At 37.1% G+C, this 60,948-nt stretch overlaps 3 protein-coding genes across 4 annotated transcripts; 1 reads left to right on the top strand and 2 right to left on the bottom strand.

Annotated features, from left to right (window-relative positions):
- The first annotated feature begins 733 nt into the window (after positions 1 to 733).
- On the top strand, positions 734 to 15,356 carry LOC116247985 (uncharacterized). The gene is made up of 4 exons (XM_031620497.2): positions 734 to 811; positions 9,463 to 10,082; positions 13,203 to 13,319; positions 13,983 to 15,356. Exons 2-4 carry the CDS (start codon positions 9,471 to 9,473, stop codon positions 14,997 to 14,999), a joined length of 1,746 nt encoding a protein of 581 aa, XP_031476357.1. The 5' UTR covers positions 734 to 811; positions 9,463 to 9,470; the 3' UTR covers positions 15,000 to 15,356.
- Positions 15,357 to 16,964: 1,608 nt separating this feature from the next.
- On the bottom strand, positions 16,965 to 22,578 carry LOC116246844 (N-alpha-acetyltransferase MAK3). The gene is made up of 4 exons (XM_031618736.2): positions 22,241 to 22,578; positions 22,005 to 22,125; positions 20,767 to 20,822; positions 16,965 to 17,457 (listed from the first exon to the last, which is right to left on the bottom strand). Exons 1-4 carry the CDS (start codon positions 22,481 to 22,483, stop codon positions 17,218 to 17,220), a joined length of 660 nt encoding a protein of 219 aa, XP_031474596.1. The 5' UTR covers positions 22,484 to 22,578; the 3' UTR covers positions 16,965 to 17,217.
- A 6,911-nt stretch (positions 22,579 to 29,489) lies between these two features.
- LOC116247059 (ethylene-responsive transcription factor ERF113-like) lies at positions 29,490 to 31,601 on the bottom strand. 2 transcript variants are annotated; one of them, XM_050075803.1, is made up of 2 exons: positions 31,045 to 31,601; positions 29,490 to 30,471 (listed from the first exon to the last, which is right to left on the bottom strand). In XM_050075803.1, exons 1-2 carry the CDS (start codon positions 31,190 to 31,192, stop codon positions 30,056 to 30,058), a joined length of 564 nt encoding a protein of 187 aa, XP_049931760.1. In that variant the 5' UTR covers positions 31,193 to 31,601; the 3' UTR covers positions 29,490 to 30,055. The 2 variants fall into 2 exon arrangements, with proteins under 2 accessions (XP_049931760.1, XP_031474868.1); XM_031619008.2 differs by having other exon boundaries at positions 29,490 to 30,474; positions 31,045 to 31,598.
- Between the last annotated feature and the right edge of the window lie 29,347 nt (positions 31,602 to 60,948).

Here is a 60,948-nt window from a genome sequence, read left to right as displayed (position 1 = left end):
AAATATTTACTTTGTTATATGCATAGTGCACTTTTGAATATAGAAATATGTGAATGAATGCACGGCCGAAAATGTTTTCCCACTCCGCACAGTTATAAGATTCTAGTGCTTTGGCTCATGTTAAGCTTTGGACCTAAGCAATTTATGTGTTATGATCCATAACACGGCACTGTGGGTTAAGCGGTTTAAATGACAAAAATGCCCATAATAGTAAAACAGAAGACACCGTCTGTAAGGGCAAAAGAAGAAAAATGCCTTACAAATTGATGGAAATGTCCTTATGACGGGAGCAACGGTTCTCATGTTAGGGACCTAACTTGGAAAGGACTCTAGCTCAAGACAACTCATGTTAACCTATGTAGACAGGCTTGGGTGTTCGGGCAAGCACATGGTCGTGTTTGACCCCTAACACGCAATTGGCAATTGTGAGGGTATTTTCATAATTTATCAGTAATTATTTTCACGTTTTTTTTTTATTTTTTCTGTAGGGATTTCTCTTTTTAAATAAGAAAGGCGTTTCAATCATTTCACACTCCGAACATATGCTTCCGTGTTAGGACCTCAATGTATTACCTGAACCACAAATTTGATTAACGGCGACAATGGTTCGGTACTTTAGTAATACCAAAACTTTCGGCAAGTTATTTGTTATTTCTAATAGTTCAGGTGTGTTTTCACAAACTTCCCTAAAATTTTTTATTAAAAGGACAAGGGAAATGGAGCTTGCGGAAAAACTCCTCTCTCTGTCGCTCCCTCTCTCTCTCTGTGTTGCTGTGTGCTCCAGCGACGGTCGAGGGGTCCGTCTCTTCCGGTAAGCGCTCTCTCTCTCTACCTCTCTTTCTATGTCTCTCTCTTTCCCTCTCGGGTGGTGCCGGCAGCGGCAGCGGCAGCAGCTGCTGCTCTTCGTCGACCCTTCCGGGTGGTGCCCGCATCTCTCTCTCTCTCTCTCTCTCTCTGCTAGACCCACACGCTGTCCTTGCTGTTGCAGGCTTCGTTCTTATTCTGAAAAGAAACAGGGTGTACCGGATGGGTGAAATTTTATCCGCCGTAGACCCTAAATCAAACATTGTCCGACTTTGTTTAATAAAAAATCGACCTAAGGTTTCTACTTTCCTGAAATTTCAGCGGTTGAAATTTTTAATAAAATTCAGATCACGTTCAAGTGAATTTTCATGCGTCCTTTTTCATCTTAGTGAACATGTTCGTATCTTGTATGAAATATGTGCAAATGTGCTAAATCTCTTCTGAAGTTTTGTATTTATATTTGAGTGAGAAATCTATTATGGAAACCGTTTCTCAAGACATATCTGTTCTGAAATCTGTTATCTGTATGCTCAAGTGAAACTGTCCTAATTACACTTTTTTGTACGATTGTGCGTCTGCGTGTGTGTGTGTGTGTGCGCGCGCGCGTGTGATGGAGATAGTAACGTTGTAAGAGCAAAAAGGTACTAGAAGACTTTGTGTGCTGTAATATACTATGTAATCGTCCAAACATTCCCACCAACATCCCTGTCCACTGGTGGAGTTCGCAATGCTTGATAGAAGTTGTCTTCGTTGAAACATTTTCCATTGGTAGAGTCTGGAGATTCTGGTTATCTTAAGGTGACACTAGCTCAATTATTGTGGACGAGGAGATTCTTAGCAATGACTTAGGATGATTGTATGGTAACCTCCACAGCAGCAACCATCTTATAGTCTTCCATCTTATTACCGATAATCTTTGTATCCAACCTCTTCAATCTCCTCTCCTTGTTGAATGTATTTGTCTTTCAGATGCAACCAATGGTGGCTCCTTGTCCTTATTGTTCATTGCTTGGTTTATCTTTGGGAAATTGGCTTCTAAGTTTCTTAGGTGTGTGGTATGTGATTGCAATTACTTGCAAAAAGTTTTGATCAATGCCATAGCTAATGATTCTTTAATTTTTAACTAATATTATATACTAAATTTTACATGGTAAGTGACATCTGGTCTATTATTGGCTCAGTAGTGAGTACATGGTTTATGACTCAACCAAGACAACTTAGCTGAAGGCATTATGGAGTCGAAAGAATAGAAAACCTGGTGAAGTCCAATAATTTGTCCTATAATTTGTTGGTTCACACCATAAACTTGGCTATTTCGTCTCTGTCCTAAGTTATATGTAACTTGACTGAGTTTGGAAAAGGTTGCACGAGCTCATATCCAAAAATGTAAGAGAAAAAAAAAGTGGAGTAACCTGCAACTCTAAAATCCAGTGGGAAACCCTTTTCAGTTTCTATTTTCCCTCCTATCTTCCCCAAATGTACCCCTTGACTTACGTGAACTTTCAAGTTTCAGTTATGGCTTCATTAATGGATGCAAGTAGTAGCTAACGAATTGGACATTATCCTACTGCTGCAAGTTTGTACCTCTTTGACGCAGTGATTAGAGTTCCTCACTCTCATCCCCGCAAAGAACAAACCAAACAAACTAGGAAATGAAGAAAAGAAGCAGAAATTAAGCAAAGGAAATGAAAGTTTTGATTAATCAATCTTCAGTAATCATTCCAAACCACACATCCTTTTAAGCAGAGTCTTCTAATTAATTGGATCTTGGATCTGTCACTAAAATAACAAGGTCCAAAGTCCAAACTCAATCTAATAAATGGAAACACATAAGAGATCCAATAAAACAGAAATAAAATGGATCGAATCTAGGATCTGCCCTGAATGGACTGCTCCTGCATCACTCCCTCCCTCTCATGGCTCCCTTCTGCTAAAGAGGCTATGGAACATTCAAGTGTGCACGGAGAGATATTTCCTTCTTTCCAAGGCTTGTTTTTGGTAGGCAGAAAGATAGTGGCTTGATTTATTTCTTATCCTTTTTTTTTTTAGCTTTACATAAATGCATATGTGTGTGTGTGTTTGTAAACAAGACTTAAGGATTTTGAATGCATACCTAAGGTTCTTAGTACATATAAAGAGTAGACTTGACTTGTAGCAGTCTGGACTTGTTTGAGTGATTCAGTTGAGTCACTCAAGTCATTGGGTCAGATATGTAGGGAGAGCTGAAATTGAGCCTGGAAGTTGCCAAGCATGGTTCAATATGCTGAGAGGTTCAATTATTAAAGTAAATAATGAAGAGATAAAAAAAATCTCATTAGTAAGTTTCTTTGAAACTATAATTATAAGATTTATTTTTGAGAAACGTGATCCCCTAGCTTGAATTAAAACATTAACACCATATTCACAAATACCAGTCTCAGCAATTTCTCTAGGATGCTTTTTTGGAAGTTTTTTCTAATATTTGTTTTTAGAAAACCTCCAAAATTCAAAAAAATGAATATATAAATAACAACAAACAAAATCATTGAAATTACAAATTTTTCTAGCAATTTAAGTGTATAGATAACTATGAACAACATAATTGAAATTACAAATTTTCTAGTAATTTCCTTTTAAAAATGTTTACCTAGGTAGTCAGAAGCTCACCTAGTGATGCGGACACACCTAGGCCCACACCCATTCACATGCCCATGGCTGACAAGGTTGGTATAAGACAATAACTCAATGGTTTCAAGCTTTTGACTATGGATCAAATCTTGCTTTAGACCCGAAAATGATGAAAGTCCCTATATCATGCTATGGAATGAGTGCAAGATGGAAGTGGGATCCAGGTTGGAAAGGACGGAGCATAACATAGGTTCCAAATGGTTGATGAACATATTAGATGACTGACAAAGCATGAGCCATCTTAGTCGTGAATATTCTTTTTCTTTCTAGGTGTTTGGTATTATGAAATGCCCAGTCCTGACTAGTTCCTAGGCTTGGTCCTCCACCTAAAGACTTCCTAATGCTTTTGAGTACATAGACATTGAAAATGATTTTCCGTAAAAGATTTTTCTAAATTTTAAAAGAACCCAAAAACAAAAAAATATACACTGTAAAACATATAAATGAAGGGCTTTTTCTGTAAACGTTGTCACAGCTTTTGCAATAATATTGTGTAACACTAATGGAATTTTTACTTATTGGCAGTCTTTTGGGAATATCATCATAGTTTCCCAATCATTTGAGGTTATTTGAATCACAAAATCATTATATCTTTGATTTAAACTTTAGTACTTTCATTGGCACTTAATGGAAGTGCATGGGAGTCAAAAAAGCGTTTGTGTAACTAAGAGGAGAAGAATAAGGGATTCATGGGTGGAAGTGGAAGCATGAAGTCATAATATCTGTCTGAGAACTATATAGGGGGAAGTATGAAGAGCATGATTCTTGTTATGTTGCTAGATTAATGAGCAGTATGTTGCCTTTTGGGAGCACACTGCCTTTCTTATAGCTTAACTTTTGGTAATCCTATGATACACTAAATATGCATGTACCTATTTGAGGGGGATTTAGGACTTCAAAAGTATGCATGTTTACAAACTCACATACATGCACGTGTACAAGTGCATGTGTGTATGTAATGGTTTTTCATCTCTAATATTGGAAGACTCACTAAGTCAACCTAATTGTGACGATTGGCTTAGTGATATGGGCCCAAGTGCAACTCCACCCTTGGCCCACATTCATGCCTTGCCCTTGCCGTGAACCACTTTGGAGGAGGAGATTTTGGAACCAGATTTGAGGAGCACACCAAGCTTGGAACTGGACCTGTTGTTTGATTCAATTTAAATCCTAAGTCACAAAAAGAACCATTGGTCCAAATCCAAAAGAGTCATACCTCCTCTATCACATCGGTTGTGTCATCCATTGCATCACTAATTGTATTATTGTCTACATTGCCATTTGCATCATTTTGGTGTGGATCTCTCCTCACTACGAAACCTCCTTGCCTCTCACCCAAGTAGGTAATGCACCTACTTGATGTGGTGCGATCACCTTCACACGTTGTGCCCAAAAAGAAGAAAATGCATGAAGTGTCCTGCCCAGCCTTTTTGACTTTTTTTGAAGATAGTGCAATGTTATTGGATACCAACGTCATGCTTTGCATGTTTGCTTTGCTTTGATTGAACCACCTTGGGAAATGATGGGTTTTTAGTTTGTTTAATACTTGTATTGTGTTCTTCTATAAGTACAGTATAATTGCTTGTAATAGACATGTTGAGTTGAATGAAAGGTAAGTTTGATGCGCTTTAAGTGTGATTTCTCTTGGCACAAGGCTCCTTTTCTTTCCTTCAATGCCTAGAAGAAGGAGGGCTAGTTTGCCCTCCTCTCATTAGTCGCCAAATAGTCGACCATTCTTTTGCAAGGCTCCATTCTTTTGCAAGGCTCTGTTTGAAAACCAAACTTCAATGGTTAACCTGGAAGAACATCCAGTCAGCAAACTCTCGTCAGTTTCATTGGGCAAGTTGATGTTATATTGCTAAACAAGCTTTCATCGATTCCATCAGACAACCTAATGCTAGATTCTTTTGATACCAAATGATAAAACCTTTCTATCGAGTCGGTTGGCTGTGGCTGGATCAGGCCCCTCACAAGGCCGCTTGTTACGTGTGCTTGAGAGCAAGGAGAATTGGCGAAGCCCTTGATTTTGGAAACTTCTTCAGCCAAGATTTGGAGGATTTATTTCTCCATTAGTTAAAGCGTTGCACATCAAATTTGAGGAAGATCTGACTTGATTTGGAGAAGTTATGGATATGGAAAGGGCGCAAGCTGAGATTGGCAGTTGACAGCAGGGGTAGAGAGTTGGGTTGTGCCCAAATTCAGGATTTTTGCTATTTTCCTTGGCCACCAATCTAAGACCAGATGATGGAGTTATGGCCTTGGGAAGAGGCCAAGCAGGGTTCTGCCTGGCTGCAGAGTACCATGCATATTCTACTAGGCCAGGGGTGATATGGGTGGAGAGAGTGTAGAAGAGGTTTATCAATGTTGAACAATTCACTGGAGAGCTCCAATGCGAAAGTGGAGTTGCGACTTGACCCATGGGGTTGCTTCCCAAATTGAGGATGGTTGACGTGAGGGAGATGTAGCCTATTGCATAGCCACAAAGAGCTATGCTGCTTGGATGTATTTGCAGTATTGATACACTACGCCATTGTCAATGAGGAGAGCTCGACTCACACAGCTTTTCCAGGGTAACCCAATGGTCGCACATCACCGAGGAGAGATTGTTTAGAGCAATCTAGCTTCAAGTTGTTTGATGGAATCGATGAGGGCTTGCTGACTTGATTCACTTTCAAGTTGCTCATTGAAGTTTGGCTAATGGGGGACACAACCTTGCAAGGTTACTAGTCAGTGAGTTGCTCTTTGGAGACCGAAAAGAGGAGTGCTATGCTAACCTCATTCTTCTAGGAATTAAGGGAAGGAAAATAAGTAACATGGATATGGCAGATTGGTTTCCATACTCGTGTCGACATGCCAACATGGATACAAGACACATCACGGTAGGCTTTATCCTCATCCCCACATTTTCTAAAATTGTCATACCCATATCTCCATCACTAGAATGAAACATGAAGAAACAATCAGAATGTTTTTTGAAAATATTTCAAAGGCATTGTTGTGAAAAATCTTGGAAATTCTAAAAGGTGGAAAAAATTAAAGCTCAATAGGGATCTACAAAAATAGTGTTCTTTAAGGAATATGAAGAAACAATTAGAATGTTTTTGTAAAAATAAAAGTGGATGGTTTTCGTCAATTGTCAAGCAAGGTTATTGAAAAATGAAATGCATAATTTAAAATGTTGAAGTATATAAAATATTGTTCCAGGATCACTTGTGGAATTCGAAAATATCGCGATATTGATGTCAAAAATAATAAAAACGAAAAAAAGGGAAAAAAATCATGATATTTTGAAAAAATTGGGAAAATATTAATCGTGATATTCTCGTGTTTTTTTTATTTTTCTATTTTTTAGCATTGATATTATCGGATTCAAGCATAAACTTAAAATAAATTATTTTCATCATTTTTATTATCATTAAAACATTCCTATTACCACTGTTTACTTTATTTATGATTATGTTTTCCTATTAGTTTCTCATTTATTTCTTTTATACCTAATTTTTTTATTTTTTAAAATTTTCTGATTTTTCCCTAGATTTCCCCTAAAAAAACAACTTTACCGATAAAAACCTAAGAAAAATCTCGCCGATAAAAACCCGAGAACGATATTTGTAACTATATTTGGCATCGTTTTAAAAATATTGCAATAATTTCTTGTTTATGAATATTGAAGAAGATGGTATATGTTTTTGCCATTGTTTTAAAGATATTGTAGTAATTTGTTGATTTTTAAAGTAATTTACACAAGCACCTTATTTATGTGGAGGTACCTGTGTCAACAAGCTTAATCACATGTGCAGATACAGTGCGGCTTTGCACATGGCTTCATTGCGTCGGGTGCGATCTATGTCACATGGGTTTTTCTAAATGGCTGCCACACGTATGTCACACTGGTGCTGGACGCTGGTGCTTCTCTGACATAGTTCATCCGGTCCAATCAGCCGAACCGGGCCAAAACTGACAATGTTAAGTGTGCATATAACTAAAATATCTCTAATACATAAAGTTTATAACTTTATATGTATGTATAGATAAATAAGGCTACTAAACAGTTAAATAACTATGTACCAAATGATTTATATGTGTTGACATGAGAGAAGGAGAGAGAAGAAAACACGTCCAACTTGTTATTCATCACTTACCCTAACCCTTACTTAAGGGAGAATTAGGGTAAAGAACAAAATTACAATGTAAACCAAAAAGTTATTGAAAATAATTAAAGAACTGTCAAGTTCTTTAATATTCTAAAAACTACCTCAACGTCAACACTCTTCTTCAAGCTGGAACATAGATATCTACCATGCTCAGCTTGTTACAACACTTTGAAAATTCACTAATTGCAAGAGCTTTAGTAAAGTTATCAACAGTTTGTTCTTCAGAGACTACGTGAGTTGTAGAAATCACTCCTCCTTGAACTAAATCACGAATGTAATGATAGTCTACTTCAATGTGTTTAGTTTTTTCGTGAAAGACTGGGTTATTTGCAATATAGGTGGTTGCCCTGTTATCACAAAACATTGTCATAGGTAGTTGAACTGGAACGTCAAGGCTTTCAAGCATGGATTTAACCCATGTTAATTCTACCGCCGTTTGGGCCATGACTCTATATTCTGACTCAACACTAGATCGTGAGACCACATTCTGTTTCTTGCTCCTTCAGGATATAAGATTCCCTCCTACAAAAACACAAAATCTAGTAGTAGATTTTTTATCTTCAATGGATCCTGCATAGTGTGCATCACTATAGGCTTGTACATCTAAGGTTTTCCTTTCTTGAATAGTAGTCCTTTACCAGGAGAGGACTTTAAGTATTTGAGTATCATCAATGCAGCTTCCCAATGAATCTTCCTTGGTTTCTCCATAAATTGACTCAGCTTTTCATGTCAGAGTCACTCCAGTGTGAAGCCTGTCAACTTGGAAAACACACTAGTAGTAGTTTTCCTTCGAGTCTAAGTCTTTCGAGTCATAGTTTGTTTGATTTACTTCATGTTGATGTGTGGGGGGCTAGCCGTACTGCTAGCCGGTCTAAATTTTGGTATTATCTGGTCGTAGTTGATGATTTCTCTCATGCCAGTTGGGTTTTCCTTTTGAAGGAACGTTCTGCAGCTATATGCATATATATGCACACATGTATATACATCATCGCTGCACCCACACCTATTTATTTTAAAAAGGTTGCTGCATCCGCATCCACACCTGCTCCAGGGCCCGCACCCCGCGCCCATGTGACATAGGGTGCGGTCGATGCACTTGAGGTCGAGTCTATCATTTTCTGGATTCGATCAAGTTTAGCCATCTATTATTTATGTGTCATTGTCATAGATATCACAATGTTTTTGAAAGCATTGAGAAAAATATAAAAACAAACACAAGAAAAAAAACGTGTGTTTTTGAAAAATGTGAAGATAAATTTATCAGGTTTTTATTGTGTTTTTTCCCTTTTTTTTCTTTTTTTTTCATCAATATCATCGTGAATTCAAATTTAAACTTAAATGAAGTTATTTATCATCATTGTTATCATAATTAACACATTAGTTTTTTTATCATTTTAACTAGTACCTTAACATCTTGTTATTAGTTTCTCATTTATTTTATTTTTACCTAATTTTTAAATTTTTTAAAATTTTCTCAAGATTTTATCAAGAAAAACAACTTTGCCAAAAAATACATGAGAAAAACCTCGTTCTTAAAAACCTAAGAAAGATATTCATGACAACGGTATGTATATTTGTACACTTGTGTTTGCACACATATTTTTTGAAATTGCTCCACACCAGTACCTGCACCTGTACTCATACACGTGGCATAGTTTAGATATTTAATCTAACAGTTTGTTCAAATATTGAAATAACATTAGAACATTAGACTTATTGATGATTGTGCTTCAACAGTTTGTGGTGGCAACATCATTTGTTGTTATTTTCTTGGTTCTTTAGTAATTGGTCTTCAGCTTGGTTTATTCTAAGAAGCTACCCATTTTCACATCAACAGTCACCACAATGGGAAGGCAGAAGAAGCTGAAGGACGAGGAAAAAAGAGGCAGTTTATCCAATAAAAAGGATGAAGCTTCTAAGCCAAAGTCTGAGGAGAAGCTCTTGAAAGGAAAAAATGAAGCTTCTACTTTTAGTGACAAGACAGAGAAAAAAAGTCGACAAAAGATTGCTGGTTCTGAGGAGAAGCTCTTGAAAAGGAAAAGCGAAGCTTCTACTTCTAGTGATAAGACAGAGAAAAAAAAAAAACTAGAAAATGGTGCTAGCACTAGTGAAAAGATTGCTGGTTCTGGGGAGAAGCTCTTGAAAAGGAAAAGCGAACCTTCTACTTTTAGTGATAAGACAGAGAAAAAAAATAAACAAGCAAATGTTGCTAGTACTGGTGAAAAGGTTGCCGGTTTAATCTTTATGTGCAACGCACAAACTAAGCCCGAATGCTATCGATATCGTATCTTTGGTCTCCCTTCAAACAAAGAACAACTGGTGAGGAATGTCAAACATGGTGCAAAGCTTTTCTTGTATGATTTTGACTTGAAGCTTCTCTATGGAATCTATAAGGCTTCATCTGATGGTGGGATGAGATTGGAGCCAGACGCTTTCGGTGGAAGATACCCTGCTCAGGTGAGGTTGCAACATTATCATCATGATGATTTATAAAATTATAATTATCATGTTGTATTTTTGCAGGGAGAAAAAGAGTTGTATTTCATTGTAGAAAGCTACACATTATAAAAACTAACCTAAGTTGTTAAATATTCTGGCCTATATTTAAGATGATAATTTGAGAACCGTCAATCAGTTATTAGTTAAAATTGCTATGGCAACTTTGTTGCTGCAGTGCTACAATGAAGGTCATCATCCTTTTTGTTACCATGTGGAATTATGTTGTATGGTGTTTTTTGTTTCATTGAAGCTTGCATAACTTTTTTAGTTATACAATTTAGTGTAGTGATTTAAGTTATTATCATAAATTTGTATCGCATAAACTATTTCATCCTCTGTATGGGCTTACTATTTGAAATTTATACACATTAAGTTCTTTTTATAGACATCCTCTTAAACATTCAGTAGTAGCCCCATCTACATAAATATTCAAGGCTGATGGAACATTTATGTAGTAAAAGTTCGTATTAGGTTGTTAAACTTTAAATCGTGGTTCCATTACTTGTTCTTGATTCTCCTCCATCTTTGTGGTTGTTGGAAGTTAAAGGCATTTGGAAAAGGTATAGAAGATACTGCTAAACCTAAAAGAATAAATTTGATAAGAAGGAAATCCAAGGAAATAAATATGATCTGCTCATTTAGTCAGAAGATGTACTTATTTACTAGAAATGTGCTTCCTTTCCCATGTTCTGAAACCCATAGTGATGAAGTGTGAGAGGATGGCTCATTTTCCCCTTTAATAAATGTGTCACCCTTTTGGCATTCATATGCATTTGCAAGTCTCAAAAGGTTTTGATAGCGATGTCCTCTTTTTTGTGGTAATAATGTAATCCATTAGTATGTTTAACATTTAAAATGATGATAAATGGTCTAAAATGTATTTGCACTGTGAGAAATAAGGTTTTGTTGTAATTTGAATCTATCACATTCAAAATGGTTATTTGTTTTCCATATTTTTTTTGGAATATCATAAAAAATATTGCTATTTTATGTCATGATTAGATCACTTATGTCCTTTGCTAAGTTGTCAGAATCATAAGTCAGTCACAGATCAGTCAAGGTTCTAACTGGTCGGTTCCAGTTGGTCCAAGTCAAACACACACACATGGATGTACTAACAAAAAGGAAAGGAAAAAAAACATACAAAGTGCCCAAGAGCCGAAAGCCTACTTGAAACTACATCTAGAAATTGTGAGAAGGATATTAGGATGTGATAAAAACTATTAGTTACAGCTTATGAGAGAGTGGAAATTTGTGTTATTATTTAATCAGCCCTTACAATGCAGATTTGTCGATTCAATGATTGACATATCGGATACACACTTAAGAGTCATCCTATACTAAGAGATGGTTATCAACTTCATTCCCTACAGCACAGTAGGGAATCAAACAGTCTTTGTGGTGGTGAAATCAAATTGGATGTCATGTATGCAGTAGGAATTGCTTACTGAAAAGTGAAAACCTAATATTTCATTTTGACCAAACACAGACGTAGATAATTTTATTTTTTGAGCAGATACTTTGAAGAGAATGATGTTACCTGTTGTATCAGATGAGCAGATTGTAGATAAGATTGTCTATGCAGAAGTTTTCCAAGCTCAGAAGATTACCGACTGTTTTTCTTTACTGTCGCATGAGGCTTTTTGGTTTGACTGTCTAAGTAGAGAGTTGGTAAACAGAAGGAGTTTGTAGAGTCATAACTAAAGGGACTCGAGAGCCTTGAGAGGGAGTTGGTAGGGTTTTGGAGCACTCTCACTGTCTTGAATAAGTTGGTTGGATTGTGAAAAGAAGGTGGATGGTTCTCTATTAACCTTAAAAACTACAAGTAGGGCCTGAACCCCTCATATTCTGTACATGTGGGTCAGAGAAAGAAGTGTTTGTGTGAGCATGACTCTCAGCTCCTGTAGTTAGACTACAGGTGCGTAAGCTTTTCTTCTTTTTAGTTTATTTTGTGAGCATTATGGTTCAAGTCAAGTGCTTGTCCATTTGGTGATTTTGGATTATCGCTGCTTGATTAGTCGTATTAGTGAAGTCACCTTGGTCTTGCCCTCAGTCTTGGATTGGTTTCTGCGTTAGGGTGATTTTTGTATTCTAGATATTTTTCTTTCTTAATTGTTTGTGTTAATATTTGAGTAGGTCTTATCTGAAACCAAAATTATTCTATGGAATAGAAGCATTGTCAGATATATGTTGCATTAGTTTCTTTAGTAAAACCTGAAAAAACCATGAACCAGCTTCTCTGGTAGCATTTTTCGAAATCTACCCTCTTAAATCAACTTTAAGCCAAGAGATTGAAAAGGGAAGACACAACAAATACATTTGCAACAAAATTTTGGAATTCATTTGATTTTGGGTACCAGATCTAACTTTATAAGGAGTCGGCACCACATTTCTTATAGAATCTTACAGGACTTTCTAGCCATTATTGTCTAAAGTTTCATGGCTTCATATCTGCCACCACCTTAGCATATGCAGAGGATCTTTAGCCTGCACAAATAGCTAATAGCTGATACAGCTTCTCTGCTTGTATAGGTTTGTCACGACGTTTCTCCTATGAAAGCAGCTGTAGCATTTGCTAATGTTGTTGGTGTAGCAGAAGCTTACTATGTTGGTTCTTTGGACCACATATCCATGCCTGACATGGTTTAAATTTTAAATACCACTGTGTCCATATTTCCATCATCACATGGCTTTAGCCTTTCATAAGCAAAGATTTAGCCATGATATCACGGTCATAATTAGCTATTTAGCCAACAGTTCTTAATGTACTTACCTACTATCCTGAAGTCAATACTGGCCTGTGTGCATATGCATATAGCGCGAGAGTCTTCACGTGCAATTTTATGCAAGGATTTATTGGCTGAGAATCTACAATACTGCTGGCTGTGGAAGAATTCAGATTACTCCCTGACCTCCATCAAGGCAATATTTTCTCTGGATTAGTGAAAGTATTCAGTTTAATTCTGTTGTCTCCTCCATATAGAAATTGCTTTAAATTATGCCCTTCCTTTCTGTGGTGTGGGACTCTATATATCAAGTCCGTTTGATATGTTTTAATGTCTTTTCTTGTGTGTGCAGGTGAAGTTTAAAGTACAAAAGGATTGCTTGCCTCTGCCAGAAAGCACGTTCAAACATGCAATCAAAGATAATTACTTTGAGCCATTCAGATTTAATCCTAGGCTCAATGCTCAACAGGTCTGTGTCTTTGTGTGTATGTGGTGCTGTGCACTAAGGCCGCTGCTATTAGGTTGTGTTCAGCAGCATTACTTTTTTGTTTTTATACTGAAACCCCAATAGCAATGACCTTTAGAGACTGTGATCTGCACAAGCACTTGAGACTGCCATACTCAACCGGTGCAGTGTTAGCTCCCACTTTTGAAGGTGTTACAAATATATAATGCTTACAATCTTAGATAATGCTGCCCAATAGGTCTACTTTCCAGAGCCTTTTGCCCTTTCATAGGTTGTTTTTTGAGAGTCAAATTTGTCTGAATTGCTTCAAAATGTTTGAAAATTGTATTTCTCACGAAAAAATATGAAAATCTGATGTGTTGGATTTTATAAAGATTTTGCGATTGACAGCCTTAGTATTCTAGTTTAATAAAACCTTAACTAGGCATTGAGTTTTCACACGACTCTCCACATCTATGACATTATATCTGGTTGGATCCTTGAAAGAAAATGCGTAAAACACCGACCACCTCACTTGGGCATACAATATGTATGTGTGTTACTATAATGTCTGCCTCAGGCTCATTCTTGCACATTTATGCTGCGGTTGCGCATATGCTCATCAATGAGTTAGACCAGGAATTGGATTACATTGACACATTCTGTAATCCTAAATTGTTTTTGCAGGTTGAAAATCTGTGTAAACTGTTTCAGCCTGTCAGAATACGACAGCCCACTCTTCCATCTGTATCAGCAGCTAGTCCAGTTGCAATGGCTCCGTCTGCTCGGGGACATCGGAGTGTAGTTCCTGTAATTTCTGCTGTCAGTGCTTCAAACCACCATAGGGAGGATCGTTTGCTTGCACCAATGGTGCCTGAAATCGCACGTCCAAAGGACCGGGAATATCCTGTGGGTTCACATAAGCTGCATGGGCCATTGCCAGAACTACGTCCCCCACGAAGGATAGCATACCCAGTTGAAGATCGTCAGGGGATTCGAAGTGGACTCTCTTTGCCAGGACCTGAAAGAGATGAACACCATTTTGTTCTGGAAGATCGCAGGCATGTTGCTGGCCGTCCTGCCCCTGAGGTGGTTCACCGTGGTCATGTTCCGTTGCATGGGAGAGACCGTCAGGTGCTCCATGATGTTGGTCCTTTGTATGAGGAGTATCAGGTACATCGTGGTCATGTTCCTTTCCATGAGAGGGAGTATGAGGTATACCGCGATCGTGTCCCTGTGCATGAGAGGGAGTATCAGGTAACCCGTGACCGAGTTCCTTTGCATGGGCAGGAGTATCAGGTGCCCCATGACCGTGTTCCTTTGCATGAGCGGGAGTATCAGGTGCCTCGTGATCTTATTCCTTTGCATGAGCAGGAGTATCCGGTGCCCCATGACCGTATTCCTTTGCGGGAGAGGGAGTATCAGGAGCCCCAGGTAGGAAGAGAGTTGGGAGGTGGCTTATACAGTTCGAGGCTACAGGTGGATGAACTGCGGCCTGTGTCACATGAGAAGCCGCTTTATCACAGAGCTACTACATATGAAGAATCAACTGCACGTCAACAGGTAGTGTATGAAAGGCCCAATTATGATGGGGGCGTCTACAGAGAAGCAACCACAGCATATGGGGATCCTAGATCTGAAATTGCAAACATGCCAGTCTCTTCCAGGTACTCCTTTGCGGGCGCCGTGCCAACTTATCGCTAGCAGGAAATGCCATTACAGCCTAACACCATTGCTCGCTTTGATGATTCTGCGATGGATGATACGCCGAGGCAGGAGCATTGTTCTGTACTTGACTTTGGTCTGGTACCTGTACTAATTGGTCTTTCATGTTCTTAATGGCAAAACTGAGTCTGCAGTTATACTGCGACTGCTTTATGGTTTGCAGTTTCAGTAAGCGAGAAACTTAAGCACAAGGGTGTAACGGCTAGTGTTGTAACGATCTGTCATCTTGTTTTATTTTGGGTGATAAGGATTAAATGCGCGACAAGCTGCTCCGTCGGTCTTTCTTTTTTCAATTTAAATAACAAGTTTGGGTTACTTTCTCTCCGGCGAAACAAAGGGCGAATGTAATTCACAATGGTGTTATATGTTGAGCATTTGTGGCCAAAGCCCATGGCAAAACTTCAGTCCAATAGAGGGATTCATGGTTTGGGTTGATCATGGTCACAATTATAGATATGATCTTAAGAGTAAATTGATAAGGATCGTATATTAAATGTCATTTATTGACTTTAAAAAAGCTTTTTAATAATAAAAAACTGAACGGGTCCTATAACATCATTTTTTTTATAGTAGAAAAATCATTTGTTTTACAAATAACTTAAATCAAAACATGAGGGATGTTGAATTAGTGTTCATGAACATGTTAGGATGTTCACATTTTGTTTATAATGTCTTTAAACACAAAATTAAGTGGTGTGGTATTGGGTTGCTTATTGTTTTACATGCCAGCACTAACGCTCTGTCTGGATGAAGGGAAAGAAAAGAAAAGAAATGAATGGATGGGAAAGGATGAAGGGAAAGAGAGGAAAAGAAATGAATGGATATGAAAGGAAAAGAAAGGGAAGTGAATAGGGAGGAAAAGGAGAAGGAAAGGGAATGACCATCCATTCCTTTCCCAACTAAGTCCCAATCTCTTCATTTTTGGATGGACTGGAATTACATTAAAAAGTCCTTTCCATTACATCTAAACACAATTCTTAGCTCTCATTTCCTTTCCTTATTAATTAGTCATCCAAACACGGAAGATCTTTCTTCTCATTCGTCTTTTTTCCCCTCTCCCTCCATCCAAACAGGCTATATTGTAAGGGTTATATCCGTCGATGTATTTTTGACAGTATACACAGTAAATGAATACCATTGACGGCATTTCCATTTCGTGATCACCCTGGAGACGGACCTTTAAGCATATATTTAAAGTTGTATAGGACATTAAGAGTACGCCCGTCGTGTCGTCCGGTCCTCAGAAGTGGTTCAGGCAAAGAAACTTGGCGCGATTTACAAAAACCATATTACCTGGCCGTGGCTAACAAGCCGATGATCGTTCAGGGCCCTAGCCGAATCTGTTTGGTTCTACTGAGCCGCTAACCCCACATTTTCTCAGGTCCGATTCAATGAATGAATGAATGATAGTCACCACATCAAGAAAGAATCTCTCTCTGAATTTACTATACATTAAAATGAATCACGAACACGTCCAAGTCATAAAACACACAAAACCTTTTAACAAAAATAAAATGCTACTACCGTGTGTTGTATTAAGGGACCGTTTGGCTTTCAAAACCACAATCTTGTTCCTAAATATGATTAACAGCCAGCATTTTGAAAAAGTTTATGTCGTTGTCCCGCTCTCCTTCTCAGAAGTGTTGGCCACCTGCTTCTTCTTGATCCCTATTGCAGACGCAGCAGTTGGTTTGAGGTTTTCCTTGAACAAAGCAGCGCATGATCTTGTCTTTGCTGGAAAACAATCTTAAACGACATGAAGGAAATTATTACAAAAAGCACGCTAAATTTTCAGTGACAGCGAAACATGTTTAGGATTTTTTTTCATTTAACTACTCATCTCTTTTAAGTAATGTTGTTGGTTAAATAAGAGATCAAAATTTCAGCATGTCTTTGTTATTTTATCCAAGCTTGAGAGCTTTTTTGCAACATTTTCACAAAAAAAAAAAAAAACCCGAAAAGGGTTGTGCATAAATATTTGCTCCAAAGCATACAACACAAGGATGATTACAAGTGTTCGCTCCTTTTGACCTACAGGCGGGTACGAAGTAATATTTGCATACTTTATCCTTTACAAAATGAAAGGGAACTCTAGCTCTAAACCCTCAAGCGATCTGGGTAAGAAATAAACATACTTTTGGCGTGGCATTCACTGAGGCTGACATACAGCTATGGATACATAATGACGAGTACATCTTCAATGCAGATGATGATGGTGGTCATGGCCTTGCGTGCAGTGCTGCACAGTTTCTCCACAGTACTCATCCTCGTTTAGCAGTAGCAAGGGGTTCATGTCAGGCCGCGGAAACAGCAGCTTCAGGCGGAATGCATCGACACCATTCAGATAGTATTTATAGAGCCGCTTTGCACGAATGAAGCCCAGACGACCGTATAAAGCCAAGGCACCTTTGTTAGTAACTTCTGCTTCCAATGTCACCTATACAACAAGAGAATTTAAATCAGACGGGATAGAGGTTACTTGTCTCTAAATTCAACCTGCAATTGTTTGAAGACTGGAAGTTGAAGGTGAAGGTGATAACAATTGACAGGAGGCCATATCAAACTAGCACATCATATGGTAGCTTTGATATAAGCACAATGGAGAAGTGAGTATGACCAACAATATTTGAATGATCAGTAATATATAAATCAGTGGAAAGAGGTAAATAAACTAAGCAAGCAACTGCACATCTGAAGAAAAAGAACCCACATAAGATGAGATTTGTAGACTGTCCATTACCTGAAGTTGTTGGCAGAAAAATTTTGTTTTATTGTGATGGTATGTAATGAAAATTCGAATGACCAGCATAGTCAATATTCTCTACAATTTCAGTAAAACTACCAACTCCAGAAAACGTAAGCCGATCTAGTAGCGGCGTCAACATATATGCAATGTAAAGGGGCAGCTACCAACAGAAAAACATTAGAGGCAAAACCACAAGAAAGTATGAAAGATTGTTTTTTCAATTATTTAAATCTAAGGTTCAAACTATAATAGACGCTGCCTTATGATTCGAGAGACTGCTCTAAGCTATTAGTTGGTCTATATCAATCTTGTTAGAGGCATAAAGACCAAAGATTATTAGATCGGAGCAACTGTAAATGCAAAACAAATGATTGGTCCCCTAAGGGTCTCAGTTTTCTAATGAATAGGCTCTCTTAATGCTTTAAAGTTTAAAGAAGACCACAAACCAAGGTTACCAAAGAAGACCTTACTAGGACATGGTTCTCTTGCTTGGGCAGAACAACCAATCTTAGAGATAATGAACCAACGGATTTGGCTTCAACAGTAGGAAGTGAACGTCTTTCTCTATGAAATTTCACTAGGGATCACTGGGTCAACCAAAAATTGCAAGGCCTCTAAGAATAAGACAGCCTTGCAAGTTCATGATGCAGCTGACATGTCCAAGATCGGTGAGCTGAATGTGCCTCTTCTTTCCTTTTCTTTACTTAGTAATTGTTATCATTAATCTCCTTATGGTTGCCTTTTGACTTTTGATTTCATAATTCCATTTGACAACTCGTACATGATGGTGTACCCATTCCATCAGCAGTTAACTAAGACATGCAAAATAGAACACATGATAGACACATATATGTGTGACAATAGTACTTGCGCCTTTTTTTCCTTCGATTTTTGCATCTTAAACTTTCTGAAAGAACCATTGCAACATGACTTTTAAAACGTTGCAAGGCATTCAATAGCTGTGATTATCAGTGCGTGCTTTTGATAATGCAAAAAGTTGATTAAGAAACCATTGCATGAAGCAAGACAGAACCAAATACCTACAAAAATAACAAGGAACAGACTGGCATGAAGGCTGGCTTTGGCATATTTTTAAGTGGTAAAAAAAAATGATAATGTAACCATTGAAAAACAACTATTTAATATTCTATTATTTGATTAATTGATTTAAACTAAGAAGAATGTTGACTTTGGTGTGGTTGGGGATGTGAACTGTAAATTACAACTGCTCCGCAACATTTTGTTTTATCTCTTAAAAATAACTTCAGATACAGTTGGTTTGGTTGTAATCCTACTATAAATGACTGCTTGTATCTTCACTAACACTCACTTTTCTAATTTACATGCCATCCTATTTTCTTTGTATTCCAAGCAATATATGGTTTTTCTACCGTAAGCATGTTCTTCTAATTGATGTCATGTATGGTCACGACTCGAGAAATAGGGGAATCTCCCAAAGAAGTGAAAAACTTGGGAAGCCTCAATATACAGATGGAGGTACTTTAGGATCATGCTGTAATGTCAAAGTCGGCAGATCAAAAATATTTTGCTGCATCCCATTTGCATGGGATATTTGCTTCAAGAGAAATGCGACCTGAGTTCATTAGCTAACAAGCTAGATGAGACCAGCTGACATAATGAATTAATAAGTCGGGTCAAACACAAAAATTAGCTACAGCATTTAATTATTATCTAGAAGTACAAGTTTGTAAAGTAAGATAGTGGAAATAAACACTTTGTGGTACTGGATTAAATTCAGATATAAATATTGGCAAGATTTTTTACCATAAAAAAGAAAAAATGTTGTTAAGGAAATGTTGCAACATTTTGAAGATATTGCCAAAAAATAGATACTGCCAATATTTTCCTTTTTTTTTTTTGTCTATGTTTATGTTTATATCTTCCATTTTGTTTCTTTTGAAGTTTCTAAAGATATTCATGTTTGTTAATACATTTATAAAAGATAAGTTCACAGTTTTTTATATTATCTTTATATCTTTTTAAGTCTTTGAGTCCATATCTTCCTGAAGAAAGTGAAATCTGAAAAAAAGCTTCCAAGAAAATTCTCAAGAATGATATTATGAATTTATGACTATGATTGAACTTTTAAAGTTACAGGAAGTATTCGCATGTAGAAAGATGAGTTCATAAAGGAAGATGGTAGACATAAGCACTGTGTGGTAATTGGGACTAAACTTTTCAGGTGACATAAGTAAGCAAGATAACTAATCTCATGCATGATTTAGGAGAAGAAGCCCAAAATGCAAAAAGAAGATGATAGACATAAGCATTGTGGGAATCGGGACTAAACTTTTCATTGTTAAGCAAGACAACTATAATTCATGCATGATTTAGGACAAGGCACACGAAGTGCCTCTTCTTATTTGGTATGTCATTAACGTCACATTTCTCTTTGCTGGCTGACAGTTGCCTTTTGTTTTCACATTTTCATTTGATAACTGGCAGTTGACGATAAGGACCTAGCATTCTTTACATGCTTCTTTTTCTTTTTGGGGTCTCAGAAAGTTTCACAAAGCATAACAATAATCTTCAAAACATTGCAAGGCATTCATAGCAGTAACTATCATTGTTTTGCATCTGAGAATGAAAAAAAGCAGATTAAGAAACAACTATCACATGAGGGAGAACAGGACCAATGTTTAACTAAACTACAATGATAAGAAACAAACTGAGTAAGGAGCATTTCGCATAGTTAGAGTTATTTTATTTGGAGAGTTTTTAAGTTGAACCTTTTTACCTGTAGTTGGTATTGCAAACCACATAATTGCATCTACGGAATAAATATCAATGTGAAAACAAGGCAAGCAAAAAAAGTAAAATGTGAGTTTTCATGATTTAAAATACTCATTTGGAGTAAAAAATTGTTTCCAAAGCTATCTAATCTTAGAACCTTTACATTGTCATTACATGCATACCCCTTACATGCAAATTTAAAAAATGAAAACCAACACTAAAAGTGGAAGTGAAACATCATTGCACCTCTTCACATCCTGATACCATCATCACTTGAATTGATCTGCTTACAAGCTCTGTTGCTGCAACATACAAAAGGACGTATAAATTTAGCGAGCGGCAGCAGCAAAAACAGAAGAAGAATAGTTCGGTATTTCCATCAGGAACGAGTATAACTTGTAATCATAAATATAAAGCAGGATATAAAAAATATAAAAATGATAATGAAATTGAATTGACGCTGTAAAATGAAAATCAAATGCTGAGAGAAGTTTCTCCCAATGTCAAAGGCTCTAAGATTCATACAACAGTTCTGTTCTTTTCTCTGTGTTTCCATCTGCAACAAAGGCCAAAAAACTGAAAAGTAGCGAGAGTAATGAAAAACACAGATCAGGTTAGCGATATTAGCCAGTTCAGGAGCACTAAGAATTTTTAACTTATTCAACTGCGCTACCCAGCAGGGCCTTGGATCCCAATTGAATTTGGTTATGGAATACACACAGCTCTAAGTTCTACTTTTGCTTATTAGCAGATGACGAGCTTTGCATTATCATTCGCAACAATCAATTCCTCGTCTATATGTGGACTAATTTTGCTATTTTTTCACACATCGGCAGAACTATATAAGCAATTTAAAAAGGAGGATAGTTTATTAATCCCATAAAAAGGAGGATAGTTTATTAATCCAGCAATCAATTCCTCGTCTAAAAAATTCTGTTGGTATGGATTAGATCTGGGAATCCCTTGAAAGTACATCCGGAGGCTAGGTTAATACCATAAATTTCTAACCCCAATTTGCCAGATTGCCTACAGAAACTATCCGCGCAAACGCACTAAAATTCCATCTGCCAAATGTAGGTTCCTTGAGGCTTCCGTCAAAATGAACAGCTAAACTTGTTATATCTGATTAGGTGCTAACGACTTCAGATGATACCACTGTTGCAGTATCACATGTTCGCTACAAAATACACCGATTTTGGAGAATGAAAGGCTTCTATTCGTGGCAACCAGCATCAAATTCCAGTCTGCTGTTAATCGGATTGTGTAATTCCTTTCTTAGTGAATTCAACCCCATTTGTACTCAAACCAAAAGTCTACCCAGACATCGATCCCTATTTCCGCAGTCATGCCAAGGAAAGTAATCCAGCAAAAGGAATTCAACAATGTTATAACCCTCAGCCCCACGCGCACACAGACACACAGATAGATAGATAGAGCGAGAGCGAGAGAGAGAGAGAGAGAGAGAGAGAGAGAGAGAGAGGTACCAATCCCCTTCCCCCTGTAGGGTTTGATGACGACGAGCATAGCAATGTAACCTCTGAAAGTGTTCCTATGTTCGCCCATCTTGCAGACTACCGTTCCTATGCACCTTCCCTTGTGAAATGCCTGACACGACCATCGACGTCAAATAACAAATGTGTGTGTGCGTGTGCGTGTGTGTGTGTGTGAGAGAGAGAGAGAGAGAGAGAGAGAGAGACAGAGGTGATGATGATGGTATTACGAGGAAGCAGAGTTGGGGCCAAAGGTAGACGAAGTAACGGTACGTGAAGATGGAGTAGGGCTCGCTGAGCTCCTCGTCGACGAGGCCCATGATGAGCGGGAGATGGTGCTCCCCTTGGTAGCTCACGTACTCGATCTCCCCAGGGTAGAAGGACACCGCCTCCTCCACCACCTCATTCTTCTCCTCCTTTTCCCCTCCTCTTCCAACCACCTCCTCCTCCCCTACCCTGCCTGCGGCATCCATCTCTCCTTCTCAGCACAGCTAGAGGTGGTGACGCGAAGCCGATCAACCTGAAGTGTACAAGTCAAATACCCTGCTCCTGGAGGGGCTCGGTCGAGGATCTTTGGTGATGAGGGGTCACCACCACCCTACAAAAACACACACCAACCAGAACAAATCTAAGACATGCAATGGTCAATAGATTTGATGAGGAATTCTAAGTAGAAGGAGAACATCGGACTACAAATTTTTGTTGATTTACGAAACAAGCTTAACTTTCACAGTGATGTTACTTACGCCTTGAGAAAAAATTGGCAGGCCTATCTACCGTCACGGCCGCGCTCGATTTTAAATTTATGCTTCAAATAGTAAACAAGTCAGAATTCAAGCTGTAAGAACTCAACTCGTTTAATGAAATTTGGCTCAACTTGACTATATAAATACGTTGCATGAACGAGAGATTTTCTATTTAAGCTTTCTTTGAGGTTGTGTTTGATAAACTAGGATCTTGGATATTAGGCTGCATTACAAGGTACGTCTTGGTAGATCCTCAATTTGCCAAAGACCTCTAGATTTTAAATTCACTTTACATGTTAAAAACCGTGAATTTTTAAGGTTGATTTTTTTTTTAGGAGGAGGGAGGGGGGGGGGGGGGTGTTTAGACCTTAAATCTATGGATCTAAGATCCTAGTGACAGTATCAAAGCCACATGGTGACTGTGTGGGCAACTGATCCTAGTGAGAGCCACATGGTGACTGCTCCACACCAGTCTCTACTTAAGTGCCCTACATGAGTATTTTTAAACAAGTGCCTTTCCAACCAATTTTTCTAGCTCCACCACTTTCAAGTGATCTCCAATCACCATAGATCTCAACTCTATGGTGGAACAAACACAACCTAAGGGATATTTGGATGCAAACTATATGCATTCTTTCTTTGAATTTTTTGTCGGATAGTCATTCATAGTTGAATTAGTTAAAAGAAACCAATTAAACGAGTTAAAAGAAACAAGACTGGTTACGTTTATATAAACATGTTAAACAAGTTAAGCGAGTCAAGCTCGAGCTCAAGCATGTTTTATTTGGAGCCAAGCTCGACTTCAAGTTTTCTGAGTCAAATCGAGCTCGAGCTGGCAAGTACAGCTCCAATGACAAGGTGATTAGAAGAATGATAAAATTCCAGCCATGATATTCATAGACAATGCTATTGATGTACCCCTCTTTACTTCACATATACGAACATACTGGGTTAAAAAATTAATGAAGGTGATGATTTTCCTAGTATTCAGAAGAGACTGAGAGCAGAACAATCGAGAATTGGTTTGTCACCATCCAAATATGGGTTTCTTCCTTGCTAATTCTTCCGGTATGGCACTTTAAGTGTTGTTCGAATCGGTTATTTCTCATACCCCGTCAGTTCACTTGCTGGTCAATTTATTTCTTTAAGAAGCAATGAGGAGTGTTCTTCAATAAAGAAGAATAATTCACATACTGATCTGTTTATTTGTTTAGGAAGCAATGAGAAGTGTTCTTAAATAAAAAAGAATGATGAGGAGGTACTTGTTTAAAAATATTCAAATCTAGTGGGGCTATTGAATAAATATTTAAGATTCTCATTTAAAAATAAAGAACTTTTAAGGGACTGATGGGCAACTGCCCACACCAGTCACAATGTGGCTACGCAACCGATTAACACAATACTCATTGGTCTCAAGAAGTGTAATGCAACAGGGCTGCAAAGCAGCACACACTGACTCAAAGAGATCTGAGGTTCAAATCATGTGGTCGTATGTGAATTCGCATAAAAGAGCTGGTAATGCACTACTGTGCTCTTGGTCTACCAACTTTTTCTTATGTGAATTTATTGGTTGAAGTAAATTAAGAACACGACTTTCTTTTCAATAATGTGATTAGCATCGTTGATTGAGAATGTTTTGTAGTAAATAATGCTGATTTTAATTTAGAAATGTTTTGTAGGGTTATAGCTTCAAGCATTGATTGAGAAAGCAAATGTTGATTCGCATCATCACCTCAACACAATGAAGGGTTATTGACACTAACCTCTACTGTCTACTGTATGATCAAGATGACATATAATTCCAAAACAGCACCAACTAAGATTCATTAACATCTTCCAAAGTTTATCAACACCAAACATCTATTCTCTGATTATCATAATTCAAAATCAATTCTCGAATTCTAGGAATCAAGGTATTTATTTCTTTGGTTCATTGTCACAAATATTTTTTTCATGTAAAAAGAAGTGAAGTTTTTCTTAGGTTTTTTTTTCGGTAAAATTGTTTTTCTTAGGAAAATCTAGATTTTTTTTTAAAAAGAAAAAACGTCCCTAAAAATTGGATAAAAATAAAACAAATGAGAATTGAATAAGAAAAATAAAAAAAAAACTAGATAAATGTTAAAACGATATCTTAGTCATGACAGAAATGATGATTAACTTAATTTTTAAACCGGGAAAAATAGGACGTAAAGACGTGAAAATAGTAAAATAAAAAAACATTAAATTATTTTTTACAATGAAATACACGTCTGTTCCATTTTTTTATTCATTTTTAACATAAATATCGGCTCTTTTTTGAAATGTAAGTGCTTTGAATAACAATATATTTTCCATACAATGTCACCTGATCACGTGTTGAGATTTTCAAAATTTTGTGGTCGCATTCCAATCATATCAAATAATTAAAATATACTCAAACTACCTTATATTAGGGATGTCAACAGATCGGATTCGGATCGAATATGTCCTTAATCATATCCGCTTTTTTGAATATTCACATATTCAGATTCAAATTCGAATTCGAATAAAGAAAAGTTATATCCGAATCTGAATCTGATTTTTATATTTATACTTGAATCTGAATCTAATTTTGAACCAGATTTTGTCAATTTTAATAAAATCTAATAACATTAGATACAAAATATTTGTCTGAAAATGAATCTGTATCCAAATCCGATCAAATATTTATGTATATAGAAATCCGAATCCAAACCTGATAAGATGTCATTTATTAAATCCAAATTCGATCCGATTTCTTAATCGGATATTAACTTTTTTTCTATATCCGAGTTTTTCAAATCAGTTCACTCGGATATCGGATTCAAATCGGATATATTGACATCCCTATCTTTGATGCTATGATTTTTTATAAGTTGTAAAATTAGGTCTAAACTTCAATTGTTGCTTTTGGTATTTTATCGAAAGAAAGCTTGTTATTGTCTGATGTTGCTGAGCTAGACCCCACGGGAGGATTTAGTCAGTAAAAAAAAAAAAAAAAAGGCTTTGAGGGACGTAGCAGAGTGGTCGATGGGTGATGCCCTAGTAAAAACCTTGTCATCACTTTGAGTTTTATGGACGCTATTTTTTTAGACTGCAAACAGTATAACTCTAGGGTGTCGGCCTTCCCACTTATGTCCTAAAGCTGCCGCAAACGCCAATGATAAGGAGAAAGGAAAGAAGGGCTTCGGCCTCTTCTATTGACCTGGTGAATGGCTTGAAACATCATCACCAACAATTTGTAAAACTTGAGGCTTTGGAAGGTGAATGGAGGGTGATGAAGTGCAGAAGCCATTGTCTATTGACACCATTGAATGAAGTGTTAGAGAATCAACATACACAATTCAGTGAAAGACAAAAACCAGGCGATTAAAAATAAATAGTTAAAGTACATTTTGATAAATCTAATAGTTAGGCATCGCGCAACCGGACAGTAAGACAACTCATAGTCAAAGAGTTCGAAGTTTGAATATTGTGGTTATTGTCAAGTTCCAGTCTTTAGTCCTCTGGGCTGCAAATAGCAGGTTGTGCCAAAACTTGGAAGCGTAAGGATACTTCTCTTAAACAAATAATTTAAATATGAAAATATTATGTATCAAGTCTACGTATTTGGATTTAAATATGTTTCTTATTCATTAAACAATTAACAGTTCTTATGGCATTAAATTTGGATAATAAAATAATCAAGTATTTTCATGAGATTTTGGCCTAAAGAAGGCCTTATAATAAATTAGTATTTATAATTATATTATTAACTTTATATTTTGTATAAATATGTATATATGAATTGGTTGTGTGGTTTGTATATTATGTGTACGTTGTGAGGGTTTGTTAAAATTAGACCACAGAAACTTGCATTTGAATTCATTAGGAAAAAAAAAAAGAGTCAGTGATGTTGAATATGCATCTGTAAAATGCTTTAGGTGACACACACACTTTTTGACATAGGTTTTCTACCATTATACGTTTTTTTATCTGCGGCGGACATCTTCTGTCATTAAATAGTTGCATCTCACTTAATGACCCTTATGTGACGCGTTAAGCATGTCGCTGAAGCAGAGGTTTGAGATGCATGATGCTTATTGAATAGCATGTTCAATTATGTTACGCTTCTTCTTTTTAGTTTGTGCATTGCATTCTCATTCAACGAAAATAGAGATTGAATCGATAATGAAGTTTGTTTATTATATGACATCCATGGTCTCATCTTTGTCAGCATCCTCAAGTTGTTTTTGATGACTCTGCCACGCCACATATGAAGTTGACATGCCCAAAACTATGTATCTTTTAAAAAGAACAAATGAAAAATCCAAATGTGTGTAGATTGAATTTTTATAGAATATTCAAGAAAAGCAGCTGGCTTTTGAGTTTGTTTGCTTCCAAGTCACATGGTCATCCCAATAAGGTTGAACCTATACTCCTGTCGCCACATGGTCATCCCAATAAGGTCCCTATACTCGTGTCGCCATACTCTCATAGTATAGCACATATTTGGACATACTTGAGTATTTTTTTTAGATCAAAGCTGATTCAAACTACTTACTTAATTTAGTTTACTTTTAATTCAACTTTTATTTTGCTTTTTCCAAATTATTGGCAATTAACATATATTATATTTTTTATTTATATTATCTTTTTTTTTAGTTAAATGTTGCTTTTTGTTTCGAACTTTTTATGGTGTTTTGTGTATATACCTTGTCATACCCCGTATGCACATTTTCTAAAATTATTGTGACCGTGTCTAACTTAGTTTGCTCATGAAATATAATTCATAAATTTACATGATTTTTCATAATACAAACTATTACGCTCATGACTATCCATTCTCTGATTTCCAACCACAGTGATGGAGCCAGGGCAAGGGCCATGGCCCCCCTCAGTTCTGAAAATAATGTTTTACCATCTGATATTTTCAAAATTCTGAATTTGACCCCAACGAAAATGGAGTGAATTTTGGAATCCAATGAGTGAAGCTGTCCATCCCGTTGCTCAATCAACTGTGAAGCGGTGAAAAACTAATAAAAATTTACCTAAAAAAGTTAAACAAAAGATATAAAAAAAATAATTAAAATAAAAATTCCCAAAATATTTTTAAAACCAATTGTTTTAAAACAACGCGTGGCACTCTTGAATCTGCCAAGGACAGATCGAGTGCCTTCTCATATCCTTCTTCCTCATTAGCAAGGGCTACGAATCAAGTCTATAACTTCCATAATCACATGACACCGGAAATGGCACGCATCTCAATAAACTCTCTAATTAATTAGATGTGTGCAAAGAATTTTGGAGTTAGTTTGATAGTCAAACTAAATAATTTGGGAAGAAACGTACTAAGACAAACGTGACGTGACGTAGTCAGATTTTGTACCACCATGTGGAATATCAATGAGCAGGACCGTAGCTATCCGACAACTAAATGGGCCTCAAAGTCAGTGACTCCTCGTGAAGCACACTAATATATATATATATATTCGTGTATATATATATATATATATATATAGGGCTCAGTTATAAATATATCCGTGTATATAGACGACTAGCTACATATATATAGATCTAAAAATTGACTAGTCGAGTTGATGATTAGTAGCTAGGGCTACACCTGCTTAGTTGCCTAGGAACATGGTAGTCAAGCACTAGCTCCAAAGCTCATTTAGTTGATGCTGAATCAGCCAAAAAATAATAATAAATAAGTTATTTTCTAAAGAAAAACTATGTATAAAGAATAAAATAAAATTATGAAAAAATATCTAGAAGATAACACAGGGCACTCGAGAGTGGCTTACGGAATCAAGTTGCCACTAGTTTGATTTAAATGAATTTGTGGCCTGAGGTTGATTTTGATAAGTATGGCTACATGAGATACGTGTGTAAAACTGAAACCTCCAAATGTGAGGCACTAAAGTTTTATGTATGTATGGTACGAAACTTCATGTGTGTGTATATGGAGGAATTCAGATCAGCCGATTGTCTTTGTAGGTGGATAGTTATATTTTTTATTTTATACCACTAAAACAATCTCAAAAAATATATATCCAACTAGAGGTAGCCAACTGATCTCTCTCTCTCTTTGTGTGTGTGTGTGTGTATATATATGTATATATATATAACACTGCTAACTCAAAAGATATATTTGCAACTCCCAATTACTTGGCCATAGCTTTGGAATACAACTTCTGTAATGGGTTTTAGTGATACAAAATAAAAAATAATAATCTGATTATAGAGGTAGCCAACTAATATATATATACATATATATTCAACAACTAGATCATAATTCAAGCTTGTCGATCACCATGGTTATACAAATGATCGACATATTTTCTACAAACACCAAACTCTTGTTGGGACTGATCCGAAAAGGCCTAAATATTTTTAAGCCTCTTATCCCTTAAGAGTACCAATATTTTAGTGCAAGACTCCAAAGGTTCGCAGAAAACCTGGCGAAGCAGTAACGTGGTACAAATCATTCACATTCAAGCTAATAATTTATTAATTTCATGGATAAAAGAATCAAAGTGTTGTTTTCATCCATTATTGTCTATAATCATGCTTTATTCCAAGAGGGTTTCACACATGATTTCTCCTTGTTATAAGTTGCGTCTAAGAAATCGTATACCATTTCACGACAGCATCGATGTTTAAGATTTTGGAAATGTCACATAAAATGGAATTTGAATTTTTTTTAGACACATTAATGTGCATGCACGGGCCTTGCTTCTTTCAAAAACAAAAATAAAAATTTACATGTAAATTTTGTATTTAACTTGTTAAAATTAAATTACTGGCTTCGCCACACACACAGATTGCGTGAGCCCACCGCACACACCTCTGTGAAACATACGTGCGCCGACAAACGCGTGGAAAACAGAGACACTAATGGCTCCATGTTCACACCAAAAGGTCAACACTGCAGCAGCGGCTACCAGACATCATGCTGATCAGCCTTCCGATCCACAGAGTTTCAGTTCTCAGCATCAATTTCTTGCACCGCCGACTTCCATGACCAATCAAATATAACAAAAGATGGTACTTCCACATTCCAACAACGATGATCAGACACTATTTTTCTTGTTCGCATGTGAAAATGGAAGTTGCACCACCGACTTTGTTGACCAACATGAGAATCCTTATTATATTGCACTTCATCGCTGAAATTAAGCTCTCAAACAAAGCGTAAAAACGAAGTCCCATCCGGAAAAAGCAAAAACCAGATATCTAATGGAAGAGAGTTGCAGGTTCCAGGATGAGAGACATAGAGAAAGAGAGGAAGCACGGCGGTGAGAAAAGGATCTGATTGTTTCATGACCACCTTCGATCTCTTCCTTGGTAGGCGCTATCATCACCACCAGACGAGGAAGGGGGGAGGTGGGGAGGGGGCATGAAGAGGCCGGAAGCCACCACCGGGATATCCTCGTCTCTGCTGTTAAGCAGCTGTGCATACTGAAGAAGGTGAGGGTAGGACGAGGTGGCCGGCGCGGCGGCCTGGTCGGAGTACAGCGGGCTAGCTCGGCCCTGCACCCTCTCCGGGAAGTTGAGCTTGGCCTTGTTCCCCTTGAACCTTAGGGCAGCCTCGTCGTAGGCTCGCGCCGCGTCCTCCGCTGTGTCGAACGTCCCCAGCCACACCCTCGCCGCCTTCTTCGGGTCCCTGATCTCCGCCGCCCACTTCCCCCACGGCCGCTGCCGTACTCCTCTATAGTGCTTCCTCCTTGCCCCTCCTTCTGAACCAGTACCACCGCCATAGAAATAACAGTCTCATGATTCCAAATACCAAAAATAAACATCCAATACTGCATGAAATTTCAACTTCTACAATCAAAACATCGAGCAAAAAACAAAAAGAAAAAGGACAAACCAACTTCCGACTAATGGGCAGTTGAGAATCGGATTGCTGAGAGACGTGGTTTACGGGCATGATTCTAAAAACTTCAGGTCGATGGCTTCTTAAACATTAAAAATCTTCACTCAGATAAGCACCCGAGCTCTGATCCTTCAAGAAAGATAGTAATACTATAAATTTAAATTTTAAACCCACATTCAATCGGGAAACGTCGGAGCAGCAGGCCTCTTAAATAGTACCAGAAATATTCACTTAATCATAAGAAGGCTTAACATTGAGAAAGGACTTGAGAAACGAGAAGCCATCAACATGACGTTGAAGGAGGATGAAATAGGGCTACTGACAGGTGCAAGTGAGGGGTAAGAACGAGGCCAAATTAAAAAGACGAAGAAGAGATCCAGCGCGGAAACAGAAGCAAGAGGGTGGAAAAGGGTTGGCATATTATTGTTACCGGCGTCTTCTTCTTGGTCGGCGGCGTTGGGATTAATGGTGGCGTCCAGCTGCTGGCTCGTGGCCGGGGAGGGGTCGCATGTGCCAATCACGTGGGCGAGGGCGGAGACCATGAGGGGCATATCCTGGTCCGCCCTGGGGGAGGCCATGAAGGGGTAGGAGGCGGGGGAGGAAGAAGAAGAAGAATAGGGCAGCTGGTTGGCTGCTGCTGCTGGTGGACCTCCAGCTGCGGCTTCTTCCTGGTATGGTGGACCAAGATGAAGAGGCCTCTTCCCATGCCTGCGCTCCAGACTCTCTCCCTTTCTCTACACGTGCTGGCGGCCACAGGTCACACGCTCGGCGGTGCAACGCCTGAGGAAGAAGACGGGCTCTGAGAGACGTGAGGAGGAGTCCTTCAACGGGAGAACGTGGAAGGAGGGGAGAGGTCGGCCTCTGGGGAGCGGAGAGCGGAGGGGAATTTAATGAGGGATGGTTAGAGAGAGAGAGAGTCTTAGAGTGAGAGAGAGAGAGAGGGAGCATGAAGAATGCTGAGCGGTGATTCTGGGTCTGTAGTTGGGGACTGTTGGCGTTTTCTACTTTTTGATATTTGGAGTTTTCGCTGGAGACTAGCTTTTTGGCCTTTGAGTAATTATAAGGATGCGAGTGACATTTCAGTATCGTTTTGCACAAGTCAAACTTTTGAAGGACCTAAAATAAGAAAACTGATCGCTACTACTTGCTTCTTAGCAAGCTCGTTGATGTAAAGTAGATCCTTTTTCTAGTAAGCTGTAAAAGAAACTCAAGTTTGAAGTATCCTCGAAGCAACGCCATAACGCTAAAAGCTCTCAGAATTAGAAGAAAATTATATCATGAAGCAGGGCGTAGACAAAAAAAAATTTTGTCTTAACAAATTTTTGATTGGTCTTGGAACAAGACAACCCTAGTTTCTATCCATAATCAATCATTAAAAACAAGGTTTTAGAGTGGCTTGTGGCACACCTCCTTTCGCCCGGGATTGAAAGAGGGGAAACTGTAAGAATCTGTTTCTTAAATCTGTTTCAAAGTTTTGAGTAGATTCATAAAATGTTATGTAACATTGTTCAATGTGTTTACTAGGACAGATTCATTGAACAATCTTTTTACTTCATTTATTGGCAAATGATCCCTTAAAAATTCAATTTTATGAAAACACGCTTTTTTGAAAACAAGTTTTTTTATGAGTTTCTAAAAAATAGTTTTGTATTTGGGTGACACTTCCAAAATACAATTTTTTTTATGAATAACCTCCCCTCTTGTGAAAATTTGGTTTAACTTATTTTTATGAAAATAAAGTTTTGAAAATTAGATTTGTTTGTTTGGATGACATACCCAAAACCTGGTTTTCCATGCTTTAGGGGCGAGGTTTTTCACTTCCTTTTATATAACAAGTTTTGTCAAATTAAATGTGTTTTCTTTGAACCCAATTTTGGTCATACCTAAACACTCCCAAAAACCTGTTTTTAAGTTGCCTCCAAAATTTTGTGAAAAGCTGAGTTTTGGCCAAATCCTGATATATTTGGCCAATATGGAGAAGTGTACAACACGTAATTTCATTGACAACTAAAACCTGGAGCTTAAATGAAAATATCCCCGAACCTATTCAGTTCCCTCGATCCCCGACGATTGCCTTTGCTCATCAGCATTTTTTGTTTATGGTCCCTTCGTGGGGTTAGCTGGTTTAGGTGATTCTGGTAGGTTGTGCTAACTGGACATTCTAGTTGATAGGTATACCATATCTCGTCTAGGTCTCCAGTCTACCCTCGACTTTACGAGTAGGGGAGGACTTCGGCCCCTCTTAAGGTAGCTTCTACTCACTCCTCTAACTTAATTGAGGTCATTTATTGTTGAGGATCTCATTTAAGATCATCAAATCTTGATATCCCAGATATTATTAATCCTTGAAACATGACTAGATTGAAGACCTGTAGTCCATCAAATTTTAGGTTGTGTTTGTTTCACTGCATATCTCATCCTAAATCTGAGGTGATGTAAGATTCTTAGGATCTCATATCCATGGTTTTAAGGTTGCAACCCCTCCTCCTTCTCTCCCAAACATTAAATATATTGTTTTTAACATATAGCAAGGATTCAAATCCATGCTATTGAGGTCTTCCAAAACAAACTTTTTTATGTGGTCTGGAAATTTAAGATCTATGGCTATCAAACGCAACCTTAGGGTTACCTCCTTTTAAAATATAAAAGATAGAAGTAACTAGGAATACTATGGGTCTGATTTGGTAATTTTTTTGTCATTAACTGCTCTATCCATGATCCCATTCTACCAAACCTCTTAAATTGGTTAACTTTTTCTGATCCGACCCGTTTCTACCACTAAGCACATAAAACTATGAGATTCTGATTTGGGATTTGAGAAATCTTAATAGTCTTACTCTTACCTAAAGCAATGTATTGTTCAATAACGATTTTAAGAAGTTGAATTTATTGTATTTTATGTTTATGAAGTTGGTTAGGCATGATCCAATCGGTATAATCCTCAAACAATTACTTGGCAATTTTTCATAGCAATCACTTGAGGGCAAGGCCGAGGTTATATAGAAAGGTTAACAATTTGTTTTTTTTTGTTTTTTTTTTGGTCTACCATCTTGACATCAGATTATGTTTGTTTTACTGCAGATCTGAGATCCATGATGATCTGAGATCATAGACAGATTCATGGATTTAACCAACCTCTCCCTCTCAATCCAACCTTAAACCCATCGTTTTTAATATGTAGCATGAATTTGAAACCCATGCTACTGAGGTCCTCAGTTTGTTTAAACTCAGGATCTCCCAAAACACACCATTTTATGCAACCTTGGATCTAAGGTCCGAGGTTGTCAAATGCAACCTAAGGGTCTACCAAACCTTGATCTTTACTTCAAAGAAAGTGAAGATTAGTTTGTATAGTGAAGTAGTTTGTTCGGGATTTTATACCTAGAAACTATAATCTTAGTGAGGAGACATCAGCTAAAAACAAGGATGTTATTATATCAGATTCGAATAGGATGTATCATTCACCATATCTGATTTATTGGATGTTCACATATTTGGATTTCAATTCATTTTCTAATGTGAATAAAAAATTATACAATATCTGATTCCAACTTTAAATTCGAAATCCGAATCTGACATTCATGACAACGGAATCCAAATACAAACTTTTTAATCAAATCTGAATCCCATTGTGATATGTTAAGAACTGACCAGTGACAATATTGATGCTTCTTATCGGATCACATCTTTATTTAAAACTGAATCTAAATCTAAATGTGATTGGATGTCATTTCTCAAATCCGAATCCAATCTTATAGTGATGTGATAAAATTGTGCTGACTTGTGAGCAGGCTGCTCATCGTGGAGTTTGAACCAATGTTTACTGAATTCATTCATGAGCTGAATTAGAGAGGCTACTAGTTTAGCGGAGTCCTTTGAGACTCAAAGAAAGTAACACCAAGATCATTTCCTAAGAAAAAAAAAAACTAAAATAATAAGATATTAAAATATTAAAAAATATATTTTCAAAAGACACATGGCACTTTTATATTGACTATAAAATCGAGTCAAATATCAGCCTAGTCAAATCGATAGATGGATCAATGTCGACTTTAATAACCTTCAACCACTGATCACCTAACAGTTGTGCTCTGTCCCACTATGCTACCCCCTCTTAGGTCTAGAACATGAAGTAGTTAAAGCATCACAACCCTTAAGACCTAAGTTGAAGAAAGTCGAGAGTTCAAAATCCAGGTCGACCTAACCCTAGCTAGTTTTTCATTGAAAAAAAGCATTAAAAATTCACCAATATACACACGCACATGCAATTGGATTTACATACAAGTGTATGTTATGTAAGTGAAATTAATGTGTTATTTAAGATCTAATTTCCTTATTATGCTTGCAAGTCACTGCATTTTTGTGGATTATCTAACTTATGGATACATCTATCGTAGTTTAATGTGTATAAAATATGTTCATGTTCATTTGCTTATTATATATATGATGAATGTTCAATGGTTGTGCCTGAAATTATGCTTAATCTTCTCTAATGTCCATTGGATCTATTTGGGTCTGACTTTCGTGTGACTGATCCCTACTTGGAGTATTAATTGAGAACGTCTCTTTCACCCATTTAATTTGCATAATCTACTTTCTAAGAGAGCTACATTTTCAATTGGATGCGAAAAAACTGCAGATGTTTTTATATTGGAAAAAATATCATTTCAGCTCACATCTTTAGGAACTTGTAGTCACGGTTATGATGCTAAACACATTTTTTAATTGAAAAAGTGTGCGGCTCACGCTTTTTAAGAACTCTTAACCATGATGGTTTAAGAACTCTCACGCCTTGAGGAACTTTTAACCATGGTTTAGAATGGAGTATATATTAGGCATACTACTTGAGTTAGTCAAGCAGAAGTTAGGCAGATACCCACTAAAATATGCGTATATATTTTACTATTCAAATTCGAAGTCTTTTCATGGGGAATGAACTGTTCTACCTAACCAGAATTTGCCTACGAAAGAATTTCTAACAACATGGATGATAGATAAATTTATAAATAAGTGTCCATAAATGCTTGAGTTTATCAAACAATTTGGAATGCACCTTTTATTAATTAAAAATTTTAACACATACCTAAGAGAGTATTTTACCTAAATACAAGAAAAAGCTATCTTAAAAAGGAAATGTCATAAATCACCTCAAATGTCACCACATTGTCGTAGATAAGTTCAAAAGGTTAAGTGGCTCCCTATAATTACATGAAGACTTGAGCTGCTTTTCGTAGATTCTTTCACTGCAATCTGTCAAGCGGTCTACACTTTGACTCCACAGTTAAGCCGTCCGATTGGATATAGAAGTAATAGAAAGCTACAGAAGTTGTAGAAATAAGGTTTAGTCTTTGCTAGTGCTTTGATGGATCATTGTATTTGTAGGAATTAGGGTTTCCACAAGATTGGTGATGAAGCCATAGCATCTCATGATTTTGCTAAAATAAATGGGCCGTAGTATTCTGAAAAAAAAAAAAACTGTTGGCGGCCATGGAATCAAGTAGAGACCCAAAGTCCACGATGCATTCCGAGCTAGGGGTGAACATAAACCGAATCAAAAACAAGTTCAGTCAGCTCGAGCTCGACTCGGCTTGAGTTATGAGCCGAGCTTTAACAAGTCTAACTCGAGTAGCTCTACTTATTGTTCACCACTAGGTAGAGCTCGACGAAGTTGGTCATATGTCCTTAATCGTAAAAAGAGGTGGGTCCCTTCCTTTATGTACCCATCTCTTGCAATGTACAAGTTCCAGCCAGGATGATTGGGACCAATCTTACCACAATAAATTACCGCATTGAATCGCTCATATCAAAGTTGTAGTAGAGTTCTCAAGGCAGAGATGCTAGTAGATAGTGTTCTTGAATTCTATGGGGAGATTTTTGCAGAGCCAATGTATGGCCCACATGGGCCTTAAACCTACCATGTAAATTTTAAAAAATTTTACTTGTCTTATATAAAAATTTTAAAAAATGATATTTCAGCCTTAGTTAAAATTTAGAAACTTTAATTTGACTCCCCTCATGAAAATTCATGGCTCCGCCCCACTTTTTGCCAGTAAAACTAGAAAAGCCACAGCCATAGGGCATAAGTCACTAGCTGCCTTGACCTTCGAGCATTGGGCCGGCATCTTGAGTTCCCCCATCTACAGACCTTTTTAAGTATAAAAGAGAAAAAAGAAAGGGAGAGATAGAAGAGTTGGCGGCAGGTATGAGCAAAATCAGGATGTGGCTACGATTATCTCTCTTTTAACTTAATGACCCTTGCTATGTGGCCAGGCCAACGGTGACCCCAATCAATTAACTTCCCGAGTGGAAAGCAGAAAGAATTAACAGCAATGTCATTTCCTTTAAAGGTGTTTCATGAGGTTAAAATTCTCATTTTTTGATGAAATGAGATTATGTTATCAAACAAAGAATTTGAGAATTTATTATCTTTCTTTACACACACGTCATGATGGTTTTAATTCATCAATTCTAACATTTTAATTCATGTTCTATCAAACACATTATTTTTAATTCTCAAATCAAAATTTCAAATTATCAAACACAAAGAGAAACTAAAACTGAAATTTTCATACCCATTTCAATTTGAGATGGAATTTTAATTCAAGACCGTCAAATGCCTCCCAAAGTATACAGTATTTGTATATTGTACGCACACACACATACATATATATATATATATATATAATGTCATCTCTGTGAGAGGCCGAAACATCGATATGACTAAAGGATTTCAACTCTTTGTATCTAAGGTATCATTTATTTTTCTTATATAAGTTTATGTTTGCTTAGATATGATCTTATAATTATAAATTTTCAAAATTTCCAATCGGAAGATCCTGACTGACTACAGATTCACTTAGACCCAGTTAGGTTAAACTCATGCAGTCAGCACGCTTCCCTGCCTTTACATTGCCGCCAATCTTTGTCGCTTCGAATCTAACGCTGTAAAAAAAAACGGCGTCGGTGCCATACTTATCGTTGTGTACGGACCTGCATTATCCACCACCAGATTGTCCAAGCTGTACTGACAACATGGATCGAATCTTTGCCGATAACTAAGTTAAGAAACAATATTTTAACACTTTGTTTTAAATAATGAACGCAACATATTTAATTAAGTTGCTTTACGATATTTTAACTTTTAAAAAGTGTATTTAAGAGTGTGAACCAATTATTGGAGGCGAGGGGCGGTGTTGGGGCCCGCAGTTCGGTTTGAGGGTGGGGTCCATGAAACTTCTTCCCTGGACGTGCTACCGATAGAGAAAAGAGCCCACGCTAGGAGACGAGCGGTGAAGCTTCGCCGTCGCAGGAGGGAGCGGACAATATGCTTTCGGTGCACGCCCGGAGAATGTGGCATGTTGGGAAGCTCACGCGGTTGCTGAGTTCAAAGCGCCACGGCCGCATGCCTGGAGCATGTTTTCGACCGAGTTAATTTTTTGTGCTGCAAAAAAAAAAGCGCATGCAAATTGAAGCATAACAAAAATATAATCTCTAAAACACCAAAAGTAGGTTTCATATCTATTGAAAGTAGACTTGATATCCTAACTAAGAAAAGGGTTAGAATTTAAATTGGAGCATAACAAAAACATAATCTTTTAAGGCACCCAAAGTAAGTTTCATATCCACCGAAAGTCGACTTGATATCTCGTGGAACGAGGAAAAGGGTTAGACCTTGATTCTACATCTAACTGCTTATGAAAAATTGTTTAATTTATAATAAATTTATAAGAAAAATGTCTACCATTTCAAAAGTACAGGAAAAAAACAACTTTTTGTTTTTGTTTCTCTTAAGAGGCCTGGCTCTTTCTTGAGATCACAATTTCATTATTGTCAGTTATTTTCCTTATAATAAGAAAAGGTAGTTGAAGTACTTTCTCTTATATTTCAAATTTTAAGGGGCACTTATATATTGCCCGCATATAGGAATGTATATGTATACGAGTAACTACCAACACTAATGGACAAGCCTTCCTGGTGAAAGCTGCTCCTTTAAAAACCCTAAAAATGCAGCAAGAGAGGGTCAACTCGTCAGACATTGGTAATCGATTTTAGTACCTAAATCCTCATAGTCTTTTCTTTCCTTTTTTTTTCTTCTTTTTTTTCTTTTTAAACAAACATAAGTGTATGCTAAAGCTATCTTCCTGTCATCCCCAAGGGCATTAGCAATAGTCGGGGTTGGAGTTAGTAGGCAGTTGGTTCTAGTTTTAAATCTTCATGACATTATCGAAGTCACTTTAACACACTGAAGCAGGTCTTGTATCTTAAATGATAAAAGGATTGGTGGGGCTTCGGCCTTTTGCCTAATAGTAAGAAACCCCACTCACCCAAAATGTTATCTTTCTATCTACATTGTCAATTTTTCCTCCAAAGGACTAAATAACAATGACTCTGTTTTAGTTTCTTGTACTAGGAATATGTAAAATTAAAAGGTAAAATTTAATACTAACATAATATTCTATGAATCTATTTGAGAACAAATTCCATGGATAATAGAATAGTATTTATGAATAATATATGCCCTAATTTATGTGATATATTTAAGAACACTATGTTAATATTCCAACTATCAAATGCTCCCTTAGATTCGTAGTCTTACAAATGTATGGCCAATGCAAAAACCATAAGGTGGTTGGACTGAGGGACATGGAATTATATATGCAAACCTGAAAGAATTTGAAATCTAAAAGTGGAAGCTATCAGATGTAACCTGAAAGAAAAGAAAAGACTCCAGAATCTGACACCGTTCATGCTTAAAAAGCGAAGCAAAGACGAAAGAACAATATAAAAACGACAAAGTTCAGTTCTCAAAGTTCAGTTCTACCTTTGAAACCCACTGTCGCCTTTTTAAAAGAGAGACAGAGAGGGAAAAAGCAGAACTGTAGAAGAAGACAGCGTTCAGTTTCATTTTTGACGTCGTCGCCATTTTAGAAAGAAAGAGGGGGAGAGCATGACATATTGTTTATTATGTCATTCTATCGTTGAGAAAAAACATACAAAACAGCTAGCGACAGATAGCATTAATTATTTTGCGCATTTCACCGACGGTGGAATGACAAAGACATAAATACGAAGAAAGAGAGTGCGCATGTGTACACGCGGTGGTAAAAGCAAGACTTTGCCGGCCGCAAGGTAGCCTTTCACTTTCGGCCGCGCCGGCCGGACGTCAAAATTTGCGGCTGCCGCGTCTTCTCCCCGCTCGGAGGGCCGTGGAGCCCATCAACTCTCATAACTATAAGGCGCCTTTCCCTCCCCGCCGTTGCTGCTCGACGAATTATTCGTCTTCCTAATCACGCGACTGCAGGAAAAAGCGTTTCTGCTTTCCTTTCCTTTTATTTTTCGAACAAAAGTATGGCGTTCTCTAAATGTCAGACAGCGGCCTTTGATTGTCTCGAAATCGAAATCCATGAAGATCTTTTGTAGATTTACGAAGTACATGCTGTCCTCTCGGGCGGATATGGCTGCATTTTTAAGAGAGCAAAACGGAGAGTCTCGAAAGATTAATTGATTTAGTTTAAAGAGAGATTTAGCTTTAAGACGTGGATAAATGAGATTTGAATTGGATACACGACAGAAATGCTTTTAAATTCATTTGAATTGCATACACGACAGAATTGCTTTAAAATTCAAGAGATGACGTTCTATTGGATTCAAATTCGTGTATTGGTTTCAAACAAATATCAGATCATATTCATATCTGTGTTTGGATTTAGTTCAATTTAAAATGAATATCCTATAATACATGGGCAGAGCTAAAAAATTTTCAGATTGAACTATAGTTTCAAAATTTAAACAAGAGTCAAAATATAAATTTTCAAACTTTTTATATACACTAAATACAAGTTTTTTAAAATTACATGTATCTTTTCTCCAATCCAAGACAAATCTAAGCTAACACCTTTCGAGAGTCTTCCTTTCATCGACTTGCTTGCTCTTTTGACCTACCATTCCTACGAGATGATTAATGAATGTAGGTCAAGTCTCTCTAATTCGCACGTATTTGATCCTGAAACCAAAGATGAATGGTTCTTGATACTGAAGGTCCCTGCTAATACCCAAAACTCATACATTTAAAAGGTTGGTGCATAATATACAATACTGCAGTTGGTATTCGGTTGTGTTTTACAAAATTAGATTGTGATTTGGGCATGGAAATTAAAAGTTGGAATTGAGATTGAGTTTAAATTGTGAATTTAAAAACCGGTTCGGAAATAGTATAAATTTTTCTCCACTCATATTTCAACCGAACATGTAAGCATTTGATGTCATCTAATTTGAATATGATCCATTGGCATCCCTACTTATCTTGTGTTTGGTAAGGAATGATTTAGCTAAAGAGGAGCTTTACATCAATACTCCTTAGTCAAAACATATACTCAACACAATAAGACAAAAGACAGAAGCTTCAAGAGGGCTGCTTATGTGCTTCAGCTGAAACAAAAAGGGAAAAAAAAAAAAAAATGAAGAGACAAAAGGGAAGTGGGCAATGGTGGACCAAACAGGGACCCAACTTTTCCTACATCCTCCATGTTTTCATGCCTGAATCCCTCCCCACCTCCCCCGGCTTTTTCCAACTTCATTCTTTCCTTCATTCGTGATATCTAATAAATCCAAGACCTCTTTAACTTTCTCCTGCCCCCACGTGGCTTGGGCAGTGAAAGACAAGCCACTAGAACTGGCCAATTGGAACGGCTTATGTTACAAAAATGTAGTATGCATGACAAAGAGTATTTCATATTACTACCTAAAAAAAAGTAGAAACCCTATCATTCCGTTTATCTCGCTAACTCGCTAACGTACTAGGTATGTTTTTTATGCCTCGAGGTGTGTTTGCATCCCAAAATTTTCATTGGTTTTGGAGTGCTCCAGAAAAATAAGGTTTTTGTTTTGAAAGAGGAAAGAAAGGGACTCGCCCGTCGGTACGAGTATCGACCGTTCCCGGCGCCTTTACCGGGGGTAATCAACCCAATGACTATGTTTATCATTGATGCATTTCGTTTTAACTTAAACATCTTTTTGATTCTATATGCGGTGTAGAAAATATTGAAAGTTTAGAGTTTCAAACTTTTGAAAGGGTTCTTGAAGAATTGCTTGAAAATGTGAAATGTTTTGAGGAAAAAGTGAAACTAGTAAATATCATTTGAAAAACTTGTGAAAACATTTTGAAATCACTTTAGTGTTCTCTTAAGACTTTAAGTAGGTTTGAGATTTTGCTCTAATTCGGTTACCACCTAGCTAGAGCTCCATCCCTTCTTGCTTAAGTTCCTTTGGAGAGGTGCTTGTGATCATAAATGAAATAAAGTGGGTGAGAATGCATGAATGCATTTACCCTATATGATTGAAAAAAATGTAAAACATTCCTACCACAACATTCATCTAATGTCATTCCTACCACAACATACATCTAAGATTTCGTTATTATAATTATTGTATATAAGAAGGAAAAGTTTTTGAAAAGGGATAGAGATTGTAGACCATCAAGCATGATTCCAATATTGGGTCATTACTTGGTTTGTAGTCTTATTGAAGTTGGTAAATAGAAAGTTCATGAGGTGAGAATGTTAAAAAGAATACAAGAGATAAAACATTCTTATGAAAGGAAAGAGAGATATAAAGAAAGACATGCATACATGTGTACATACCATCACATATACACATATATGAAAGTTTAAGAGAAAAAGATGTATTGATTCGAAGAGAAATAGAGATTTTAGAGGAAAAGAAAAATATCATACGCATATATGGGTATGAGAAATGTTATAAGAGAAGATATTTGTCTTGAAAATAGGAATAAATATTTGAAAGAGAGGAGATGGAGCACATGTACATACGTATTCATGCACATATGAAAATTTATAAAATAAAAAGTGAAAGCATAGAGAGAGAAATATGGGGGTCATCATGTTGGCATAAATGTATATAACATGTGTATACATCCATACCTTCATAAGATTAGAAAATTCAAGGAACAACTTAAAATTACCAACTTCAAATTTAATGTGGGCCGGAGGGGAGTTTGGACTCATGCAAGAGTCTAAGCTAAGTCCTTAAGGCCATGTTAGAAGGTTCTTTTTGAAAATGTTTTAGAAAATATGATTTATATAAGCATAAAATGTTATTATTTGGTTTGTTGTAAGAGATATATTTCTTCCACCGTTGGGTATGGAAGAAAACAAGCAACATAACGAGGCACTCGTTAAGGTTCCTAATGTGATGATTAAGAAGGAAACTAGCGCAAAATGATATGGAAATGCATATTAACATGTACATTTTCGTGAGGGTTTATCCCGGGTTGGACAAGTCCCAACCTCAAAGATTAATATGAAAATAAAGAGTCCCCAAACCACACTCTCATTTCCGACATGCATTCACATGTAAGTAAAGAACCAAGCAACTATGCATGCATAATATATAGATAACTTTCAAGGAAGGAAAGAAAGAAAGAGGATGATGAAAAAAAGCAAAGTTCAATTAGGAGGGAAGACATGATGTAACTATGAATTGATATACCACCTCATCTTCTCATGTTCCCGGTGCACTTGAGTATAGCCTCTTGACTCTAAAATAGAGATTGAGAGCTATCTCTTTTGGCCATGAAGAAATGAGGAAGAGAGGAAAATAAGAAGAAACAAAAGAACAATAAGAATGTATTCATGAAAAGAAAGAACATGATTAAAATAAAAGATCATCTCATCTTTCCATGCTCCCGGTGCACTTTGATTATAGCCTCTTGTCTCTAAAAAGAGATTGAGAGCTACCTTCTTTAGCCGTGGGGAGATGAAGATGAGGAGAAAATGTAGAAAGAGAAACAATAACGAAGAAATGAAATAACAAGAATAAGACTATATTGAAGAAATGAAATAACAATAACAACAAAAATACATTCATTAAGGAAAAAGAATAACAACAACAAGAATATATATTGAAGAGAAGAAAGAGCAAGAAGATATTGATAAAGAGAAAGAACAAGAACAACAAGAATACTTGAAAGAGCATGATTTAATCATAAAATAAAATATCATCTCATCTTCTCATGCTCCCGGTGCATTTGAGCATAGCCTCCTGTCTATAAAAAGAGGTTGAGTGCTATCTCCTTTAGCCATGGGGAGATGAAGATGTGAAGAGAAAATGAAAACAACAACAAGACTATATTTAAGAAAAAGAAATAACATGATAATAAGAATATTAATGAAAAGAAAGAAAAGAGAAATGAGAGGGATGAAGATTACATACCTCTAATGGGAAATGACCTAAGAAAGATGAACACCTTCACTTGAAGATCCCCTTTTGAATGAAGCTCCAAGAGTGCTTGCTCTAAGTTGGAGAAGGAAATGGAAAGAGGGAGAGGGAGAGAGAGAGAGCTCAAGAGAAACTCTAAGTCTTCAAGTGAGAATACACTAGAGTTTCTCCCAAGAACCAATCTTGCCCAAGAGGGAGGATATGGGGGGGTATTTATAGAGGATTTTGGAGCCAAAACCCAAAATTTGAATTTTTTGACCTAAAAAGACTAAAATCACCCTCCAAAAGGAGATTTTTTTTGCCAAAAGGAAGGGCAAATCGGTCTTGTCCACCCAAAAAGACTAAAATTACCCTCTAAAAGGATGTTTTTTTGGTCAAAAGGAGGGGTAAATTGGTCTTGTTTACCAAAAAGACTAAAATCACCCTCTAAAAGGAGGTTTTTTGGTCAAAAGGAGGGACAAATCGGTCTTGTTTGAAAAAGACTAAAATCACCTTCTAAAAGGAGGTTTTTTTATCAAAAGGAGGGGCAAATCGGTCTTGTTTAAAAAAGACTAAAATCACCCTATAAAAGGAGGTTTTTTTATCAAAAGGATGGGCAAATCGGTCTTGTTTAAAAAAGACTAAAATCACCTTCTAAAAAGAGGTTTTTGGTCAAAAGAAATGGCAAATTAGTCTTAAATGATTGATTTGGATCTGAACTTGGGTTTTGGATCTAAAATTAGTATTTTGGATTTAATTTGGATCTGAAAGTTCTATTTTGGATTTAATTTGGATTTGAGAGTAGTATTTTGGATTTAATTTGGATCTGAAAGTTGTATTTTGAAAATCTCGTGCCTAAATTTGAATTTCGCACTTGGATAAAACATCATAGTCCTTTAGAAATATTTGGGGTGATTACAGATGCCCCTCTTTGTTAATAAGCCGGTGTTAGCCGTGCTTAGTGACAAAGATAAACGCCACAAATTTTTCAAACAAGACATTTTCATAGAGATGTTTCAGGCTTTACCCCTTACCTGAATGGGTTGTTTGAGCTTAAATTGCAGGTTTGACCCCTTACCTGCATGGGTTTGCCGATTTCAAATTCAGGTTTAACCCCCTGAATGGGTTGCCTTGACTTGCATCACAAGTTGAACCCTTTAACTGTGTGAGTTGCTTTGGCTTGTAGCACAGGTTTAACCCCTTTGCCTGCATGGGTTACTTTGGCTAGCATTGCAGGTTTAACCTCTTGCCTGCATGGGTTGCCCTCATATTGCAGGTTTAACCCTTTACCTGCACGGGTTGCTCTCAAGCCCTGAGCGATAAAAAAAATAAAAATGCCCCAGTGTAATTGTCATGTTTTACAACTGGGAAGAATCTAGATTGAATAGTCGATGTGGAAACACCAATGTTTTGACATTGATTGGAAAATGAATACAAGAGAACTAGGCATAAAATTTCTTGAGGTGAAGGGCATTAACAGGATCGGCAAATTCCACCCCATCAGCATCAATTAGTCGGTATGAATTGTAGGGCAAAACTTCCTTAATGACATATGGGCCTTCCCAATTTGGTGCCCACTTGCCTCGTGGTCGTCCTCTCAGGTACACTGCAGATCGTAGGACTGAATCATTCACTTTGAACTGTCGCTCGATAACTGACTTGGCAAATTGTCTGGCTACCCTTTGGCGATAAGCTTCAGCATGTTCAGCCGCTTTTAGCCTCTTTTCATCTAGCAAATCGAGTTGCATTAGCCTTTTTTGTTGATATTGAGTAAGAGGGAGCTCTATGAGAGAAGCGAACTTCAAAGCAGGTTTCAACACATGTAATGGTAGAACCACTTCTGTTCCATAGACTAGCTCTGCTGGAGTGGCATTTGTTGGAGTTCTCATAGTTGTGCGATATGCCCATAGAGCGTTGTGCATCTTTTCATGCCAATCTCTTCCAGTTTCTACTGTCCGTTCCAAGATGCAGATCAAGATCTTGTTGGTAGCCTCTGCTTGCCCATTGCCTTGGGGATAATAAGGAGCTGAAAAATGATACGTGATGTGGTACTTGCTGCACAATTGCCTCATCTTTTCATTCTTGAAATGAGTTTCGTTATCTGATACTATATCATGAGGGACTCCAAATCTGCAAAGAAGATTTTTGTGAATGAAGGACACTACATGACGTCCTTCCACTGTTCTGAGTGTGACAACTTCTACCCACTTGGTAAAATAATCCGTTGCAGCAAGAAAATACTTATGGCCATTAGAAGCTGCAGGGGATATCGGTCCGACTACGTCAAAGGCACACATTGAAAACGGCCAAGGAGATGTCACAGAATGCAAGTGAGAGGCTGGGGCATGAATTACTGGAGCATGCAGTTGACATTCTTTGCATCTTTTGACAAATTGGTGACAATCTTTTTGCATGGTAGGCCAATAATACCCTGCTCGAATTATTTGTTTGGTGAGGGTTTGGTAACCAACATGGCCTCCACAATCTCCTCGATGTGATTCTTCGATTACTTTCTTTGCCTCATCTTCATCAAGGCACCGAGAGTATTCAGTGCTAAATCCACGTCTGTATAATACCCCTGTTAGGATAAAGTACCTTGCTGACATACGTTGTATTGCTTTTTGTTCATTTTTAGACATTTCAGTCGGGAATTCTCCGCTTTCAATGTACCTTTTGATGTCATGGTACCAAGGCGTATTCCTCCCTTGGATATGATGAACATGCGTCATCGTTTCAAAAGCAGGGTGTTCTAATCTTCCAATCTCAAAAGAACGGATTGCTTCATTGGTTCGAAAAGTGATGGTCGATCCTAAGCTCGCGAGGCCATCTGCAATAGGGTTACCTTCTCTCTTTACGTGAGCCAATTGTACTTCTTCGAATTGACAGATTAAGGAGGTAGCAATTTCTTGATATGGCACCAACTTTTCATCTTTGACTTGCCATTGTCCATTCACTTGATTTATAATAAGCTGAGAGTCGCCGAAGGCATTCACTCTTTTCACTTGAAAACTCAATAAAGAACGAAGTCCTTGTATGAGGGCTTCATATTCAGCCATGTTATGGGTACATGGAAAATCAAGTTTTAAAGAGTACGGGATCATTTCGCTTTCTGGAGTGATGAGTAAGATGACTATGCCTGCTCCCATCACATTTCTGGACCCGTCAAAGTACATCTTCCATGTCGGAACCGTTTCCAATCTTAGTACATGTTCATCTGAAAACTCATCATTTGTTCTGATTTCTTCGTACTGAGGGAAGTCTGCTAACTGATCCGCAATTGTTTGTCCTTTGATAGACTTTTGAGACACATATTCAAGATCATATTGCATCAACAGAACTTGCCATTTTGCGATACGCCCATTAAGGAATGGTTGTTCCAAGATGTACTTGAGATGATTTAGTTTGGAGAGTATCTTGACCTCACAAGCTAATAAATAATGTCTCAACTTCTGACACATCCAAACCAATGCCAAACAAGTTTTCTCTATTGGAGAGTACTTCTTTTCGTACTGAACAAAAGTCTTGCTAATGTAATAGATTGCATATTCAATGCGACTTCCTTCCTCATATTGTGCCAAAAAGCCGCCACATGCTGACTCATTCACTGTGATGTAAAGCAGCAGTGGTCTACCCAACGTTGGTGGTTTTAGAATTGGTCGATTTAGAAGGTATTTCTTGATCCTTTCGAATGACTGTTGGCATTCAAAACCCCATTCAAACTTGACACCTTTCCTCAGTAGCTGGTTGAATGGCTCGCATCTCATGGCCAAATTGGAAATGAATCGTCTGATGGATTGGATTCGTCCTTGCAAGCTTCGCAACTCCTTGATATTGGTAGGTGGTGGCATATCGATTATTGCCTTAGCTTTTGTAAGATCCATTTCAATTCCCTTCTTACTGACCATGAAACCCAACAGTTTGCCTGACTCAACCCCGAACACACATTTTTGAGGATTCAGGCGAAGCTTGTACTGTAAAAGCCTCTCGAATACTTGGGCAAGAGTTTCAATGTGATCTTCTCTTGTCTTGGATTTGATCAATATGTCATCGATATATGCATCCATGATTTTATGCATCTGGTCATGGAAGATGGCGGCCATAGCTCTTTGATAGGTTGCTCCAGCATTCTTCAACCCAAATGGCATTACCGTATAACAAAAAGTACCCCAGGGTGTAGTAAAAGCGGTCTTAGGTTGATCTTTGACTGCTAATTTGATTTGATTATATCCCGAATATCCATCCATGAAAGAAAACATTGCATGGCCTGCAGTACTGTCTACCAATAGATCAATGTTTGGAAGAGGATAATCATCCTTCGGTGTGGCTTTGTTCAAGTCTCGAAAGTCGATGCACAACCTAACTTTGCCATTTTTCTTGGGGACCACCACGATGTTCGCCAACCATTCGGGGTAATCGATGGCACGAATGAATTTTGCCTTTAGCAAGTCCTCTAGTCCTTCTTTTACAGGGCCTTCTAGTCGAGGGTCAAGCTTGCGCAATTTTTGCTTAATCGGCTTGCAATTAAGATTTAAGGGCAAACGATGTTCAACCAATTGGGGGTCTAAGCCTGGCATATCTTCATAAGTCCAAGCAAAAGCTTCTTGGTTACTTATAAGAAAGTCCACCAATCTTTTCTTCTCATTCACTGACAAACTGGTGCCAATTTGAAGAATTTTAGGATCTTCACTTGTTCCAATATTAATTTCTTCAATTGGATCATTTATCAAAGATGAGGGATGTTCTTGTTTCTGAATCTGAGTGAATTCTGGTAATTCTGACTCGGGTATTGCCATAGGTTCCATTTCACCGACTGCTTGTTCGATAAATGCTTTCTGTGGGGACTTTCGTGGAAAAAGAATAAACTGAGACATATTGAGTTCCGACATCCTGTAAAGAGGATAAAGGAAAGAGTTGGACGAAATTGACAACAAAAAATTACTTGCATTTGCATATATATAAAAAAAAGGTTCTTAGTTCATAGAATGGGTTCTCTCATGAGACGAGACAAAAAGATGTTCAAAATTACAAAATTCATGGGAGGATTTTGAAACAAAAGTGAATACTATTAGCCCCCAAGATCTTCTTCAAATTCCTTCATGATATCCCAGTCCTCTCATGTTCATCTGAAAAGAGATGCTAATCGGTTGCAAGATGCCATCTTCATTTTTCTCAAAGCCAGTGAATGGACGGTAGCCACCTTTCAGAAGCAACTGAAAACCCTTGGGGTTTTTCATGAAATGAACATACAATAGGTGTTCTTGCTAACTTTCACGATTGCTTGAAATAGTATAAGCATTCCCAGATGGTTCCTCTATCTCTATGTTCTGCATCCATTCTTCCAAAGGTCTGTCCTTTGTTGTTCTTATGCTCGGTACATCTACCGGATCAATTGGCCTAGGGAGCATAGGTTGCCTCAACCTCTTGATCGGATCCTTAGCACGGACAGTGATGACTGATGGACCAAAATTCCATTTCAGGCATTGATGAAGAGTGGATGGGATCCCTCGTACTTGATGGATCCAAGGTCGTCCCAAAAGCAGGTTGTATGATAGTGGTACATCTACCACATGAAATACAATACAATGGCTAGTATTTTCAATGATCACATTCATGTCGAGGGTACCTTTGCTGTTCATGCCTCGGCCATCGTATCCGTAGATCTTGGTATTATCAGAACGATATTTGTTTTCACGAAACCCCAATGTTTTAGCCGTGAGATCAGGACAAATATTCAAACCACTTCCTCCATCAATCAAAACATGTGGCACCGTCATCCCATTGACCTGAACAACGATGTAAAGAGCAACTTCATGGAAATATCCCCATTTTGAGAGGTCTTTTTCTGAGAAGGTAATTGACTGATTTTTAGAAGCTTGAATCGAGTCTCCCTCATCCATACATTCTTCCAAGGGGAGAACGTCCAAATAGCATGGATCTTCATCTGAGGAGTCATTTGATGATTCATCGCCTTGTAAGATAAAAGTCTTTGGAATCATAGGAAGTTTCTTGGGCAAACTTTCTATCCTGCCATTCATCATAGCAATGAAATCTAGAGGTTCCTTACCTTGGTCTACCACCATGACTTTGTGTGAGCTGCTCCCAATATAAGGTCGAATGTGCTCTTGTGGATGGTACGGAAGTGGAGTGCCTGTAGTGATCATGGCCACTGCCGCCTTTCCGTGGTTAGGGAATGGATTCCTTAGTATCTCAGGGGTGTTATCATCACAAATCTTGAGATCTTTGTTGATGAAGTCTTGAATAATATTTTTGAGGACAAAACAATCCTCAGTGTCATGACCAGGGGTATGATGAAACTTGCACAGTTTTTCTTTATTTCCTCCCATCATTTTTGGAGGCTCTGATACTTTTGGCAAGACGATAGTTCCTTTGGCGAGAAGGTATTCCAGGATCTTCTCCCGAGACTGGCTCAGAGGAGTGAATTTCCGGTCGTAGCTCCAACTTGGGTGTTTGTTTTTCCTTTCATCGTCGCCTTTGAGAAACTGCGTGTTCTTCTTGAAACTGACGTCCTTGTCATGCTTGTAGTTATTGTCATGGTCCTTTCTAATGCCAGCATTGGCTATGAAGTGTGCGGGCAACTGTGTCCTTCCTCCTTTCTTTCCATCTTCTTTGTACTTAGGAGCAATAATTCCATCAAAATCTCTTTCCTCAATTCCTTCTTCTATCGAGTTTGCTTGTTCAATCAACTCAGCAAAGGTTTTGATCGGGGCATTGCGGATGAGACTTTTCAAGGGTTGGGTAAGATTTTTCCTAATGAGTGACAAGGCTTGTGTCTCAGAAATGGGCTCCTTCATCTTATTGCATTGCATTCTCCATTTTGGATGAATTCTCGAGCCTTTTCTCCTTGTTTCTGACGAAGACTGCAAATGGTACTGAGGGTTGGAGCCATGGGAGCATTTTGTTCGAATCTTTCAACAAACATGTTAATCAACTTGTCAAACTCCTTCAGCTCGATTGGATTGATATTTTCTTTATACCATTGTGCGGCAATGCCTTCAAGACTTCTTGGAAAATATCGAAACAAAGCTCTGTTATTTGTCTGAATTTTGTAGCAATCATTGAAAAAAGTTGAAAGATGAACGTGTGGACAAATGGTTCCATCATATCTGATGAATTCTCTGGGCAAGCCTTTCACGTCTTCGTCTCCTTCAATGCTAAGGTAGTAGTCCTCACATGAGTATGAACGTTTCCCCTTCCCCCTAAGCTCAAGATTGTTCATTCTTTTCTCCATTTCGTAGAATCTGCGCTTAGTCGGACTTTCATCATCACTTGATTCGACCAATTCTGGCTTGATCTTTTTCTTTTTGCCCTTGATCTCCTTTACTTTTCCTTCAGAACGCTCACTGTCTGAGCTGCTGCTAGTGATGTATTTCTTTGTCTTTTTTACTTTCTTGGTAGGTTTTCTCTTCTTTTTGGGCTTCTCTTCCGAACTTTCAGTGGTGATAGGACTGGGTGAGCTGTTTTCTATCATAACATCTTTTCCCTTTTTATTTTTCTTTGTTGTCTTTTTCTTTTTGAGAGAAAACAGTTCGGGTCTTTCTTCCTTACTAGTTGTCGAATCTGAACCCAAATGGTCTTCATCCTTTCTTTTTTGCTTGGCAGTCTTTTCATCCGGCTCTGGAGTAACCATCAAGGCCTTTTGCTCTTCTTGCTCTTTCATGAATCGCTCCATGAACAAACTGAACATATAGTAAGCTTCTGGCTCGATTGCTGGGAGGCCAAGTGTTTCTGGATGGAGTTCATAGGATGAAGCCTCGTTTTGAGGAGTCTTCTTAGCTTGCGATCTAGTTTCAACCATCTTGTTGGCTTTCAAGTATTCACCTTATGACATAAGAAAATAGAGTTATTGGACGGAAATGATGACAAAATGAAGGTTCATATTGCATTACAAGTTTTAAAAAGTTACATCCAAAGATACTAATAAAGATGACAACGACAGAAGGAATACAAAGTTGACAACATAAAACTTTTTAGGGAATGATGGATGGTGGTCGGTTGGCATCCCACCACTCAGCATATTCCTTCTTCACCACTGGGCCTATGAACCAAGTGTATGATATTTGTGTCTTCCATTCTTGTCGAGCTACTGCAAACAATGTTGTCCATTGAGGAGAACTAAGGTCAAATTCGGGAATAGCTCCAATTGGTGCATGCACAGAGACCATCTTCTGCCTTTGAGAGAACTGTCTCATACATTTATCAGCACAATAATCAACTATGAAGTAAGGGCCCAAGAGTGTGGTACGCCCATGATGATGGTGAGTGTATCGGGGTAGGCTCTGCCGACGATCACAATAATCCCAAATGATCTCTCCTTCATTCAATTGCTCGATCAAACGACGGTATTGCTCTAAGGTTGTCAATGATCCATCAGTATTTCTGAATAGACTGGCTTGGGGTCCCGCATGCTTGAGGAACCACAATTGTAAAGCATATGTGCATCCTTCTATGAAGTCGATATCTTCAATGGTAAAGCAGGTGAGTCCTCGGTAAAGGAAGGCTAAGGCTGTCATTGCTACTGACAAGTGTCGGGTCCCTCTATGCCCCTATACTCGAAAAAGTTGGGCAATACGGACATCTAAAAGGTCACTTCCATTGGTAAAAAGGGTCACTCCTACTGTGCAGAGCATCATACAATGTTTAATTCTCCCTATGGCTTTTCGAGGTAGGGTAGAAGGTTCAACATAGGTTCCAAATTCTTCATACAAATTTTTCATGTTGATGCTTTGATTTTCATGGTTTTCTACTAAAGGCCAAGTTTTTCGTCCAGTAAAGTGAGCAATGAGGTCATTTGCATTGACCTTGTTTGGGTTCATAAGGAATTGTTTTTCCAATAGATCATTTGGGTCACAAGTTGGGGTAGGGAGGTCTAGTATTTCGGCAAATTCATCTAGTAATATTATCATTTCTCCCCATGGAAACCAAAAAGAGGAGGTCCTTGGGTTCCTACGCTCGGCGATTGCATGTACCAAATTTCCATTAACTGACTGCATTCCTCCAGCTGCCACTGTCTCTAGCCCACATTCTTCAAAGTAAGAAGGAAACATCCGAGAGAAGGTGGGATGCCAAGTCCGATACCATTCGGGAGCCAAAGGTTGAGACTCAAGAGAAATGTAGGTGGACCGTTCGGGACCTTCCCCAAAGAGGATGTGATCATAAGGGAATGTGACACCACGTTGGAAAGAATACATCTTGAATGATGACTCTAAAAGATAAAAATTGAATTAGTGGAAAACATTGACTAGGTTGACAAAGACAATATGAGGTAGATGTGTGGAATGAGGTTGCAAATCATCACATAAGGTTTCACGCACATCAACATCTATCATGAAATAATTTTCTTTTTCTTTTTTTTAGAAAATTAGGTATAGGAACCTAATTGAGATAATTTTGTGTCACGATAATCCGATATCAAGTTATGCTTATATACCTTAGCCAAATGGCTTAGTACGAGCATAGATTCTTCCTTAGGCAACTAAGGGTAGAGTTCATCAACTTCTTCTTGATCACTCGTCGATATACCATAAATTACCACTCATGGTACTAACAAGGGGGCGTTCCCGCCCAAGGTGTGGTCTAGTTGTAAGGCTTAGTCTTGTGCTACCGCCAAAGACCAAGCCCGGCAACATGATGACCGAGACAAATAGGTATGAGGAATTTTGAAATATGAGAAATCATATAAATTGAGTTGTCTCTAATGCAATGTTGCCTAAGTTTGAAGATTAAAATAGAAGAGCAAACATGGCTTTCAAACAACTCCTAAATTGAGAAGGGTGGTATGTGATCATAAATATGTGTGAACATGATTGATCCTTCTCAATTAGTCCTATGTGCAAGAAAACATTCACAATCATCAAACAATGCAATGAAATGCCAATGGGGTCGAGGCCAAAATAGGGGACATGCTTTATCATTGGCAATACATGAGATGTTCAAATTAGTGAAAATGCATCAATAATCATAGCCAAACGATGACAGGTCCCATCACGGTCGCCATCTGTTTGCATCCCAAAATTTTCATTGGTTTTGGAGTGCTCCAGAAAAATAAGGTTTTTGTTTTGAAAGAGGAAAGAAAGGGACTCGCCCTTCGGTACGAGGATCGACCGTTCCCGGCGCCTTTACCGGGGGTAATCAACCCAATGACTATGTTTATCATTGATGCATTTCGTTTTAACTTAAACATCTTTTTGATTCTATATGCGGTGTAGAAAATATTGAAAGTTTAGAGTTTCAAACTTTTGAAAGGGTTCTTGAAGAATTGCTTGAAAATGTGAAATGTTTTGAGGAAAAAGTGAAACTAGTAAATATCATTTGAAAAACTTGTGAAAACATTTTGAAATCACTTTAGTGTTCTCTTAAGACTTTAAGTAGGTTTGAGATTTTGCTCTAATTCGGTTACCACCTAGCTAGAGCTCCATCCCTTCTTGCTTAAGTTCCTTTGGAGAGGTGCTTGTGATCATAAATGAAATAAAGTGGGTGAGAATGCATGGATGCATTTACCCTATATGATTGAAAAAAATGTAAAACATTCCTACCACAACATTCATCTAATGTCATTCCTACCACAACATACATCTAAGATTTCGTTATTATAATTATTGTATATAAGAAGGAAAAGTTTTTGAAAAGGGATAGAGATTGTAGACCATCAAGCATGATTCCAATATTGGGTCATTACTTGGTTTGTGGTCTTATTGAAGTTGGTAAATAGAAAGTTCATGAGGTGAGAATGTTAAAAAGAATACAAGAGATAAAACATTCTTATGAAAGGAAAGAGAGATATAAAGAAAGACATGCATACATGTGTACATACCATCACATATACACATATATGAAAGTTTAAGAGAAAAAGATGTATTGATTCGAAGAGAAATAGAGATTTTAGAGGAAAAGAAAAATATCATACGCATATATGGGTATGAGAAATGTTATAAGAGAAGATATTTGTCTTGAAAAGAGGAATAAATATTTGAAAGAGAGGAGATGGAGCACATGTACATACGTATTCATGCACATATGAAAATTTATAAAATAGAAAGTGAAAGCATAGAGAGAGAAATATGGGGGTCATCATGTTGGCATAAATGTATATAACATGTGTATACATCCATACCTTCACAAGATTAGAAAATTCAAGGAACAACTTAAAATTACCAACTTCAAATTTAATGTGGGCCGGAGGGGAGTTTGGACTCATGCAAGAGTCTAAGCTAAGTCCTTAAGGCCATGTTAGAAGGTTCTTTTTGAAAATGTTTTAGAAAATATGATTTATATAAGCATAAAATGTTATTATTTGGTTTGTTGTAAGAGATATATTTCTTCCACCGTTGGGTATGGAAGAAAACAAGCAACATAACGAGGCACTCGTTAAGGTTCCTAATGTGATGATTAAGAAGGAAACTAGCGCAAAATGATATGGAAATGCATATTAACATGTACATTTTCGTGAGGGTTTATCCCGGGTTGGACAAGTCTCAACCTCAAAGATTAATATGAAAATAAAGAGTCCCCAAACCACACTCTCATTTCCGACATGCATTCACATGTAAGTAAAGAACCAAGCAACTATGCATGCATAATATATAGATAACTTTCAAGGAAGGAAAGAAAGAAAGAGGATGATGAAAAAAAGCAAAGTTCAATTAGGAGGGAAGACATGATGTAACTATGAATTGATATATCACCTCATCTTCTCATGTTCCCGGTGCACTTGAGTATAGCCTCTTGACTCTAAAATAGAGATTGAGAGCTATCTCTTTTGGCCATGAAGAAATGAGGAAGAGAGGAAAATAAGAAGAAACAAAAGAACAATAAAAATGTATTCATAACAACAAAAATACATTCATTAAGGAAAAGAATAACAACAACAAGAATATATATTGAAGAGAAGAAAGAGCAAGAAGATATTGATAAAGAGAAAGAACAAGAACAACAAGAATACTTGAAAGAGCATGATTTAATCATAAAATAAAATATCATCTCATCTTCTCATGCTCCCGGTGCATTTTTGCATAGCCTCTTGTCTCTAAAAAGAGGTTGAGTGCTATCTCCTTTGGCCATGGGGAGATGAAGATGTGAAGAGAAAATGAAAACAATAACAAGACTATATTTAAGAAAAAGAAATAACATGATAATAAGAATATTAATGAAAAGAAAGAAAAGAGAAATGAGAGGGATGAAGATTACATACCTCTAATGGAAAATGACCTAAGAAAGATGAACACATTCACTTGAAGATCCCCTTTTGAATGAAGCTCCAAGAGTGCTTGCTCTAAGTTGGAGAAGGAAATGGAAAGAGGGAGAGGGAGAGAGAGAGAACTCAAGAGAAACTCTAAGTCTTCAAGTGAGAATACACTAGAGTTTCTCCCAAGGACCAATCCTGCCCAAGAGGGAGGATATGGGGGTATTTATAGAGGATTTTGGAACCAAAACCCAAAATTTGAATTTTTTGACCTAAAAAGACTAAAATCACCCTCCAAAAAGAGATTTTTTTTGCCAAAAGGAAGGGCAAATCGGTCTTGTCCACCCAAAAAGACTAAAATTACCCTCTAAAAGGATGTTTTTTTGGTCAAAAGGAGTAATAAATTGGTCTTGTTTACCAAAAAGACTAAAATCACCCTCTAAAAGGAGGTTTTTTGGTCAAAAGGAGGGGCAAATCGGTCTTGTTTGAAAAAGACTAAAATCACCTTCTAAAAGGAGGTTTTTTTTATCAAAAGGAGGAGCAAATCTGTTTTGTTTAAAAAAGACTAAAATCACCCTCTAAAAGGAGGTTTTTTTATCAAAAGGAGGGGCAAATCGGTCTTGTTTAAAAAAGACTAAAATCACCTTCTAAAAGGAGGTTTTTGGTCAAAAGAAATGGCAAATTAGTCTTAAATGATTGATTTGGATCTGAACTTGGGTTTTGGATCTAAAATTAGTATTTTGTATTTAATTTGGATCTGAAAGTTCTATTTTGGATTTAATTTGGATCTGAGAGTAGTATTTTGGATTTAATTTGGATCTGAAAGTTGTATTTTGAAAATCTCGTGCCTAAATTTGAATTTCGCACTTGGATAAAACATCATAGTCCTTTAGAAAAATTTGGGGTGATTACAAGGTGATGCCTCCACTATGCTTCAACTTATATATCATTATCCTCTCTTTTGTAGTAAAAGAAGTTGATGCATGAAAACTTACATACATACTAACCCCTATCCAATCCATTGGACCAACCCCTCAAGGATAAGAAACAATAGTCTTACCTTGTATTTTGGTGTGAGCTTCTACATTTGATCCCTTGAATGCATTTAAGAACTCCGGCACCAAATTACACAATGTCTTGAGGATGCCAAGAACGGTGCACTCTTGATTTGTGGTGGAGTCATAAAAATTGGCTAGAAGGACACTCAATTAGAAATACTAATGCTTGAACAGCAGAATATATATATATATATATATATATATATATATATATATATATATATATATATATATATATATATATATATTAAAGAAATTTTAAAGGGAACCTACATATGGCTCAGCCACTGCTTTTGATCAATAATTGTTTAAAAAAGCTTGAACTTATCGTATTTCATGCTTGCAATGTTGGTTATTCATGTTTCAACACCAATATAAACATCAAACAATTAACTGAAAGGCCAGTATACGTATTTGGTAAGCAAGGGGAGAGACAGAATTTTTTTTTTCTTCGGGGACTAAATATAATTAGTAAATTTTCAATTGGCCTTGGAGTAGGGACCCGGGTCTCATGGAACTGCCTCATATAACTGAAACAAGGTCCATTGAAATCCAACATGTAAATACAAAGTTTTAGATTGAAATCCATGGGGGTGTATGTCCCACTGTGCCCCCACCTATCTACGCCCCTATTGGTAAGTAAGGCCGAGGGTTATTAAAAAGGTAAAAAATTTGATGATATTTTTTGTTTGGTCAGCCATTTTGACATAAGGGTCAACCTTTATCTTTAATTCAAATAAAGTGAAGAGTAGTTTGTATAATGAATCAGTTTCCAGATTTTATACCCGACATTCTAAGTGGGGGTTGTGGAGAGGGAAGAGGGGACATTTGCTAAAATAAAGATATCAATAAATCAAATTCGAAGAATAGGGAAAGAGGATACAAGAAAACCACATAAAGGTTAAAGACACCATTCACCTAAAGTGCAGGTAAATGGTCCCAACTTAAAAAAAAATCTGGAAAATAGGAATTATGTAGTTGAAGAATTTCTAGCATGATAGCAGTTCTTGAGTTTAAAATCTCTATCTGGTTGGAATTCCTCCTAACACTCAAAAAATGACAACCTTTATTAATTGCATGCTTGATTTTTATTGGCACGTCTGAGTTTGTATCTCATGTTCTTACATTTTGAAAGTCAGCAATAATCAGTTCAAAATTTGAATTTGGATATGATTGTAAAAACTAGATTCATATTAAATTTGGATTGTGGAATCAGATATCGATTCAAATTCAGATATGACTTTTTTTCATATTCCAATCCGAATTTGAATCCATGTATGTGAATATGAGGAAAAAAATATATGATTGATGATATATCAAATTCAAATCAAATTTGATGATATCCCTATGATAATAGTCGCCTTCTTCATTTGACTTTCTTGTGTTGGAGATCTTGGAGTTTTTCTTGAGATTTCATTGTTCCTTTTCCAACAATGATAGCTTTCAAAGGCATTTGAGCACTAGTGAAAAGAAAAATAATTAAACACAATTCAAGAGCTCCTCACCTCTCACATTTCTACTGTTGTCTTTTAAAAATTTAAAATTGTTTTGCTGCCAAGTATGTGGGAAACAACAAGGTATTCAGGTATTGTTTTGCTGGGAAGATACATATTAAACTTCATCGCTCCTAATTTATCCATATATTTGTTTGAGTCATTGATTTCTAATGTTGAAAACAATCAAGCTTTCATGATAATAGGGGTTACATGCCCCTACAGGTCAACAATCATGTGTTAATTATGAAAAAAACTTTACTAGAATTGCAATATAGTAAAATATTCCTTTGTGACAAACAACCACTAAATTGCTATCAATTGTAAGGAAGGTAAAAAAGATAAAACTTCTAGTTATCCATAGCACGTGTCATGGTCAAAAGTGATTGTTCTCTACTTATGATTTAGTAGAGACTAAGATCCACTTAATGGGACATTTAACAAGACTAACGACTGTTAGGAAATATAAGTTGTTATTCTCATGAAAGATATACTACTCTTCTAAAGTCCAGGATCTAGAAAAATTCAAGCGTAATGTGACATGCATGTTAGAGACCCTACTTCAATGCACCATAATGGTTTAGAGTTGAAGCTAATGGACACTCCCCTAATCCATTTTCTTTCCTTTAGGCATATACCAAATTAGATGCTTGTAAGCCACCATGGAAAAGCATAACAATCCAGTGCATGGGGATGCCCCATTAAGGGGTTGATTTTCAAGATTAATGAGACTCTATGATGCTTTCTTACAGTAAAGATAATTTTGTCTCTATAGAACTATCAAAGAAAGCTAAAGCCATTCAAGAAGATGTGGAAATAGTCAAACCCATGATTAAAGGATGTAGTATAGATATCAAGAGATATTTCTTTTTTGCAATGATCAAGAAACCTTTATAAAGCAAAGAAAAACCAACATTTAGAAGGCAAAGGAAGAAATATGACATCAAAAGTCTTGGCTTCAATAAGTCAAACAAGATGACATGAACGCCACTTCTACCTCCAATTAGGCAAACCTAAGTGAGGATTGAGGAGAATCAAGCCACTGACAATCCCAATAACATTTATCAAGTGGGTAGGCATGTTAACAAAAGGAAACAATTTTCCATAGTCTATGCATATCTTTAGTTTTTTCATTATTACTTTTCTAGATATTTGGCTTGGTTTAAGGACATTGCAAGGTTAAGGTGAACGAATATGAATGAAAGATGAGAAACTCTCTTCATGGATGTAGGTCGACCTGATTGAACTAGATAAAAATCATGTCATATTATTGTATGTTTCTACTTCTTTCTTTCTAAATTTGTATTGGAGTCATGCTTTATTAATCCTCTTTGCATCTTAACCTTTTTGTTGTTGGTGGTTAGCAATGGCACTAAAGAAAACACTTCATCTAAAGAAGTCCAACATCAAATGTTGGTCCTTTATCATGGCCTCATTAATTCATCCTTGAAGATTACTACTTCTCTTTTAAATGTATTCAATTATATTACTTTTTTCTCAGTAGAAAATCTCGTTTGGATCACATTGTGGGCTCTAAACTTAAACCCACTACTAATGACCCCAAGTATGAAGAATGGTTGTCCAATGATATTGTCTTTTCATGGTTGTTAACTTCCATAGAACCAAAATTGCAAACGGTTTTATGTTTCTCCAAACTGCTAATGGGATGTTGATAAGGATTTGACTAGTGAACACTATAAGGTAGCCAAATGTTTTAGTTAATGTAGACCCTTCATAAATTAAAAAAAGAATGGTGAACTATTTGCTGAATATATTGTTAAAATTCATGCCATTTTGAATGGAATAGACTTCTATACACTTGTAGTACATTTCCTTCCACTGTTCTCCAAAGATAGCAAAAATAGGAAAAAGTGTTTCAACTTCTTGCAGGAATAAATCATCACAATGAACAATTAAGCAGTCAGTTGCTTATGTCTTTCCAATTACCCTTTTTTACCATTTGATATTTCTTAACATCTTCAATATACATCAAAACTCCAATATTATTGTGGAGTCTTCATACAGGTGGTCTTATGTTCGAAACCATGAATAGTTTAAAAATCTTTAATTTTTTTATTAATATATTTTGTATCATTGTCTGTTTGAAGCACCTTGATCTTAACAACAAACTGTTTAGTCACCGTGTTTTAGAGTTCTTAGAACTTAGATAAAGTCTATATTTTAAAAAATATGCCCACGAATCCTTAGAGAAATCATCAACAAACAATATAAAATAACAATAATGCAAATTTGAAGCAATGCATTAGAATGCACTAAGGGCCCGTTTGATTCGCTGGAAATATACTTGATTTGGAAAAAAATTTCAAATATTTAAATTTTTTCCAGCGAATCAAACGTGGAAATATTTT

This window comes from Nymphaea colorata, chromosome 2 (assembly GCF_008831285.2).
Source record: "Nymphaea colorata isolate Beijing-Zhang1983 chromosome 2, ASM883128v2, whole genome shotgun sequence".
In the NCBI taxonomy this organism is placed as follows: Eukaryota; Viridiplantae; Streptophyta; class Magnoliopsida; order Nymphaeales; family Nymphaeaceae; genus Nymphaea; species Nymphaea colorata.
This window is presented reverse-complemented; position numbering and strand designations above follow the sequence as displayed.

What these genes read in the sequence shown, in the direction of transcription:
- LOC116247059 (XM_031619008.2), bottom strand. Translation starts at nt 31,192, where the DNA reads ATGGCCTCCCCCAGGGCGGACCAGGATATGCCCCTCATGGTCTCCGCC. An exon ending in CGACCAAGAAGAAGACGCCG is followed by an intron (nt 30,475 to 31,044) that starts GTAACAATAATA and finishes GTACTGGTTCAG; the next exon opens with AAGGAGGGGCAAGGAGGAAG.
- LOC116247985 (XM_031620497.2), top strand. Translation starts at nt 9,471, where the DNA reads ATGGGAAGGCAGAAGAAGCTGAAGGACGAGGAAAAAAGAGGCAGTTTA. An exon ending in GTGGAAGATACCCTGCTCAG is followed by an intron (nt 10,083 to 13,202) that starts GTGAGGTTGCAA and finishes TTGTGTGTGCAG; the next exon opens with GTGAAGTTTAAAGTACAAAA. An exon ending in CTAGGCTCAATGCTCAACAG is followed by an intron (nt 13,320 to 13,982) that starts GTCTGTGTCTTT and finishes TTGTTTTTGCAG; the next exon opens with GTTGAAAATCTGTGTAAACT.
- LOC116246844 (XM_031618736.2), bottom strand. Translation starts at nt 22,483, where the DNA reads ATGGATGCCGCAGGCAGGGTAGGGGAGGAGGAGGTGGTTGGAAGAGGA. An exon ending in CTACAGGGGGAAGGGGATTG is followed by an intron (nt 20,823 to 22,004) that starts GTACCTCTCTCT and finishes TGTATGTTGCAG; the next exon opens with CAACAGAGCTTGTAAGCAGA. An exon ending in TGGTATCAGGATGTGAAGAG is followed by an intron (nt 17,458 to 20,766) that starts GTGCAATGATGT and finishes CTTGTTGTATAG; the next exon opens with GTGACATTGGAAGCAGAAGT.